Source organism: Triticum aestivum, chromosome 7A, assembly GCF_018294505.1.
Source record: "Triticum aestivum cultivar Chinese Spring chromosome 7A, IWGSC CS RefSeq v2.1, whole genome shotgun sequence".
Classification (NCBI taxonomy): Eukaryota; Viridiplantae; Streptophyta; class Magnoliopsida; order Poales; family Poaceae; genus Triticum; species Triticum aestivum.
Window position 1 is genome coordinate 678,347,048 of NC_057812.1, and position 72,089 is coordinate 678,419,136.

Consider the following 72,089-nt stretch of genomic DNA (forward strand, 5'->3'; position numbering starts at 1 on the left):
TATACTGAGACTAGAACAACTTCTCCGTTGAGCTTCCCTCCTCGGCCTAGTAAAACTATGCGGCATCCGACACGCTGTGGGGCAAATATGATTTACTTTCACATGCTTGCTTTGCATATAGAATGCCTTACCCGCCGCTATCTTCTTCATCGCATCAATCTCCTGGAGGGCCTTTTGTGCTTCGGCCTTGGCACTCTTTGCACTTTCATGGGCAGTGGCAAGCTCGGACTCTCGCATCTTCAAGTCAAGCTCCAACGCCTCGTGCTTCGTCACGAGAGCGTGGAGCTCTTGCTGCACCTCACCCACCCGTGCCTCATGCCTTTCCCGCTCGGTGCGCTCCTTGGCCGCTTCGTTTCCGGCCTTGTATAGCGCTTGCTTCAGGGTCGCCACCTCGGTCGTGGCCCCTGGCAAATTTACGATGATCCTGTCATTTTGCAATCGCATTCTTTTTATATATATCCATAGACTAGGTACTACTTACCTTTGTTTTCCTCGAGCTGCCTATTGGCAAGACTGAGTTCTTTCTTGGACCCTTCGAGGTCCTGCTTCAGTGTGGCGACCTCCGCAGTCAGTGCGGCTGAGGCCAGCAGCGAAGCCTGCATACGCATATAGACATGCTTATATTAGACTCCTGCGATATTGTTTGATCCTCTATTCGGCTTTTCTTTGTGAACACTGAACAGAGCATCAGGGGCTACTGTCTATGTGGTAAAAAAATTCCTATAAACTTACCTCAAAGCCTGTTAGAAGGCTAGCACAGGCTTCAGTCAGTCCGCTCTTGGCGGACTGAACCTTCTGGACCACCGCACTCATAATAGTGTGGTGCTCTTCATCGATGGAAGCGTTGTGAAGCGCTCCCAGCAGATTGTCCGGTGCCTCTGGATGGACAGAGGTCACCGGCACAGGCATTTTGCCCCTTTTGGAAGGAGGCCGCCTGCCCGAGTCCGGAATCACTGGGGGTTCCGACGCGGTGTTCGGCTGAGGGCCGAACTCGGAGCCCTCGGGAGCCTTGCTCCCTCTGCTCCCGGAGTCTGGAAGGTCGCCTTGAGGCGCCTCTGGGACTGTCTCCCCTCGGCCCAGTGCCTCTTGAGACAATACCTCGGTGTTTTCCGTAGGGCAAGGGGAGGTGGCGGTCAGAAGTGGATCGCTATCCATATCCGAAGAGCCCAGGGAGTCGTACGACGATACGTCGATACGGGCTCGCGGCGGTCTGCATAGTCATAATTCGGCGTTAGGAGAGGCAGTGCAACAAAGGTATGCTATGTGTTATTCTGGCATCCGAATACTTACGACTTCGCCAGGGGATTGGACCTGAGCAGCCACTCGTCTTCGCCTTCGGCGGCGGTGGTGGAATAGTCCAGAAGGAGAGTCCTTCCCTTCTTGGACCCCTCGGCCCCCCGGTTGGGGCGGCCTTCCTTTTCTTGTCTCCCCCAACTGAAGGGAGAGCATCTTCTTCCTCCTTGTCTTCGGGGGAGGAGTGTGTCGCAGAGTTATCGGACGATGAGTCCAATAACACCTGGCGTCGGGAACTCTTTCGGGTTCCCTTGGCCTTCTTGGTCTTCTCCGGCCCCTTATAAGGGGCCGGAGTCAGCATCTCTGTAAGGAGAGCGTCTCCAGTGCCTTCGGGCAGAGGGGCCGAACAGTTAATCTGCCCCGATGTCTCCACCCAGTCCTGTCAAAGGCATGAAGATCAGACCCCGCACATGATTAAGCTAGGGGAAATAAAATATCCTACCGGATGTATAGAACTCATCGAATGCGCTCGGCGCTTCGCGCTTAGCTTGTGGTCCTCCGTGAGCGAGGGAGGGACCTTGGCGCCCTTGAACAGCACCTTCCAGACGTCCTTGTGCATCGTGTCGAAGAGCTCCCTCAGAGTCTGGTGCTGGGCCGGGTCAAACTCCCACAAGTTGAAATCCCGTTGTTGACGCGGGAGGATCCGGCGGATGAGCATGACCTGGACTGTGTTAACAAGCTTGAGCTTCTTGCCTGCCATATTCCGGATACATTTCTGGATTCCGTCCAGCTCCACCGATGGACCCCAGGACAGGCCCTTCTCTTTCCAGGAGGTGAGCCACGTGGGGATTCCGGATCGAAATTGGGGGGCAGCCACCCATTTGGCGTCGCGCGGCTCGGTGATGTACTGCCACCCCTTTATGGTCTCCACGAAGGAGCCTTCAAGCCATATAACGTTGGGCATCTTGCCCACCATGGCTCCGCCGCATTCTGCTTGTTGACCGCCCACTACCTTCGGCTTGATATTGAAGGTCTTTAACCACAGGCCAAAGTGGGGACGGATGTGGAGGAAAGCCTCACACACGATGATGAACGCCGAAATGTTGAGGACAAAGTTTGGGGCCAGGTCATGGAAGTCCAGCCCGTAGTAAAACATGAGACCACGGACAAATGGATGGAGGGGAAACCCCAGTCCACGGAGGAAGTGGTGGAGGAAAACTACCCTCTCGTGAGGTTCAGGGGTAGGGACGATCTGCCCCGCAGCGGGCAGCTGATGCGCGATATTCACGGCCAAGTATCCGGCACCGCACAGCTTCTTGATGTAACCCTCTATGACGGAGGAATCCATCCATTTGCCTCCCGCTCCGGACATGATTGGGGAAGGTTGAGGGGAAGGATGTAGGCTTGGGCGTTGGAGCTCGAGAGCGCGAGAGTGGATGAGCAAGGAGGAAGAGGGCGTGGGTAGAAAAAGGTTAAACCTTGTCCCTTTATAAGGGCGGCCGAAACTATGCGCCCCCACTAGCCTGGTAAAACTCGCTTATCCACCAAGCGACGTAATCGATGGCGCGGTTGGGTTACCCACGCCTGTATTGATGAGAATCCCGTAATAAGGGGGACACGATCTCTGCTTTGACAAGACGTGTCAAAAAAACTGCCTCGCGTTATGTGCGGGGCTAGTTAAAGGAAATGGTTCGAATAATCACCGGGCCATGGCATAATGTCATGTTGCAAAAACAAGTCAGCAGATTAGATTTGTGGAAATATTATTCTCTCTACGGTGGTATGTGGAACTTATTTTGCAGGGTCGGACACTATCCTTGTATTCAAATTCTTTTGTGGTGTATTCGGAGGAGGAACCCGCCTTGCAATGCGGAAGACAATGCTGCGTGCCGGACTCATCGTCATTGAAGCTTAGTTCAGGGGCTACTGAGGGAGTCCTCGATTAGGGGGTCTCCGGACAGCCGGACTATATCATTTGGCCGGACTGTCGGACTATGAAGATATAAGATTGAAGACTTCGTCTCGTGTCCGGATGGGACTCTACTTGGCATGGAAGGCAAGCTAGGCAATACGGATATGTATATCTCCTCCTTTGTAACTGGCCTTGTGTAACCCTAGCCCTTTCCGGTGTCTATATAAACCGGAGGGTTTTAGTCCATAGGACAACATACAATCATACCATAGGCTAGCTTCTAGGGTTTAGCCTCTCCGATCTCGTGGTAGATCAACTCTTGTAATACTCATATCATCAAGAATAAATCAAGCAGGACGTAGGGTTTTACCTCCATCAAGAGGGCCCGAACCTGGGTAAAACATCGTGTCCCCTGCCTCCTGTTACCGTCGGCCTTAGACGCACAGTTCGGGACCCCCTACCTGAGATCCGCCGGTTTTGACACCGACAATCACCTTAGTAGATGATGGCTAGCCTCCAAAGCACAGCCCCCAACTCCCAGCCATTTGACCTCAGTAACATCTCAAAGTTACTGGTCCGAAACTTACCTGGCTTGTAAAATCTTCTCTACTGCATCTGGAGCCTAACCAAAGCGTGGTAATCTTCAAAACTACCAGAACAACAAGCCAGACATGATCTTTGGACGTTGGTCGGCCTGAGGGAAGAGTTCACGCGGTGACCACGCATGTCCATGATGCCAGCATGCTTGTCGACGCGCTCTGAGTGCCACCGAGCGCTCTGCTCGCGCATGCTCGCTTCCCCCGTCTGCCCGAGCATGCCAAACTTCGCCACCATCCTCGTCTCAACGCCATTAACTCCCCCATGGCGCTCGCTGACGCCGGAGCTCGCCGCAGCGAGCACGGCCGCGGTCCGGCCAACGCCACAGTGTGCTCTGCACTGTGCTCGTCGCCTTCCTCTTCATTCTATGCTCGTCCCCGTTCGCCCATAGTCCCCACGTGAGCTGCATCGCCTTCTCCCCCTCTCACTAACGCCGCTCGTCGCCGGGCGCAGCGTCCATGTGTCGCCGGCGGTACCCCGATCCACCCCCGATGCTCGCCTATAAAAGGAGCCACCCCCAGCCTCCTCGAGCACCATCCTCCACTCCCACACACTCCACAAACGTGTAGATAGCCATAGCCCGGCCGGGCAGGCCGCGGGCCGCCGTGCCCAAGCTCGAGCTCGCCGGCGATCCCCTCGGGTCGTCGCGATAGCTCCAGCCCCTCCCAGGCTCGGGCGATCCTTCCAGGGCCTCTGCCTCTCTCCGGTGAAGCCGTTTCGCCCCCCTGGAGCCCCTGAAGTTACCTTTGCTCGTCGTCTTCCTCATCTCCGGCGACCACCGCTCTCTGCCTCCGCTTACGAGGTCGCTTCCGACGCCGTCCGACCACCCCTAGCTGCGCTACAGTTACGGGCAGGTGCGCCTCCATCCCCACTCTCGATCCCTCCCTCTCGTTTTGGCCAAGGAGCCCTCGTCGCCGGCGAGAGCTCCGACGAAGCCGCGACCCCCTCTGTTTCCCTCTCCCCCTCCACCTCACCTGACTAGCAGGGCCCGCTAGTCAGCCACTCTGTACGTGCGTGAAGCGGTACAAGTGGTGGCGCCCTGAGGCTTTACGCCTTCGACGTCACCCCCCCCCCCTAGTCTGTTTTATTTAAATTCATATTCAACTAATTTCCAGAGAGCTTCAAACAGCTATAACTCTTCAACCATAAGTCCAAATGAATTGATTCTTTTTGCATTATGTTCTTTGCAAAGAAATCTAGCAGCTCACCAAAAATGAGATTTTTCTGAGCTATCTAGAATTCTGGTAATTTTCAGAAGTGTTCTTGATATTTTAATCTTGTGCTTAAAATTATTTTCAGAGGGTGAGGCTTGTCTTGAGGATCACTAGAAGGTTTGTGAACCTCATCTACACTAAGGCAAGCCACAACAACATTTTCATGGTGTCATTTCAATATTTATGATTTTCTTACTTGAATGAAATGATTAATCCATGCATTTAAATAACTATTATGTTATTTATATTCTGTTAAGTGTTTGTTAGTTATTATGCTTGATTTACAAAATGTTTGAAACTAGTTTAGTTGGTAACAAAAGCTAAGATCTACTTGTGGTAATGATAAAATGATTTGTTACGCATATGAGTAAATTCTTGAAGTTATTTTCTTGCACAAATAAAATAGTAAAATTTGCTAGAAAATATGTTGTTAAGTGCATGTTTAGCCATTTTGCTTGATTTACAGAATGTTTGAACCTAACTTGGTTAGTAAAGAAATTAGGATTTGCTTGTGGTAATGAGAGTATAATTTTTGCTATGCATATGAGAAATTAATTGAAGTTATTTTCTTGCATGAGAAAAATAATAAAACTTGCTACAAAATATCTTGTTAAAGTGAAAGTTACCCTGACCAGGAAAGTAATATAAGTTGTTGATGTTTATGCTTAGTGTGAATATGGTTGACATCAGTCATTTTCGTTTATATGTGATGCATGTGTAGTATTGCATTTCATGGCATGCTATGACACCGGTCATTTTCATTTTAAGTTGAACCTGACTAAAACTCAACTTGAATATATCATTGACTGGGTCATGGTGCCACTGAATAAGGTTTTTCCCAGTGCAACCACATTTGCCTTTGTGGGAAGGCCTTGATTCGGTCCATTGACATGCCTCTGGTTGGTGCCTCCAACTAGGGAAGGTTATGGGCATGCTTACCCTGGCCCGGTAAGCAGGCATAACCTTGTGTGCCCGTTGTTGAGATTATGGTACCGGGTCCCCGAGTGGGATCGTTTTGGCCACGACGGTGGTCATTGTGTCTTTGGTAGACACGGGGCCACCCAGGACTAGCCTGTTGGGAATTGGGTCAGAGTGGCTGGGAGAGTGTCATGGCAATGGAGGGGTTTCTTCAGAATGTTGTTGGTCCACCCAAATGGGAGTGCGAGGCCATGGGTTCCGTGGTGTGGGTACAGTGTGCTACCTTTGCAGAGTGTATAATCTATCGATAGCCGAGTCCACGGTCACGGACGCCTCGTAGTAGGTCCCACCATGAGTCAACGTTTAATAAATTTGCACACTAAGTTATGAACTTTGAACTATTGATGATGGTGGAAAGGCCATCGAGATGTTCGAGACCAAATATTGGTCGTGGTTGTGATCGCCGTAAGGATCATGAGTTACTCTTGTCAAGGCCATGATGGTGGTTTGTTTGTGATCCGAGAATGATCACGGTTGGTAAGTCGGTCCCGAGGGACGTTTAGCACAAGAGCATGATCATAGCATGTTGGAACATTATTGCATTATTATTTGGTTAGTTATCATGATATTGTTTGTCATTATGATTATGCCTGTTGTGAGCTTGCAAGTACATTCAATGTACTGACCTGGCGTGTCATGCCAGACTTCAGGAAAGTCTCGTTGGAAAGGAGTGTTGCTCGAGTCTAGATCGTGTCCACATCGGTGTCCCTGTGCTATGGAGTTTCCGCTGCGACGTTGTTCCGCTGCCGCGTAGTTGTTATGATCGAGGCCCTTTATGTTCACTAAATAATGTACCACGATTAATAAAGCGGTTATTTTCTGTACCAAGATGTTGTGTGTTGCCAGAAGACATGGTCTCTGGGCTGGAAATGCATGGTAAAATGGTCGCTCTGAGCCGGGGTGCCACAAGTATGTACGTACACGTTCGCGACCAGAATGACAACTCTACGTATGCTTCGACCAGGTGGTTCCTGACTGTCAAGCACTTCCTTGCGTGCGAAGATGTAGCTGGTGGGTCCCAGCAGTCAGGGGGTGGATTGTTTTTTTTGCCCGGACGCACTTCCTTGTGTGCGAAGATGTAGCTTGTGGGTCCCAGCAGTCAGGGGGAAACGTTTTTTCACGAAATACGGTGGCCCGTCCTGTGGGTCCCCGCTGTTAGGTGGAGGAATAATTATTTTGCGCGTAATAAGGAGGCACTTCCTTGCTGCGGCCGTGGACCCAACTGTCAGCCTCTCCATGTACAGTACTCTTCCGATGGAAGTCGTCCCTTGACCACGTTGACCACACCGCACCGAGAGCACCAGGGCGGTGGACGATGGCAAGGCCTAGGAAGGGGACGACACGGATCTGGGGAAGACGCGGCAGTGGAAGCCCGCACGAAGAGGAGTACGAGGGTTCACTGGTTCGGCTGCGGTGTGAGGCTGCCGTCGCCGCAGTGCTGGCCAGCAGTGGGAATAGTAGGGGGCGGTGAGGCCTCCGCGGCAGCACAGCCGGCCACGGGAGGCAGGAGCATGCGGCACGCCCGGCGCTGCTTTGGGCGGCTGGAGCAAGAAGGCCAGAGGTTAAGGAAGCACTACGGCCGTTGGATGGACATCGTACGGTCACTTGAGCTAGAATCATTCACATTGACTAAGTTGACAAAGCACTCCGTCCCCGTCAACTTAGTAGGCCCACAAGTCAGCCACCCACCAAGGTGGGTCCCAACTAGCAGGGAGAGTATTCATTCTTTTGTGCGTAATAAGGCGGCACTTCCGGTGGGTCCGAGCTGACAGCGGGGGGAACATTTTTTTCATGAAATACGGTGGCCCATCAGGTGGGTCCCAGCAGTCAGGGGAAAACATTTTTTCGCCAAATACGGTGGCACGTCCGGTAGGTCCCTGCTGTTAGGTGGAGGAATAATTATTTTTCGTGTAATAAGGAGGCACTACCTTGCGGATGCCGTGGACCCAGCTGTCAACCTCTCCACGTATAGGACTCTTCCGATGGAAGTCGTTCCTTGACCACGTTGACCACGCCGCTCCGAGAGCACCAGGGCGATGGACGACGGCGAGCCCTAGGAAGGGGAAGACACGGAGCCGAGGAAGACGCAGTAGTGGATGCCCACGCGTAGAGGAGTATGTGGGTTCACTGGTTCGTTGCGGTGTGAGGCTGCCGTCGCCGCAGAATAACTGGGGGTGTGGGTGAGTAGAGGGATGGCCTGGCCAGCGGTGGGAGTAGTAGGGGCGGTGAGGCCTTCGCCGCATCACAGCCGGCCACGAGAGGCAGGATCACGAGGCACGACCGACGCTGGTTTGGGCAGCTGGAGCAAGAAGACCAGAGGTTGAAGAAGCACTACGGCCGTTGGATGGACATCGTACGGTCACTTGAGCTAGAATCATGCATATTGACTAAGTTGACAAAGCCCTTCATCCCCGTCAACTTAGTAGGCCCACAAGTCAGCCTCCCACTATACTGGGTCCCAGCTAGCAGGGGAGTATTCATTTTTTATGCGTAATAAGGACGCACTTCCTTGCGTGCGAAGATATAGCTAGTGGGTCCGAGCTGTCAGCGGCGGTAACGTTTTTTCGCGAAATAGAGAGGCCCTTTCGGTGGGTAATAGATGTTAGGTGGAGGAATCATTATTTTGGCGTAATAAGGAGGCATTTCCTTGCGTGCAGCCGTGGACCCAGCTGTCAGCCTCTCCATGTACAGTCCACTTCAGATGCATGTCGGTCGTTGACCACGTTGACCAGGCCGCGCCGAGAGCACCAGGGCGGTGGACGACGGTGAGGCCTAGGAAGGGAACGACACGGAGGCAGGGAAGACTCGGCAGTTGTTTCCCACGCGGAGGGGAGTACGACTGTACGAGGGTTTACTTGTTTGTCTGCCGTCGCCGGAGAATAACAGCAGGTGTGGGTGAGTAGAGGGATGGCTAGGCCAGCGATGGGAGTACGGTGGGGCGCTGAGGCCTGCGCGGCAGCAGAGCCGGCCACGGGGAGGAGGGAGCAGGCAGTCCTCTGGCGCTTGTTTGAGCGGCTAGAGTAGGAAGAGCAGAGATTGAAGAAGCACGACGGCCGTTGGATGGACATCCAACAGTCACTGCTTGTGCGTCAACCTTTTTTTTAGGAAAGCCTCAAATCTGTGGAAAATAGCATACATCCCATCTGCCATTATTTCTAATAATTTACAGCCCATTTGCTAATTCTTAAGGTTTTTATTTTGGAGCCCATATTCTTTTTGTTAGCATTACAGCCCATATTGTGGCCACGGTTAAAAATTATATGAAATTTTGCATATTTTTGTGCGGTCCGAACTGTTTTTAATCCCAAAATTTCATGTCACATTCAAACTGATTTTAAAAATAAATGTATGTCAATATAAAATCCTGTTAGAAATATGCCCTAGAGGCAATAATAAAATGGTTATTATTGTATTTCCTTGTTCATGATGATTGTCCATTGTTCATGCTATAATTGTATTAACTGGAAACCGTAATACATGTGTGAATACATAGACCACAACATGTCCCTGGTAAGCCTCTAGTTGACTAGCTCGTTGATCAATAGATGGGCATGGTTTCCTGACCATGGACATTGGATGTCATTGATAACGGGATCACATCATTAGGAGAATGATGTGATGGACAAGACCCAATCCTAAGTGTAGCACAAGATCGTGTAGTTCGTTTGCTAAAGCTTTTCTAATGTCAAGTATCTTTTCCTTAGACCATGAGATTGTGCAACTACCGGATATTGTTGGAATACTTTGGGTGTGCCAAATGTCACAACATAACTGGGTGGCTATAAAGGTGCACTACGGGTATCTCCGGAAGTGTCTATTGGGTTGGCACGAATCGAGACTGGGATTTATCACTCTGTATGACGGAGAGGTATCTCTGGGCCCACTCGGTAAGACATCATCGTAATGAGCTCAATGTGACTAAGGGTTGGTCACGGGATGATGTGTTACGGAACGAGTAAAGTGACTTGCCGGTAACGAGATTGAACGAGGTATTGGGATACCGACGATCGAATCTCGGGCAAGTAACATACCAATTGACAAAGGGAATTGTATACGGGATTGATTGAATCCTCGACATCGTGGTTCATCCGATGAGATTATCGTGGAGCATGTGGGAGCCAACATGGGTATCCAGATCCCGCTGTTGGTTATTGATCGGAGAGTTGTCTCGGTCATGTCTACGTGTCTCCCGAACCCGTAGGCTCTACACACTTAAGGTTCGGTGATGCTAGAGTTGTAGAGATATCAGTATGCGGTTAACCGAAAATTGTTCGGAGTCTCGAATGAGATCCCGGACGTCACGAGGAGTTCCAGAATGGTCCGGAGGTAAAGATTTATATATAGGAAGTCCAGTATCAGCCACCGGGAGAGTTTCGGGGGTCACTGGTATTGTACCGGGACCACTGGAAGGGTCCCAGGGGTCCACCGGGTGGGGCCACCTATCCCGGAGGGCCCCATGGGCTGAAGTAGCGTGGGAACCAGCCCCTGGTGGGCTGGTGCGCCCCACCCAAGGTCCCAAGGTGAAGGAAATATGCCCTAGAGGCAATAATAAAGTTATTATTTATTTCCTTATATCATGATAAATGTTTATTATTCATGCTAGAATTGTATTAACCGGAAACATAATACATGTGTGAATACATAGACAAACAGAGTGTCACTAGTATGCCTCTACTTGACTAGCTCGTTAATCAAAGATGGTTATGTTTCCTAACCATGGACAAAGAGTTGTTATTTGATTAACGGGATCACATCATTAGGTGAATGATCTGATTGACATGACCCATTCCATTAGCTTAGCACCCGATCGTTTAGTATGTTGCTATTGCTTTCTTCATGACTTATACATGTTCCTATGACTATGAGATTATGCAACTCCCGTTTGCCGGAGGAACACTTTGTGTGCTACCAAACGTCACAACGTAAATGGGTGATTATAAAGGTGCTCTACAGGTGTCTCCAAAGGTACATGTTGGGTTGGCGTATTTCGAGATTAGGATTTGTCACTCCGAATGTCGGAGAGGTATCCCTGGGCCCTCTCGCTAATGCACATCACATAAGCCTTGCAAGCATTACAACTAATGAGTTAGTTGCAAGATGATGTATTATGAAACGAGTAAAGAGACTTGCCGGTAACGAGATTAAACTAGGTATTGAGATACCGAAGATCGAATCTCGGGCAAGTAACATACCGATGACAAAGGGAACAACGTATGTTGTTATGCGGTCTGACCGATAAAGATCTTCGTAGAATATGTGGGAGCCAATATGAGCATCCAGGTTCCGCTATTGGTTATTGACCAGAGACGTGTCTCGGTCATGTCTACATTATTCTCGAACCCGTAGGGTCCGCACGCTTAAGGTTTTGATGACAGTTATATTATGAGTTTATACATTTTGATGTACCGAAGTTTGTTCGGAGTCCCGGATGTGATCACGGACATGACGAGGAGTCTCGAAATGGTCGAGACATAAAGATTGATATATTGGAAGCCTATATTTGGATATCGGAAGTGTTTCGGGTGAAATCGGGATTTTACCGGAGTACTGGGAGGTTACCGGAACCCCCCGAGAAGTACATGGGCCTTAGTGGGCCTTAGTGGAAGAGAGGAGAGGTGGCCAGGGCTGGGCCGCGCGCCCCTCCCCCCCCTAGTCCGAATAGGACAAGGAGAGGGGGGGCGCCCCCCCCCCCCTTCCTTCTCTCTCTCCTCTTTCCCCTTCCCGAATCCTATTCCAACTAGGAAAGGGGGGGAATCCTACTCCCGGTGGGAGTAGGACTCCTCCTGGCGCGCCCTCCTCCTGGCCGGCTGCACCCCCCCCCCCCCTTGATCCTTTATATACGGAGGCAGGGGCACCCCATAGACACAAGTTGATCCACATGATCATATTCTTAGCCGTGTGTGGTGCCCCCTTCCACCATAGTCCTCGATAATATTGTAGCGGTGCTTAGGCGAAGCCCTGCGACGATAGTACATCAAGATCGTCACCACGCCGTCGTGCTGACGGAACTCTTCCCCGACACTTTGCTGGATCGGAGTCTGGGGATCGTCATCGAGCTGAACGTGTGCTAAAACTCGGAGGTGCCATAGTTTCGGTGCTTGATCGGTCGGGCCGTGAAGACGTACGACTACATCAACCGCGTTGTGCTAAGGCTTCCGCTGTCGGTCTACAAGGGTACGTAGATCACACTCTCCCCTCTCGTTGCTATGCATCACCATGATCTTGCGTGTGCGTAGGAAATTTTTTGAAATTACTACGTTTCCCAACAGTGGCATCCGAGCCTAGGTTTTATGTGTTGATGTTATTTGCACGAGTAGAACACAAGTGAGTTGTGGGCGATATAAGTCATACTGCTTACCAGCATGTCATACTTTGGTTCGGCGGTATTGTTGGATGAAGCGGCCCGGACCGACATTACGCGTACGCTTACGCGAGACCAGTTCTCCCGACGTGCTTTGCACAGAGGTGGCTAGCGGGTGACAGTTTCTCCAACTTTAGTTGAACCGAGTGTGGCTACGCCCGGTCCTTGCGAAGGTTAAAACAGCACCAACTTGACAAACTATCATTGTGGTTTTGATGCGTAGGTAAGATTGGTTCTTGCTTAAGCCCGTAGCAGCCACGTAAAACTTGCAACAACAAAGTAGAGGACGTCTAACTTGTTTTTGCAGGGCATGTTGTGATGTGATATGGTCAAGACATGATGCTAAATTTTATTGTATGAGATGATCATGTTTTGTAACCGAGTTATCGGCAACTGGCAGGAGCCATATAGTTGTCGCTTTATTGTATGCAATGCAATCGCGCTGTAATGCTTTACTTTATCACTAAGCGGTAGCGATAGTCGTGGAAGCATAAGATTGGCGAGACGACAATGATGCTACGATGGAGATCAAGGTGTCGCGCTGGTGACGATGGTGATCACGACGGTGCTTCGAAGATGGAGATCACAAGCACAAGATGATGATGGCCATATCATATCACTTATATTGATTGCACGTGATGTTTATCTTTTATGCATCTTATCTTGCTTTGATTGACGGTAGCATTATAAGATGATCTCTCACTAATTATCAAGAAGTGTTCTCCCTGAGTATGCACCGTTGCGAAAGTTCTTCGTGCTGAGACACCACGTGATGATCGGGTGTGATAGGCTCTACGTTCAAATACAACGGGTGCAAAACAGTTGCACACGCGGAATACTCAGGTTATACTTGACGAGCCAAGCATATACAGATATGGCCTCGGAACACGGATACCGAAAGGTCGAGCGTGAATCATATAGTAGATATGATCAACATAGTGATGTTCACCAATGAAACTACTCCATCTCACGTGATGATCGGACATGGTTTAGTTGATTTGGATCACGTAATCACTTAGAGGATTAGAGGGATGTCTATCTAAGTGGGAGTTCTTTAAGTAAATTAATTGAACCTAAATTTATCATGAAACTTAGTACCTGATAGTATCTTGCTTGTTTATGCTTGATTGTAGATAGATGGACCGTGCTGTTGTTCCGTTGAATTTTAATGCGTTTCTTGAGAAAGCAAAGTTGAAAGATGATGGTAGCAATTACATGGACTGGGTCCGTAAATTGAGGATTGTCCTCATTGCTGCACAGAAGAATTACGTCCTGGAAGCACCGCTGGGTGCTAGGCCTGCTGCTGGAGCAACACCAGATGTTATGAACGTCTGGCAGAGCAAAGCTGATGACTACTCGATAGTTCAGTGTGCCATGCTTTACGGCTTAGAATTGGGACTTCAATGACGTTTTGAACGTCATGGAGCATATGAGATGTTCCAGGAGTTGAAGTTAATATTTCAAGCAAATGCCCGGATTGAGAGATATGAAGTCTCCAATAAGTTCTATAGTTGCAAGATGGAGGAGAATAGTTCTGTTAGTGAGCATATACTCAAAATGTCTGGGTATAATAATCACTTGATTCAATTGGGAGTTAATCTTCTAGATGATTGCGTCATTGACAGAATTCTCCAATCACTGCCACCAAGCTACAAGAGCTTCGTGATGAACTATAATATGCAAGGGATGAATAAGACTATTCCCGAGCTCTTCGTAATGCTGAAAGCTGCGGAGGTAGAAATCAAGAAAGAGCATCAAGTGTTGATGGTCAACAAGACTACTAGTTTCAAGAAAAAGGGCAAAGGAAAGAAGAAGGGGAACTTCAAAAAGAACAGCAAGCAAGTTGCTACTCAAGAGAAGAAACCCAAACCTGGACCTAAGCCTGAAACTGAGTGCTTCTACTGCAAGCAGACTGGTCACTGGAAGCGGAACTGCCCCAAGTATTTGGCGGATAAGAAGGATGGCAAGGTGAACAAAGGTATATGTGATATACATGTTATTGATGTGTACCTTACTAATGCTCGCAGTAGCACCTGGGTATTTGATACTGGTTCTGTTGCTAATATTTGCAACTCAAAATAGGGACTATGGATTAAGCGAAGATTGGCTAAGGACGAGGTGACGATGCGCGTGGGAAATGGTTCCAAAGTCGATGTGATCACAGTCGGCACGCTACCTCTACATCTACCTTCGGGATTAATATTAGACCTAAATAATTGTTATTTGGTGCCAGCGTTAAGCATGAACATTATATCTGGATCTTGTTTGATGCGAGACGGTTATTCATTTAAATCAGAGAATAATGGTTGTTCTATTTACATGAGTAACATCTTTTATGGTCATGCACCCTTAAAGAGTGGTCTATTCTTATTAAATCTCGATAGTAGTAACACACATATTCATAGTGTTGAAGCCAAAAGATGCAGAGTTGATAATGATAGTGCAACTTATTTGTGGCACTGCCGTTTAGGTCATATCGGTATAAAGCGCATGAAGAAACTCCATACTGATGGGCTTTTGGAACCACTTGATTATGAATCACTTGGTACTTGCGAACCGTGCCTTATGGGTAAGATGACAAAAACACCGTTCTCCGGTACTATGGAGAGAACAACAGATTTATTGGAAATAATACATACAGATGTATGTGGTCCGATGAATGTTGAGGCTCGTGGAGGATATCGTTATTTTCTCACCTTCACAGATGACTTAAGCAGATATGGGTATATCTACTTAATGAAACATAAGTCTGAAACATTTGAAAAGTTCAAAGAATTTCAGAGTGAAGTTGAGAATCATCGTAACAAGAAAATAAAATTCCTACGATCTGATTGTGGAGGAGAATATTTGAGTTACGAGTTTGGTGTACATTTGAAAAATTGTGGAATAGTTTCGCAACTCATGCCACCCGGAACACCACAGCGTAATGGTGTGTCCGAACGTCGTAATCATACTTTATTGGATATGGTGCAATCTATGATGTCTCTTACTGATTTACCGCTATCGTTTTGGGGATACGCTCTAGAGACGGTCGCATTCACGTTAAATAGGGCACCATCAAAATCCATTGAGACGACGCCTTATGAACTGTGGTTTGGCAAGAAACCAAAGTTGTCGTTTCTGAAAGTTTGGGGCTGCGATGCTTATGTGAAAAAGCTTCAACCTGATAAGCTCGAACCCAAATCGGAGAAATGTGTCTTCATAGGATATCCAAAGGAAACTATTGGGTACACCTTCTATCACATATCCGAAGGCAAGACTTTTGTTGCTAAATTCGGAAACTTTCTGGATAAGGAGTTTCTCTCGAAAAAAGTGAGTGGGAGGAAAGTAGAACTTGACGAGGTAACTATACCTACTCCCTTATTGGAAAGTAGTACATCACAGAAACCTGTTTCTGTGACACCTACACCAGTTAGTGAGGAAGCTAATGATGATGATCATGAAACTTCAGAACAAGATACTACTGAACCTCGTAGATCAACCAGAGTGAGATCCGCACCAGAGTGGTATGGTAATCCTATTCTGGAAGTCATGCTACTAGATCATGATGAACCTACGAACTATGAAGAAGCGATGGTGAGCCCAGATTCTGCAAAATGGCTTGAAGCCATGAAATCTGAGATGGGATCCATGTATGAGAACAAAGTATGGACTTTGGTTGACTTGCCCAATGATCGGCAAGCAATTGAGAATAAATGGATCTTCAAGAAGAAGACTGACGCTGACGGTAATATTACTGTCTACAAAGCTCGACTTGTCGCAAAAGGTTTTCGGCAAGTTCAAGGGATTGACTACGATGAGACCTTCTCACCCGTAGCGATGCTTAAGTCTGTCCGAATCATGTTAGCAATTGCCGCATTTTATGATTATGAAATTTGGCAGATGGATGTCAAAACTGCATTCCTGAATGGATTTCTGGAAGAAGAGTTGTATATGATGCAACCAGAAGGTTTTGTCGATCCAAAGGGAGCTAACAAAGTGTGCAAGCTCCAGCGATCCATTTATGGACTGGTGCAAGCCTCTCGGAGTTGGAATAAACGCTTTGATAGTGTGATCAAAGCATTTGGTTTTATACAGACTTTTGGAGAAGCCTGTATTTACAAGAAAGTGAGTGGGAGCTCTGTAGCATTTCTGATATTATATGTGGATGACATATTACTAATTGGAAATGATATAGAATTTCTGGATAGCATAAAGGGATACTTGAATAAGAGTTTTTCAATGAAAGACCTTGGTGAAGCTGCTTACATATTAGGCATTAAGATCTATAGAGATAGATCAAGACGCTTAATTCGACTTTCACAAAGCACATACCTTGACAAAGTTTTGAAGAAGTTCAAAATGGATCAAGCAAAGAAAGGGTTCTTGCCTGTGTTACAAGGTGTGAAGTTGAGTAAGACTCAATGCCCGACCACTGCAGAAGATAGAGAGAAAATGAAAGATGTTCCCTATGCTTCAGCCATAGGCTCTATCATGTATGCAATGCTGTGTACCAGACCTGATGTGTGCCTTGCTATAAGTCTAGCAGGGAGGTACCAAAGTGATCCAGGAGTGGATCACTGGACAGCGGTCAAGCACATCCTGAAATACCTAAAAAGGACTAAGGATATGTTTCTCGTTTATGGAGGTGACAAAGAGCTCATCGTAAATGGTTACGTTGATGCAAGCTTTGACACTGATCCGGACGATTCTAAATCGCAAACCGGATACGTGTTTACATTAAACGGTGGAGCTGTCAGTTGGTGCAGTTCTAAACAAAGCGTCGTGGCGGGATCTACGTGTGAAGCGGAATACATAGCTGCTTCGGAAGCAACAAATGAAGGAGTCTGGATGAAGGAGTTCATATCCGATCTTGGTGTCATACCTAGTGCATCGGGTCCAATGAAAATCTTTTGTGACAATACTGGTGCAATTGCCTTGGCAAAGGAATCCAGATTTCACAAGAGAACCAAGCACATCAAGAGACGCTTCAATTCCATTCGGGATCTAGTCCAGGTGGGAGACATAGAGATTTGCAAGATACATATGGATCTAAATGTTGTAGACCCGTTGACTAAGCCTCTTCCACGAGCAAAACATGATCAGCACCAAGGCTCCATGGGTGTTAGAATCATTACTGTGTAATCTAGATTATTGACTCTAGTGCAAGTGGGAGACTGGAGGAAATATGCCCTAGAGGCAATAATAAAGTTATTATTTATTTCCTTATATCATGATAAATGTTTATTATTCATGCTAGAATTGTATTAACCGGAAACATAATACATGTGTGAATACATACACAAACAGAGTGTCACTAGTATGCCTCTACTTGACTAGCTCGTTAATCAAAGATGGTTATGTTTCCTAACCATGGACAAAGAGTTGTTATTTGATTAACGGGATCACATCATTAGGTGAATGATCTGATTGACATGACCCATTCCATTAGCTTAGCACCCGATCATTTAGTATGTTGTTATTGCTTTCTTCATGACTTATACATGTTCCTATGACTATGAGATTATGCAACTCCCGTTTGCCGGAGGAACACTTTGTGTGCTACCAAACGTCACAACGTAAATGGGTGATTAGAAAGGTGATCTACAGGTGTCTCCAAAGGTACATGTTGGGTTGGCGTATTTCGAGATTAGGATTTGTCACTCCGAATGCCGGAGAGGTATCTCTGGGCCCTCTCGGTAATGCACATCACATAAGCCTTGCAAGCATTACAACTAATGAGTTAGTTGCAAGATGATGTATTATGAAACGAGTAAAGAGACTTGCCAGTAACGAGATTGAACTAGGTATTGAGATACCGACGATCGAATCTCGGGCAAGTAACATACCGATGACAAAGGGAACAACGTATGTTGTTATGCGGTCTGACCGATAAAGATCTTCGTAGAATATGTGGGAGCCAATATGAGCATCCAGGTTCCGCTATTGGTTATTGACCGGATACGTGTCTCGGTCATGTCTACATTGTTCTCGAACCCGTAGGGTCCGCACGCTTAAGGTTTTGATGACAGTTATATTATGAGTTTATACATTTTGATGTACCGAAGTTTGTTCGGAGTCCCGGATGTGATCACGGACATGACGAGGAGTCTCGAAATGGTCGAGACATAAAGATTGATATATTGGAAGCCTATATTTGGATATCGGAAGTGTTCCGGGTGAAATCGGGATTTTACCGGAGTACCAGGAGGTTACCGGAACCCCCCGGGAAGTACATGGGCCTTAGTGGGCCTTAGTGGAAGAGAGGAGAGGTGGCCAGGGCTGGGCCGCACGCCCCTCCCCCCTCTAGTCCGAATAGGACAAGGAGAGGGCCGGCGCCCCCCTTCCTTCTCTCTCTCCTCTTTCCCCTTCCCGAATCCTATTCCAACTAGGAAAGGGGGGAATCCTACTCCCGGTGGGAGTAGGACTCCTCCTGGCGCGCCCTCCTCCTGGCCGGCCGCACCCCCTCTTGATCCTTTATATACGGAGGCAGGGGGCACCCCATAGACACAAGTTGATCCACGTGATCGTATTCTTAGCCGTGTGCGGTGCCCCCTTCCACCATAGTCCTCGATAATATTGTAGCGGCGGTTAGGCGAAGCCCTGCGACGGTAGTACATCAAGATCGTCACCACGCCATCGTGCTGACGGAACTCTTCCCCGACACTTTGCTGGATCGGAGTCCGGGGATCGTCATCGAGCTGAACGTGTGCTAAAACTCGGAGGTGTCATAGTTTCGGTGCTTGATCGGTCGGGCCGTGAAGAAGTACGACTACATCAACCGCGTTGTGCTAATGCTTCCGCTGTCGGTCTACAAGGGTACGTAGATCACACTCTCCCCTCTCATTGCTATGCATCACCATGATCTTGCGTGTGCGTAGGAATTTTTTTGAAATTACTACATTCCCCAACACAAGGCGCCTAGGGTTGGAAACCCTAGGGGGGGCGTTGCCCCCCGAGGGGGCATGCGCCCCCCTAGCCCCTATATATAGTGGAGGGGAGGGAGGGCATCCGCCCCCTAAGCCCTGGCACCTCCCTCTCCCTCCCGTGACACCTCTTCCTCCTCCAGTAGCGCTTGGCGAAGCCCTGCTGGAATCCCGCTGCTTCCACCACCACGCCGTCGTGCTGCTGGATCTCCATCAACTTCTCCTCCCCCCATACGTGCGTTGAACATGGAGGTGCCGTCCGTTCGGCGCTAGGATCATCGGTGATTTGGATCACGACAAGTACGACTCCATCAACCCCATTCTCTTGTAATGCTTCCGCTTAGCGATCTTCAAGGGTATGAAGATGCACTCCCTCTCTCTCGTTTCTAGTATCTCCTAGATTGATCTTAGTGACACGTAGGAAAATTTTGAATTATTGCTACGTTCCCCAATAGTGGTATCAGAGCTAGGTCTATGCGTAGTTTCTATGCATGAGTAGAACACAAGTTTTTGTGGGCGTCGATTTTGTCAATTTACTTGCCGTTACTAGTGTTATCTCGATTCGGTGGCATCGTGGGATGAAGCAGCCCGGACCGACCTTACACATACGCTTACGTGAGGCTGGTTCCACCAACTGACATGCACTAGTTGTATAAGGTGGCTAGCGAGTTTCTGTCTCTCCCACTTTAGTTGGATCGGATTCGATGAAAAGGTTCCTTGTGAAGGGTAAATAGAAATTGGCATATCACGTTGTGGTTTTGGCATAGGTAAGAAACATTCTTGCTAGAAACCTATAGCAGCCACGTAAAAAACTTGCAACAACAATTAGAGGACGTCTAACTTGTTCTTGCAGCATATGTCGTGCGATGTGATATGGCCAAAAGGATGTGATGAATGATATATGTGATGTATGAGATTGATCATGTTCTTGTAATAGGAATCACGACTTGCATGTCGATGAGTATGACAACCGGCAGGAGCCATAGGAGTTGTCTTAATTTATTTATGACCTGCGTGTCAACATAAACGTCATGTAATTACTTTACTTTATCGCTAACCGTTAGCCATAGTAGTAGAAGTAATAGTTGGCGAGACAACTTCATGAAGACACGATGATGGAGATCATGGTGCCGGTGACGATGATGATCATGGCGCCCCGAAGATGGAGATCAAAAGGAGCAAAATGATATTGGCCATATCATATCACTATTTGATTGCATGTGATGTTTATCATGTTTTTACATCTTATTTGCTTAGAACGACGGTAGCATAAATAAGATGATCCCTCATTAAAATATCAAGAATTGTGTTCCCCCTAACTGTGCACTATTGCTAAGGTCCGTTGTTCCGAAGCACCACGTGATGATCGGGTGTGATAGGTTCTAACGTTCGCATACAACGGTTGTAAGCCAGATTTACACACGCAATACACTTAGGTTGACTTGACGAGCCTAGCATGTACAGACATGGCCTCGGAACACGGAAGACCGAAAGGTCGAACATGAGTCATATAGAAGATACGATCAACATGAAGATGTTCACTGATGATGACTAGTCCGTCTCACATGATGATCGGACACGGCCTAGTTGACTCGGATCATGATCACTTAGATGACTAGAGGGATGTCTATCTAAGTGGGAGTCCACTAAATAATTTGATTAGATGAACTTAATTATCATGAACATAGTCAAAAGGTCTTTGCAAATTATGCCGTAGCTCATGCTTTGGTTCTACTATTTTAGATATGTTCCTAGAGAAAATTTAGTTGAGAGTTGACAGTAGCAATTATGCGGACTGGGTCCGTAAACTAAGGATTGTCCTCATTGCTGCACAGAAGGATTATGTCCTTAATGCACCGCTCAGTGTGCTGAACCTCGAGCGTCATCTATAGATGTTGGGAAACATCTGACATACACATTTTGATGACTACGTGATAGTTCAGTGCATACTGCTAACGGTTTAGAATTGTGGCACCAAAGACGTTTTTGAAACATTGTAGAACATAGGAGATGTTCCAAAGACTAAAATTGGGATTTCAGACTAGTGCCCACTTCAAGAGGTATGAGACCTCTGACAAGTTTCTTAAGCCCGTAAACTAAGGGAGAAAAGCTCAATCGTTGAGCATGTGCTCAGATTGTCTGAGTACTACAATCGCTTGAATCGAGTGGGAGTTGATCTTTCAGATGAGATAGTGATGGTTCTCCATAGTCACTGCCACCAAGCTATTGGAGCTTCGTGATGAACTATAACATATCAGGGATAGACATGATGATCCTTGAGCAACTCGCGATGTTTGACACCGCGAAAGTAGAAATCAAGTAGGAGCATCAATTGTTGATGGTTAAACCACTAGTTTCAAGAAGGGCAAGGGAAAGAAGGGATACTTCATGAAACAGCAAATCAGTTGCTGCTCTAGTGAAGAAACCCAAGGTTGAACCAAAACCCGAGACTAAGTGCTTCTGTAATGAGGGGAACGGTCACTAAAGCAGAACTACCCTAGATACTTGGTAGATGAGAAGGCTGGCAAGGTCGACAGAAGTATTTTGAATATACGTTATATTATTGTGTACTTTACTAGTACTCCTAGTAGCACCAGGGTAATAAATACCGGTTCGGTTGCTAAGTGTTAGTAACTCAAAATAAAAGGCTGCGGAGACTAGCTAAAGGTGAGATGATGATATGTGTTGGAAGTGTTTCCAAGGTTGTTGTGATCAAACATCGCACGCTCCCTCTACCATCGGGATTGGTGTTAAACCGAAATAATTGTTATTTGGTGTTTGCATTGAGCATAGACATGATTGGATTATGTTTATCGCCATACGGTTATTCATTTAAGGAGAATAATGGTTACTCTATTTATTTGAATAATACCTTCAATAGTCTTGCACCTAAAATGAATGGTTTATTGAATCTCGATCGTAGTGATACACATGCTCATGCCAAAAGATATAAGATAGTAATGATAGTACCACATACTTGTGGCACTGCCATTTGAGTCATGTTGGTATAAAACGCATGAAGAAGCTCCATGTTGATGGATCTTTGGACTCACTCGTTTTGAAAAGATTGAGATATGCGAACCATGTCTATTGGTAGAGATGCATGAAGAAACTACAGATGGATCGTTTGGACTCACTTAATTTTGAATCACTTGAGACATGCAAATCATACCACATGGGCAAGATGACTGAATGACCTCGTTTTCAGTAAGATGGAACAAGAAAGCAACTTGTTCGAAGTAATACATTTTGATGTGTGCAGTCCAATGAGTGCTGAGGCACGCAGTGGATATCGTTATGTTCTTACTTCACAGATGATTTGAGTAGATGCTGAGTATATTTACTTGATGAAACACAAGTCTGAATTATTGAAAGGTTTAAGTAATTTCAGAGTGAAGACCGTCGTGACAAGAGGATAAAATGTCTATGATATGATCATAGAGATGAATATCTGAGTTACGAGTTTGGCACACAATTAAGACATTGTGGAAATTGTTTCACAACTAATACCGCCTGGAACACCATAGTGTGATGGTGTGTCCGAACATCATAACTGCACCCTACTGGATATGGTGCATACCATGATGTCTCTTATCGAATTACCACTATCATTTATGGGTTAGGCATTAGAGACAACCACATTCACTTTAAATAGGGCACCACGCAATTCCGTTGAGATGACACCGTATGAACTATGGTTTAGAGAAACCTAAGTTGTCGTTTCTTAAAAGTTTGGGGCTGCGACGCTTATGTCAAAAAGTTTTAGGCTGATAAGCTCAAACCCAAAGCGGATAAATGCATCTTCATAGAATACCCAAAACAGTTGGCTATACCTCCTATTTCAGATCCGGAAGCAAAAGTGATTGTTTCTAGAAACGGGTCCTTTCTCGAGGAAAAGTTTCTCTTGAAAGAATTGAGTGGGAGGATGATGGAGACTTGATAAGGTTATTGAACCGTCAATTCAACTAGTTTGTAGCAGGGCACAGGAAGTTGTTCCTGTGGCACCTACACCAATTGAAGTGGAAGCTTATGATAGTGATCATGAAACTTCGGATCAAGTCACTACCAAACCTCATAGGTCGACAAGGATGCGTACTACTTCAGAGAGGTACGTAATCCTGTCTTGGAAGTCATGTTGCTAGATAGCAATGAACCTACGAGCTATGGAGAAGCGATGGTGGGCCCGGATTCTGATGAATGGCTTGAGGCCATAAAATCCGAGAGAGGATCCATGTATAAAACAAAGTATAGACTTTGAAAGAACTACTTGATGGTCGTAAGGCTGTTGGGTGCAGATGGATTTTAAAAGGAAGAGGGACAATGATGGTAAGTGTCACCATTAAGAAAGCTTGACTTGTCGTTAAGATGTTTCCCGACAAGTTCAAGGAGTTGACTACGATGAGACTTTCTCACTCATAGCGATGCTAAGAGTCTGTTGGAATTATGTTAGCAGTTACTGCATTATTTATGAAATCTTGCAGATAGGATGTCAAAACATTGTTTCCTCGACGATTTTCTTGAGGAAAGGTTGTATGTGATACAACCAGAACGTTTTGTCAATCCTGAAAGATGCTGACAAATATGCAAAGCTCCAGCAATCCTTCTAAGGACTAGAGTAAGCATCTCAGAGTTGGAATGTATGCTTTGATGAGATGATCAAAGATTTTGGGTTTATACAAAGTTTACAAGAAACTTGTATTTCCAAAGAAGTGAGTGGGAGCACTATAGAATTTTTGATGAGTATATGTTGTTAACATATTGTTGATCAGAAATGATGTAGAATTTCTCGAAAGCATACAGGGTTATTTGAAAAGTGTTTTTCAATGGAAAACCTGGATTAAGCTAGTTGAACATTGAGCATCAAGATCTATAAGGATAGATCAAAAACACTTAATAGTTCTTTCAAATGAATACATACCGTGACAAGATTTTGAAGGAGTTCAAAATAGATCAGCAAAGAAGGAGTTCTTGGCTGTGTTACAAGGTGTGAGCATTGAGTAAGACTCAAGACCTGACCACGGTAGAAGAGAGAGAAAGGACAAAGGTCGTCCCCTATGCTTTAGACGTAGGCTCTACAGTATGCTATGCTGTGTACCGCACCTGAAGTGTGCCTTGCCATGAGTCAGTCAAGGGGTACAGGAGTGATCCAGGAATGGATCACATGACAGCAGTTGAACTTATCCTTAGTAACTAGTGGACTAAGGAATTTTCTCAATTATGGAGGTGGTAAAAGAGTTCATCGTAAAGGGTTACATCGATGCAAACTTTGACACTAATCCGGATGACTCTGAGTAGTAAACCGGATTCGTATAGTAGAGCAGTTATTTGGAATAGCTCAAAGTAGCGGGTGGTAGCTGCATCTACAAGATGACATAGAGATTTGTAAAGCACACATGGATCTAAAAGGTTCAGACCCATTGACTAATAAACCTCTCTCACAAGCGAGATATGAACAAACGCCATGGGTGTTGGATTCATTACAATCACATAGTGATCTGAACTAGATTACTGACACTAGTGCAAGTGGGAGACTGTTGGAAATATGCCCTAGAGGCAATAATAAAATGGTCATTATTGTATTTCCTTGTTCATGATAATTGTCTATTGTTCATGCTATAATTGTATTAACTGGAAACCGTAATACATGTGTGAATACATAGACCACAACATGTCCCTAGTAAGCATCTAGTTGACTAGCTCGTTGATCGATAGATGGTCATGGTTTCCTGACCATGGACATTGGATGTCATTGATAACGGGATCACATCATTAGGAGAATGATGTGATGGACAAGACCCAATCCTAAGCGTAGCACAAGATCGTGTAGTTCGTTTGCTAAAGCTTTTCTAATGTCAAGTATCTTTTCCTTAGACCATGAGATTGTGCAACTCCCGGATACTGTAGGAATACTTTGGGTGTGCCACACGTCACAATGTAACTGGGTGGCTATAAAGGTGCACTATGGGTATCTCCAAAAGTGTTTGTTGGGTTGGCACGAATCGAGACTGGGATTCGTCACTCCGTATGACGGAGAGGTATCTCTGGGCCCACTCGGTAAGACATCATCATAATAAGCTCAATGTGACTAAGGGTTGGTCACGGGATGATGTTTTACGGAACGAGTAAAGTGGCTTGCCGGTAACGAGATTGAATGAGGTATTGGGATACCAATGATCGAATCTCGGGCAAGTAACATACCGATTGACAAAGGGAATTGTATACGGGATTGATTGAATCCTCGACATCATGGTTCATCCGATGAGATTATCGTGGAGCATGTGGGAGACAACATGGGTATCCAGATCCCGCTGTTGGTTATTGACCAGAGAGTTGTCTCGGTCATGTCTATGTGTCTCCCGAACCTGTAGGGTCTACACACTTAAGGTTCGGTGACGCTAGAGTTGTAGAGATATTAGTATGCGGTTAACCGAAAGTTGTTCGGAGTCCCGGATGAGATCCCGGACGTCACGAGGAGTTCCGGAATGGTCCGGAGGTAAAGATTTATATATAGGAAGTCCAGTTTCGGCCACCGGGGGAGTTTCGGGGGTCACCTGTATTGTACCGGGACCACCGGAAGGGTCCCGGGGGTCCACCGGGTGGGGCCACCTATCCCGGAGGGCCCCATGGGCTGAAGTAGCGTGGGAACCAGCCCCTGGTGGGCTGGTGCGCCCCACCAAAGGGTCCCAAGACGCCTAGGGTTGGAAACCCTAGGGGGCGTTGCCCCCCGAGGGGGCATGCGCCCCCTGGTTGGAAACCCTAGGGGGACGTTGCCCCCTGAGGGGGCATGCGCCCCCTGGTTGGAAACCCTAAGGGGGCCGTTGCTCCCTGAGGGGCCGCCCCCCCCCTCTAGATGCGATCTCCAAGGGGGCATGCACCCCCCCGGCCCCTATATATAGGGGAGGGGAGGGAGGGCAGCCGCACCCTAAGCCCTGGCGCCTCCCTCTCCCTCCCGTGACACCTCTTCCTCCTCCAGTAGCGCTTGGCGAAGCCCTGCTAGAATCCTGCTGCTTCCACCACCATGCCGTCGTGCTGCTGGATCTCCATCAACTTCTCCTCCCCCCTTGCTGGATCAAGAAGGAGGAGACGTCTCCGCTCCGTACGTGTGTTGAACACAGAGGTGACGTCCGTTCTGCGCTAGGATCATCGGTGATTTGGATCACGACGAGTACGACTCCATCAACCCCGTTATCTTGTAACGCTTCCGCTTAGCGATCTTCAAGGGTATGAAGATGCACTCCCTCTCTCTCGTTGCTAGTATCTCCTAGATTGATCTTGGTGACAGGTAGGAAAATTTTGAATTATTGCTACGCTCCCCAACAAATCCAACAAATTATCCACGCATAAAAATTAATGCAATTTAAAATCTCAAAATGAAAAAAATAAATTTGAACTAATTGCCGGTTTGATGTGTTTTAAAAATGTACAACCCATTTCTCATTACTGATAGGCCATTTTCTCGTCCAGCCGAATGAAGCTCTCCTTGTCTTGAAATATTTGCAGCCCAACAGGCTTGACAAAGCGACTTACTTGGCAAATAAAAAAAACTGGGCTAGCCATTTTCAGAAAGAAAAAACTATTAAGCTGGTTTGTGGTAAACATAAAAGAGAAGGCTGTCTAGACATGCCAGAGTGCCCCGCACAGCCCAGTTGACACCCTGCTTCCGTTTCAAAAACAAATTAGATAAATGCCACTCCAATTATAGCGATTCATAAAAATTCCACTGCAATTTCCAAACTTTGAGAAATGCCACTGCAATTTTTGCAAACTTTGGAAAACGCCACTGCAATTTGCAAATTTGAAAACCGCCACTCCAGACTTCGAAAAATGCCACTGGAAATGGCATGAAATGGCATTTTTCAAAGTTTGGAAATTGCAGTGGCATTTCTCAGAATCACCAGATTTGGAGTGGTATTTATCAAATTAACCCAAAACAAAAATAATTGGGCGAGCTGCTGGGTCCCTGGTGGCAGCCGCTCGTTGTGCAATTCTCTTGTTTATTGACTACGTTGACAATGGCATGGGACCCAGATGTCAGAAATCCATTAGGAGGAGCCATTTTTATTGGCTTGAAATAAGGAGGAACTTGCTTGCGTACCGCCATAACCTTGGTGGGTCCCTGCTGTCATCCTCTCCACGTAGAATCATCTCCTGATTGTGTACGCGTCAACTTGGTAGGCCCACAAGTCAGCCTCTAAACCCGTGGAGGACAAATACAACCCATTTAAAAAAATAACAACCCATTCCATATGTTCAAACGGAAAGTTCAACATTCAGAGCAAAGTAATAGGTCTGATCCACATATAGAGTACTGAACTTCCACGTTGACAACCATCATAGCCAAGTTAACTATCTACTCCTACTAATACTCTAGTAGCGTACAAGTACTAACTTACTCTTAACTAACTAGACGATGTCGGCCGCCATCTTCGGTACATGCTAAAAGCCGGCACCAGCGTCCTTCGGCCCGCCTCAGATTTGCCAGAGGTGCGATAGGGCGCGTTGCTCGCGCACGTTGGCCCTTTCCATGTCGGCATGGTCCGCCGAAGCTTCGGCTTCTAAGCGGGAAACCCACTTGACGAGCTGGTAGTAAAAATTAGCGTCGTGAACGCGTGCGTGCCCGACAGCCTCCAGGGCTATTTGCCGGGTGCCAACCTCCACGTAGTCGGCCCAGTTGCGGGCGCTCTGCTCATGACTCAGAGCGTCGGTGCGCTACTGCTCCATGTCCCGCTGGCGGCGCAAATCGGCGATACGCTGCTCCTCCGCCAAGCAGTCGCACTCCAACAACTCCTGATCCTCCGCCAGGCAGTCGCGCCCCAACAAGTCCTCGATCTCTGCATTGCCATCTAAAGACCGATAGAATGCCTCCTCCCTCCGTCTATCTTCTGGTGAAAAACCGAACACTAGTTTCGGCGGTGACCACCTCCGGCCTCGCCTATCGCGGACGGGCGGGGGCATGGCGGACATGGCGAGAGCGAGGATAAGTGGCGAGCGACGTCGGGCCGGTGGGGGCTTACGAGGATAGGGCGAGTTGGGTCACGGTGCCACCGTAGAAGGCCGGGAAACAGTACTTATAGGCGGAAGGTAGCACCATAGTCATCGGAATTCAATGCATAATTAAGCACGCGTGGCTTAGCACGCCAGCTTGCCGTGGAAAACTAGAGAAACTGAAATTCTGACTGTGTTGTCCCGTCCCGTCCGTGCTGGGTCGCATGCCAGCATGACGGTCAAACAAGTGCACTCGAATCATCTCCCTCCTTGTCAATAATGATTCCACGGATTTAAAAGGCCCGCAACAATTAAAGCGCATCTTTTTCGCATTAGTTAGCTGCCTTAATTATGGCCGGCTGCATGCAGGCACTCAAAATCGCTCGCAGCCAGTACGCGGAGCAGCATGCAACGAGTCGCAGCTGAGGGCATTAGTTGATGAACTTTAGCTGGGAGATAAGGCATTTGTGAACGTTTTCGCTGGCAGTTTCTTCAGATTCGCATGGCATTTTCTTCAGAGCAGCTTGTCAGTTTCTTCAGATGTAGGAAATTTTATTCAAAAAACTGCCACTTTGGATCTTACATGGCAACTAAAACTGCCAGGAGCGCATTAGTAGGCTAGCTAGTGATCGGTCTGTAACTTGTAAACACTGAGCGAACAAATATAAGGAACTATTAATGCATCTCAATGATTCACGGATCATATACAAATATGTAGCTCCAAAAGCAAAGATCAGCCACAACTAAAACCAACTAGTACGATTCCCATAGATAGGATCAACATGTTAATGCATCTCAATGATTCACAGATCATATACAAATATGTAGCTCCAAAAGCAAAGATCTAGAAAAAACATATGTTCTTCCTACTAACATGGATGCTTCTCTTGTCCAACATTCAGTATGGACTGAAAGACAATTTTTTGTGAAGTCTACAATTCCTTTTGCAAATGTAAGTGGTTTCACCAACAGCTGGAACCATGAGAATGAACCACACATGATGGAGGAACATCCACTGCAATATGATTTGGTCTTCTCTTGATCACATGGCAAGACTATTTTCGAAATACAAACTTTAACTTAGGCAAAATGATACCCACTGTATAATCAGACCAAAGCAATGAAGCACCTAGTGTTGACCAATAAATAGTACAGTACTACATTTCTGCAGTCCATGCACTATAAGAAATATGTCAACTAGTGACCTTCTGTCAGTGACCCTGAAAGAATTGGTCATAGATCTACGACCATTTGAGACCAATTGGTCAAAAGCTGCTAGGGGGGCTCCAAACCCTTAACTGTATCGACCATTTTGGCCATAAAGGTCGTAATTTCCTTACACGAAATGGTCATAAAGCAGACATCACTGATCCGCTGCCTTATTTCTAGCTGATCGCGACCAATATAGATGGTCATAACCTTGTAAGTTGTGGTGGATTGCTATGACTAGGTGCCACCTCATCAGTTTTGCCTATGTGTCATGTCCATGTGTCAATTTTTGCCCTAGGTTGTGAAGCAACCTATATTTATGTCATTCCCAAAATTCCCAAAAAATTCTCATAAATTCTTTGGATCATATCTTCGTCAAATATGTCAAAAACCTTCCTCGCCTAGTTAAAATATAATTCAACAATATTCATTTTCCTATTCTGTTCAGAATAGCACTTTCTGAAGGAAGTGCTATTTTATATTGTCGATTGCCCTCAAATTTTTTGGGCACTCTTTCCTGTCCAAATCATTCCCTCATGACAAAATCCAGCTCCATTTGCATAGTAAATCTTTCTCGACAAATTTCCAAAGTTTTTGTCCACCTAGAAGCATTGTGAAGGAAGTACCATTTTTATAATCCAAATGACATGCAATTTTTACAGATCCTTCATATGCCCAAATTATAACCCTCCTCCAAATTGCAGCTCATTCAAATCATCTGTGTGAGCCTAGGTTCAATTTCTATTTTATGGCCAGATTGGCACATTGCAAAGCAAGTGTTATCTAGACCCCTCCTATTACCCTAAAACTTTTTCGGCACTCTTCCATACCCAAATCATTGCCACATGATAATATTCAGCTCCATTTTCCTGGCAAATCTTCCTTAGAAAATTTCCAAAGTTTCTATCTAGAGAGAAGCTTTGTGAAGTAAGTACTAGCTAGGCTTACCCGAATGATCTCAAAATTTACCAGGGCATGACCATACCTATTTAACTTACCTGCACCAAATTTGAGCTCATTTAAGTTATCCAACTTTTGTCACTAATTTTCCCAAGTTTCCGTCCAAAGAAGAGCATTGTGAAGGAAGTACCACTTTGGCATGTCCAAATGGTATCAATTTTGTACAGTGCTTTCCTATGCCCAAATACCATCCTCCATAAAATTTCAGCTCAATCCATTCATTATTTTGAGCCCACCTTCAACATTCATATTTCTGTCCAGTGTGGTACTTTGCAAAGCAAGTACCACCTAGGCTCCTCCTTTTGAGCTGAAAATTTGTGAAGACAGTCTTCTTAGTAGGTGATCATCCTCAGCCAAAACTCACGCCCATTGGCCATGCGCATTTCCCGTATCGCTAATCAAACACTTGGCTGCTAATTCATACTTGAGCATAGTTCGGTCTCCTCGTGAGAATATTATGTTGTAATTTTCTTCCTAGCACCTACCTGGGGAGTGCCCAACCCACTAGACATGCCTAGGCCGCCCAGAACGCAAGGCAACGCCACGGTCACGCGGTGACCACACGGCGGCCATGCGAGTTTACGCGCTTTGGAGTTGGGGCCCTCGGCCACCATCCAAACCTTGATGTATCGCCACCAAACCATGTATTTCTAATTAAATAGATACTTTTGTACCTAAAATATGATTTTTGGAAAAAAATAAAGAGCAAACTATGAGGCAGACGCAGTTCAAATTTGACCCGCTTCCAGCTGAATCGGCGGAAATTTGTCTTTTTCACCAGAGGTGTATCAAAAGCTTTGGACACCCAACCATTTTGTCAATTTTGCATTAAATATGGCCTAGTATTTTATAAAATTGATTTGGTCCAAATTTTCAACAAATATATGGTATGTCCTTCACACAAAAAAAATCATTTTGGGCACTCGGAAAATGGAAAATGATTTTTTCGTCCAAAGAAAATGAAAAGTTCCTTAGGCAACATTGTTTTCCATTACAATATGCACCGTTGTGCATAATATGAAATCATTTGAACAAACTATGCCATGAATGTGGCCATAAGATTGATCATTTGGTTTGAAAGCCATTGATGTCCACACATGATAGCTCGTTTCTGAGAACACTTTTAAAAATAATTGTTGTATTACAAGTTTATTGTTTTTCCTAATAACTTTGCCACATATAATGACACAATTCGAAGGTTTTCCAATTATTTGATTTTTTTTAAATTTTTTATGCCCGTTTGAAAATACGGTCAAAACAGCGGGCATGACTGTTCCTAGCTAGTGGTTGAATCTTGGAAATTTTTTGTTGTTTCTCTGATTAAATAAATACTTTTGTACCTAAAAATATTTTTGGGGAAATAAATAGCAAACTATGAGGCAGCCGCAGTTCAAATTGGACCCGCTTCCAACTGAATCGACAGAAATTTGTCTTTTTCACCGGAGGTGGATCAAAGCTTGTGACACCCAACCATTTGGTCAATTATGCATTAAATATGGCCTACTATTTTAGAAAATTGATTTGGTCCAATTTTGCAACAAATATTTGGTAGGTCCTTCACAAAAAACTCATTTTGGGCACTCGAAAAATGGAAAATTGATTTTTTTGTCCAAAGAAAATGAAAACTCTCTTAGGCAACATTATTTGCCATTCCAATATGCACCCTTGTGCACAATATAAGATCATTTGAACAAATTATGCCATGAATACGGCCATAAGATTGACCATTTCGCTTGAAAGCCATGAATCTTCATAGATGATAGGTCATTTATGAAAACACTTTTTTAAAAGAATTGCTATATTATAAGTTTATTATTCTTCCTGGTAACTTGGTCACATATAGTGACACAATGCGAAAGTTTTCCAATTTTTTGATTTTTTTGAATTTTTAATGTCCGTTTTATAATGCGGTCAAAACGGCGGGAATGACCGTTCCTAGCTAGTGGTTGAATCTTGGAATTTTTTTGAGATTTCTCTGATTAAATAGATACTTAAGTACTTATAAATGATTTTTGAAAAAAATAAAAAGCAAACTATGAGGCAGTTGCAGTTCAAATTTGACCCGCTTCAATCGACGAAAATTTGTCTTTTTCATGAAACGTGGATCAAATCTTTTGACACCCAAATTTTTGGTCAATTGTGCATTAAATATGTCCTAGTATTTTATAAAATTGATTTGGTACAATTTTGCAACAAATATATGGTAGGTCATTAAAAAAAAGACATTTTAGACACTCGAAAAATGATTAAAAATAGCTAGAAAGATCAGAATTGCATACAAATTGGTCCTTATCCATAAAATGTGGTCTAACTTCAATGAAAATTTGTGTGGTGCCCTTTTGCAATTTTTTTTGATAACTACTTTACAAAATCTTTCTATTTTTAATATTTGAAAACTATTTTAAGTTATTGGGTTTTCGAATCAATCAAAACTCTTCCCACAAATCGATGACATGGCGCACATTCATCCATCCATCCATCTCTCCATCCCAAATCCATCTACAGAAAAAAAATAATGAAAAAGAGATACCCCACTCGCAGCCCAAACCCTAGATCAGATCCCATCAACCCCTCCCACCATCGCATCCCTCCTCCCTTGTCCCCATCTCCTCACCGCCGCCGCCACCTCCTCCCCGTCCCCGGCACCCTCCCGATCCAGTCCTCCGTCTCATTCCCCTCGTCCAAACCCACCAACGCGACGGCGCACCCACCCACCCACCAACGCGGGCTCCTCTCTCCCTCGTCTCTCCCTCTCCCCCGCACCACTCCTCGCTGCCGCCACCACCACCACCTACGGCGCCCGATCCCGCCTGAATCCGGTCTCCTCCGGCGGCGCCGAGCACACCACGGTGACCCCATCCCTCCGCTGCTTCCTCCCATCCATGGCGGCGAGCGAGCCAGCCAAATCGACCCCCGTTCCCCGAAAGCAGCGGCAGCACCACCCACCCATGGCTTCCCTGACGGCGAGATCCGGCCTCCGCTCCCTGGCGGCGCGCGCCAGGCCCCCCGCCCCGGCCCCGGTTGGGTGCCGCATGTACACCTCGCGAACCCTCCCTCCCTCTCTTCTATCCCCCGATTCGATCGATCGTTTGACGTGGATTTGGGGATTTTTCTCGTTTGATTGATGATGATGCCTCGCAGATGAGACGACCAAGTGGGAGAAGATCACCATCATGGGGGCCATCACCTGCACCCTCCTGACGGCCTGGAACCTCTCCAAGGGCCACCCCCACTTCGACGAGCCGCCGGTCAGATCTCGTGCCTATGTTATATTTCGGGTCTTGTGGTGGCCGTGACCCGGGTCTGATCTGTTTCTCGTGTTGCAGGCCTACCCCTACCTGCACATCCGCAACAAGGAGTTCCCCTGGCGTATGAATTGTCTACCCCTTCCTTCCCGTGCCCATTTCAATGCCTACGTCTGTAACTTCCTCCTTGATTTGACTGTTTGCGATGTGATTTTTATCAAAAGTCACATGGTTTGATTGGATGCGATATGCTATGGGTTAAAATGGGCAATATGTGTATGCTTTGGGTTTCACATTTCCTTCTAGGTATATGGTGTGTTTCATTTGTTAGTTGGATTCAGCTGTACACAACTCACTGAAATACTGAATAATGTTAATGATTCAGTCCTTCTCCTTCGCGCGAGTCCTCTCCCCTGCTGCAGTCCTTCTCCTTCACCCGCTGTTGTCTCTCTCTCCCACATCTTTGCTGCTGCTCTTCTTCCTCACCTCCATTGCTGCTGCTCTGCTTCCTCACCTTCATTGCCGCTGCTTCTCTTGTGAACCTCAAACTGTTGTTGCTCTTCTCTTAAGTCCCCACGCTGCTGCTGCTAACCCTGGTGTTGCTCCTCTATTGCTGCACCTCCTGCTGCTTGCCTCTTCTCTGAATCCACTAAACCTGCTGCTGCGCTTCTTCTCTGAACCTCTTTCTTGCTGCTCGCTGCTACTCCTCTCTCTATCCCCATGCTTGCTTCTTCTTCTCCTAACCTCGCTGCTGATCTTCTCTGAAGTCTGAACCCCCTACTGATGTTGCTGCTCTCTCTCCCTATCTATTTCTCTCTCTTTCTTTCTCTATAACTAGTAGGGCGACCCGCACATTTGCGTGGCTAGACTTTGTATATTTCTTTCATATTTTTGTATTTTTTCTCTACCTGTAATCTATAGTTTTATTCCATACATCAGTACCTATATAAAAATGATAGTCAAAATATGTATCCTCAGGAATCATGATTAACCTTGTAGAAATGTTTGTATAACATTGTTTCTTAAGATATGTATGTGGTACAATGAAAGACTAAAGAGCCCTATGTCTTTGTCTAGCGATGCCAAAACATAGGCTTTGTTAATAATTTTGAGATTTCATTTCTCCACATTTTCGCACCCCTTCACATTTATATTTTCACCCAATATATCTTTAGGATCCCCACTATAAATGTAAACCATGATAGCACGTAGCGGTACCTTGTTATATGTTCCATCATCGGCCTCTTCACCAACCACATTGTGCTTATTTTTCTATTAAGAAAATGTTATCCGTTCATATATATGCTTCCATGTCATCTCATCTTAATGTAATTCGAGAATGGTGCGAAAATTGCTAAAATAATCTCCCAGTGGTACTCATCAAAGCTTGTTACTTTTTGATCATGCCTATTACATTTACTTCTACTTATACTTAATAAAATAAAGTTTAGATTACATACTTGACATGAATTGGTGCTTCCTTTTCTGCTAAAACAATCTCTACCATTCAGTGTGCCTTGTAGTTATACTTGATATTGTTTTCCCAGCCAGTATTTGCCCTATGTCTAGATGCTATTGGACTTATTTGTGTCGATGCATGAGCATTCCCATAGTATTTAAATTATAGAAAAAAATATGTTGACCAAGACATTGGCTTGAATTCTGCATTTGATTGTATAACATCTATGTGCAAGATATATATTTCTCTCCTCGAGTTCCCCACATAGAGGATGAAGCACTCATTTAAATATTTTTGTTAAAGACATGGGCATGTGATAATATATGCGTAATAAATGGCACTTAGATTAATTAACAACCTACCACACAAAATCATTTCAACAGTAATTACATGTCTAAACTTTGTGCCGTCTTACACTTTCTGTGTCGCTACTATTTATGCAGCCATTTTGGTTTCGCGATAGAACAATATTATGCCTGTCAATCGTCATTGTAGACTGACCATTTTTCCGATGTTATTTTCTGTGTCAATGTTTCTCTACATCAACTTACGTTGCAATCCTTTGAAATTGTATAACTACTATATTTTATATTTAATGTTAATATCATTTGCATTTTGAGAAAATTTTATGTTAAACTTTACATGCTACATTTTATATTTAAGTCTGGTAGCTAATATATGCTATTTTCATTTATTTTTCTCAAATTCAGATTTTTTTAGAACAACTTCACATAAAAATTGAAATGTACTCTTTCGCTATATATAATATTTTTTTTAAAATTCCACAGCTTTTTCTTGAGGGAAAGTTTACCTTCTCTTTAATATGTATGCGTACTGATCTCTCTCTTTGCACGTGTGCATGTTGGACTCAGTTGACATCGGGATGACATCACTCATATCAGTCTTGCCGGAGGCTAATCCTGTAGTGTCCGGCACTAATACGTACAGCCGGAGGCTGACTTTTTTTGAGTACGTAGGCACTAAAACATGCTTCAAATAGCAATGTGTCCATCATGGATCCTTTCCAAATTTTATCACAGCATAATTTATTTATTTTAATTGCTTGTAGCACATACGTGGAAGCACCTTTTTCCCTTCCTTTCTTTACTATTAGTACATGCAATGCTTCTACGCATATATGTGCTGGACTCTTTTTTTTAGGATCTATATGTGCTGGACTCTAGGACGCGCACGTGTATCTCCGGCAACCTGTTTTTAGAAAAAAACTTAGCTGTAGTTTTTCATTCTTTCTTTTTTAGTTGGTTATTTCCAACTTCTTATTCGTGCATCATGTACGTGCCGGCTCGACATATATAACTTTAGAACGTAACATAATATCTTTAAATCTCAGCCGTAAATATTACTAATCAACAATGTATATTATTTTGCTTATGTGGAAGAATGTGGTGCCTTATTTGTCTTCTGTCTTCATTATATAATAGATAATAGATTCAATAGAACTAGTATTGTATAACGATATGACATGTTTAGTTTTAGACTTGTGTTGTGTGGTTTTAAATTGCTGATCCGTGAACTGAATTGTGGCATATGACTCTCTGTTCTTATGTGTGGTAATTAGTTACACCTGTCACATGTGTTCTGCACTTGTTGAATAAATGACTTCAGTTTGTAGTACTTGTGTTAGCTTTGTTCCTGTGGTATAAATGTTTTCAATTTGTAGTACTTGGGTTAGCCGAGCATCATCGCTGATCGTCTAGTCCCAAGGAGAAACGACATCCGCTGTTTGTGGGTGATTCACTTAGCTATATTTACAGCCGATCACCTAGTTGCATTTATTTACTGTTGTTGCTATGCCATCGTGATGACACATTCGTTCATGTTGTATTGCTATTGATTTTGTCTCTCTCGTGACGGTATTTTGGCATTGTTATGCAGGAGCCATGGGTTTGACTTCGGCAAAGGGGATCGCCCTCACCGTCTCCTTGTTTTGGCCTCCTCGCGTTTCTGCTCGGTGTCATTTATCTGTTATACTATATGAATCATGCATGCTGATACACTACTGTGCAAGTTCTATGGTATGTGAGTTCCTTTTGTTGCTGCAAGCATTGATACAATATGTCATGTTTAGGGAGCTCTGCATCTGAGTCTCGGTCATCCTGCACAGCGAGGAGTTGGGCCAAGGGAGCAAGCAGTGCTGCTGGTTCCTTGAGGCCGGATTGAGTAAGATGGTGCACCACGACGTGTGGCACGAGTAAGAGGCTTTTGTATGAACAAGTCCAGTTTTTTTATTCACAACATCTAGCTTGTAGATTCAGCAATTATCTTTGCAAGGTCGTCATGGCACTTATCCATTGACCTATCATCCATGCTTGTTTTTGAGCTACTGCCACTTTGAGCTATTGTAGGCCTGGAGCTGCTATGTTCCATTGTTGGACCAATCGATTGCGACCTCTTAGATCTGTCATATGGAGTGGATAAATTTAGAGCGAGCTTACTAGTAATCTGAGCACCTGTTAGTTTAGTCCGGTAGGGGATTAGAGTGAAATGATCATGTAGGAAGTTGGTACCATAAATATATGAATGGCTACAATCCTTGAGAGAACCTGGCTCTACTTTTGCAAATGTTTAGTTTACTCATGATATGGTTTCTGTAGCTATGTGGCGCCACATTAAACATTTGTTTGATGTAAATAGTGGTCTGAGTTGCTTAGTTTTGGTGCTTCAGGTTGATGCATTGGCACATGCGAACTATTGAGGATAGGGTATCCTTTTTGGCGCAGTAAGCGATTGGATTAGGCAAGTTCAGTTCTGCAATCTCTTAGATATTATTTTTGGTTCTTCTGTGATGATTTCAGCAGCTCTGAAAAAATGTTGGGCTGTATATTTTGTGATTGTGTGCAATTCAATCATTATCTGCATGTTCTTGCTAGCAAATGTTGTTAGTAGAGGTTAGAAACACATAAATTCTGATGTTGTGCATTTAAATTCTGGGATTGCATGTTATTTGCAATCAGCTATGACTGCCGGCATTTAGATTCCATTTATTTGATGTATTTGAATTCAGGCCCTTCGATATGAATGGCCATATCAAAATATAGGCAGCCATATTGTTTCAAAACGCCGGGACTTGGTGTCTTTAGCTTACAAAAATAGAACCGAAGATTCGTATGCTCATTGCAATGTGCTAAATCAGGAGCACCTTTGTTCCATAATGTGTTTTGTTAACAGCCACTTTTGGCTAGGAGTTGTGCTAGCGAATTACTTCTTGTTGTGCCTTGTTTTTATCAGTTCTTGTACTGCAGCTCTTACTTATAAATGTGGCAATTCCTCTTTTACAGGAGCTTCAGGCATAAAAGGAAGTTGGAAGTGTGAAACCATGAAGATTGCTCAAGAAAGTACGGTATATTATATATTGTAATAGTAGACATATCTAGGTTGTAAAGATTGTAATAGACTAATTTAGTGTTGTTTTCGACGAATTTCATGTGCTCTCTGGTCTGTTTGAAATATTGATCCTGTATGTGATTTCAATACTTGTGAAATGGAAACCTGCGATCTACATAAAAATGGGAGATAAGTTTTGAATTTTTTGTCGTGTGGGACCAGCTATGAGATCAACATGACAAGTGGGACCAATTTGACTAGTGGGACAAGCTTCAAAATAAAATGTCCGAAAATGTATAATAAGAAGATTGTAAAAAGGTTGTGGCCCGGAAATTAAAAAGGACGAATAGTTGGGCCAGGCCCATGTAGCTAAAAAAATTAATAGAAAAAAAATCAAATAGGCTGAATTGTTGGGTTAGGCCCATGTATAACAGCGAACTGGATCGGGCTGATTTTAACCACGTCAGCTTGCCACGTCGGATCCGACGTGGCCTACGCAGACAGCTAGCGACCAAAACAGAAGGTTGTTGAACCAATGACCTTTTGTTTTGGTCGTTGCTTTCCACGACCTTCTCACACAGAAGGTCGTTAATTTCAGTTTACAACCGTCAGCTTTTGACCTTCTGTTTTTGGTCACGAAAAGGTCGCAAATGAAAAATAATGACCTTTCAGCGACCAATAGTGATGGTCGCAAGTTGACATATTTCTTGTAGTGATGAAGTGACTATTCAATCTTTCTGTGTCTATTTTCAAATGGCACTGCATGCAGTGACTATACTATTCTCTTGTGTAGTTCAATCAAAATTGCGGTCACTTTGTGTGTTTGCCAAATAGCAACGGGCAGACATCTCTGTCTGCACAAATATCAAGCAGTTAGTAAACATATACCCCACCTTATATTTTCGGTTTAAACATGTCTCTTCCGCTTAGCATCTGTCATGTTTTGCACTGGACAATTTGATACAGTCATGTTTTGCCCTGGACAATTTGATACAGTCATGTTTTGCCCTGGACAATTTCATATTGAATTGATTTGCTTGTTCAGAGTAGAAATATAGCGCCTATTCTTCATCAGACCAAGGATATCAATGTTCGCAGTGATGGAAGAGGTGAAATCGATAGAACCGAAATTGAGCATCCAATCATTGAGTCATGTCCTGCACCTCCAATGTAGGTCCACCCTGCCAATAAATTCACATGCAAACCACTAGTATTACTATCTAATGACAGTACAAAAAGAGTAGCAAGATAGTAGCAAACCATGTACCTTCTTAATGAACAGCTCATAGTGCCACCAATTGGATATAAAGGTTTGGAAGAAAACATGCTCCTGATGTTGAACCAGTTGGACTTTTTGTGCAGTTCCACTAAAATTGAGCATCCCAATTTGCGTAGATATTGAAAGTGTGATTACTATAAAAGTGGCACTAGTTGAAGCATAGACTCACAAATATAAGCATTCCAATTTCTTAATGTGAAAAGGTAGCAAGACTGTTTCTAACCACCTGTTCGAAGGAATAAATAAGGCAACAGCGGCTGATGTCAGAAAGGCATATATAGTTCTTTCTGAAAGAATGATCGATTCCTAACCTTTCCTCTTCTTTTAAGCATATTTTATGCAGTTCAACTAAAATAAAATGCCATCACCGCCTTGACAATTCAGTGACACTGTACAAAAAGAAATGACTTAATATTACATCATGATGTCAGGTATGTAGTCGACAAGCATTAGAGACAAACTTACAGACCTCCTCCGATAACATAATGAATATTAATTTTAACAAAGGTGTGACTAGCTTTACCGGGATAATTTTAGTGAACTCTACACCCTCTGTTTCTTAATATAAGACGTTTTCGCGGTTCAGTTTAAAGTACCCAAACGTCTAGTATTTAAAAAATCAGGTAGTAGTTTTCTTAAGCACGTATCTGGGAAAGCTTGCCACACTTTATTTATGTCCATACGCTAATGCAACACCATTCAAAATTTCGAATACTACAAATATACACTAATCCAGTGGCTAGTGCAACACTAGAGTAGTTATTTTATGACAGGGTACAATACAATGGTTTTACTGAACATATTTCAATAAACTCCGGCACTAGAAGATTTCTATAAGAATTAGCAATACAAAATGTAAAAGGTAACACCTTTCAACATTGGTATACTAGCTGTACATGAGCATTAAACCAAATACAAAAGTCTAAATATAACTAGCATTATTAACTAATGACAGTATAAAAAATTGCAAACCATATACCTCCAAGGTAAATATCATTTCGAACTCGGGGAACCTTAAAAATTGCTATCCCAATCTTGATAATTGATCAAACATAAAAATTTGATCGAACGAATCAAGAGAACAGCCGGAGGAGGAGGTGCCCACTCTTGACCTTTCCTCTTGTCTTCATGATTTTTTGTGCAGTTTAACCAAAATAAAATGACATCAGCGCCTTGGCATTTTGGTGACACCGTACAAAAAATTAACTTATCTCATGAAAGTGAGGTATGTAATCTATAAGCATTCACAGTGCAAAAATCTGAAGGTAGTAACAAGTTTCATCATTGGTATACTAGCTGTGCAACAACATTAGAATGCCTTAGCTGAAAAATCTTTAATACATCCACAATCAATAGCTAACCTTGAAATAATCCAGTGACATTAAATAACATTGCTTAAATTTATTGGTGGCATTAGACTGAGTGCGGCATTAGTTAAATGTGGCATCACTTTAGCATTAGCATTGCTTGACTTGACTGCTGGCGTTATACTAACAGCAAAAAAGTGACAATAAGAGCATGAGAGGCCCATTCGGACAGTGGGCGCACCAGTACGATGTACCTTCATGGAGCAACAAATATTCAGGCAGCATATGTGGATTACATCCCATTTTTGTTATGTTTAGCCACCTTTTTCCTATGTGAGGATAACAAACCGATCGACCTGGTCATTCTCTATTGCGTTGTCATGCCTTTCTACCCTTCTTCAACCAAGAGACACGAGACTCGTTTCTTAGCTACTGATTTTCCCCTTTTCAACCTAGATGCGCGTTCGATGCTGATGACCCACAAGTGTAGGGGATCTATCGTAGCCTTTTCGATAAGTAAGAGTGTCGAACCCAACGAGGAGCAGAAGGAAATGATAAGCAGTTTTCAGTAAGGTACTCTCTGCAAGCACTGAAATTATCGGTAACAGATAGTTTTGTGATAAGATAATTTGTAACGAGTAGCAAGTAATAACAGTAAATAAGGTGCAGCAAGATGGCCCAAACCTTTTTGTAGCAAAAGGCAAGCCTGGAAAAACTCCTATATGAAGGATAGCGCTCCCGAGGACACATCGGAATTATCGTCAAGCTAGTTTTCATCACGTTCATATGATTCGCGTTCGGTACTTTGATAATTTGATATGTGGGTGGACTGGTGCTTGGGTGCTGTCCTTACTTGGACAAGCATCCCACTTATGGTTAACCCGCATTGCAAGCATCCGCAACTACAACAGAAGTATTAAGGTAAGCCTAACCATAGCATGAAACATATGGATCCAAATCAGCCCTTTACGAAGCAACGCATAAAATAAACTAGGGTTTAAGCTTCTGTCACTCTAGCTACCATCATTTACTTATTACTTCCCAATGCCTCCCTCTAGGCCCAAACAATGCTGAAGTGTCATGTAGTCGATGTTCACATGACACCACTAGAGGGATGACAATATACATCTCATCAAAATATCGAACGAATACCAAATTCACATGACTACTTATAGCAAGACTTCTCACATGTCCTCAGGAACAAACGTAACTACTCATAAAGCATATTCATGTTCATAATCAGAGGGGTATTAATATGCATAATGGATCTGAACATATGATCTTCCACCAAGTAAACCAACTAGCATCAACTACAAGGAGTAATCAACACTGCTAGCAACCCACGGGTACTAATCTGAGGTTTGGATAAAAAGATTGGATACAAGAGATGAACTAGGGTTTGAGATGAGATGGTGCTGGTGAAGATTTTGATGGAGATTGACCCCCTCCCGATGAGAGGATCGTTGGTGATGACGATGGTGATGATTTCCCCCTCCCGGAGGGAAGTTTCCCCGGCAGAACAGCTCTGCCGGAGCCCTAGATTGGTTCCACCTCGTGGCGGCGGAGTTTCGTCCCGTAAGCTTGCTTATGATTTTTTCCTCGACGGAAGACCTCATATAGAAGAAGATGGGCATCGGAGGGCCACCAGGGGGCCCACGAGGTAGGGGGTGTGTGATATCTACTACACAACCTTCTTCTTGTAGACGTTGTTGGGCCTCCAAGTGCAGAGGTTTGTAGGACAGTAGCAAATTTCCCTCAAGTGGATGACCTAAGGTTTATCAATCCATAGGAGGCGTAGGATGAAGATGGTCTCTCTCAAGCAACCCTGCAACCAAATAATAAAGAGTCTCTTGTGTCCCTAACACACCCAATACAATGGTAAACTGTATAGGTGCACTAGTTCGGCGAAGAGATGGTGATACAAGTGCAATATGGATTATAGATAATTGTTTTTGTAATCTTAAAATATAAAAACAGCAAGGTAACTAATGATAAAAGTGAGCGTAAACGGTATTGCAATGCGTTGAAACAATGCCTAGGGTTCATACTTTCACTGGTGCAAGTTCTCTCAACAATAATAACATAATTGGATCATATAACTACCCCTCAACATGCAACAAAGAGTCACTCCAAAGTCACTAATAGAGGAGAACAAACAAAGAGATTATGGTAGGGTATGAAACCACCTCAAAGTTATCGTTTCTGGTCGATCTATTCAAGAGTCCGTAGTAAAATAACATGAAGCTACTATTTCCGTTCAATCTATCATAGAGTTCGTACTAGAATAACACCTTAAGACACAAATCAACCAAAACCCTAATGTCACCTAGATACTCCAATGTCACCTCAAGAATCCGTGGGTATGATTATACGGTATGCATCACACAATCTCAAATTCATCTATTTAAACCAACACAAAGAACTTCAAAGAGTGCCCCAAAGATTCTACCGGAGAGTCAAGACGAAAACGTGTGCCAACCCCTATGCATAGGTTCATGGGCGGAACCCGCAAGTTGATCACCAAAACATACATCAAGTGGGTCAATAGAATACCCCATTGTCACCACGGGTATCCCACGCAAGACATACATAAAGTGTTCTCAAATCCTTAAAGACTCAATCCGATAAGATAAATTCAAAGGGAAAACTCAATCCATTACAAGAGAGTAGAGGGGGGAAACATCATAGGATCCAAATATAATAGCAAAGCTCACGATACATCAAGATCGTATCACCTCAAGAACACGAGAGAGAGAGAGAGAGAGAGATCAAACACATAGCTACTGGTACATACCCTCAGCCCCGAGGGAGAACTACTCCCTCCTCATCATGGAGAGCATCGAGATGATGAAGATGGCCACCGGAGAGGGATTCCCCCTCCAGCAGGGTGCCAGAACGGGTCTAGATTGGCTTTCGGTGGCTACGGAGGCTTCAGGCGGAGGAACTCCCGATCTATTCTGCTCTTCGATGGTTTTACGGTATAGTGGTATATATAGGAGGAAGAAATTTGTCATGGGAGCCACGAGGGGCCCACGAGGGTCGAGGGCGCGCCTAGGGGGGTGGGCGCGCCCCCTGCCTCATGCCTTCCTCGTTGCTTCCCTTACGTACACCCCAAGTCTTCTGGATTGATTCCGTTCCGAAAATAAGTTCTGTGAAGTTTCAAGTCAATTGGACTCCGTTTGATTTTCCTTTTCCGCGATACTCTAAAACAAAGAAAAAATAGAAACTAGCACTGGGCTCTGGGTTAATTGGTTAGTCCCAAAAATAATATAAAAGTGCATAATAAAGCCCATAAACATCCAAAGTTGATAATATAATAGCATGGAACAATCAAAAATTATAGATACATTGGAGACGTATCAGCATCCCCAAGCTTAATTCGTGCTCGTCCTCGAGTAGGTAAATGATAAAAACAGAATTTTTGATGTGGAATGCTACCTAACATATTTCTCTAAGTAATTCTCTTCATTTTGGCATGAATGTTCAGATCCATAAGATTCAAGACAAAAGTTTAATACTGACATAAAAATAATAATACTTCAAGCATACTAACTAAGCAATCGTGTCTTCTCAAAATAACATGGCCAAAGAAAGCTATCCCTACAAAATCATATAGTCTGGCTATGCTCCTTCTTCACCACACAACGTATTTAAATCATGCACAACCCCGATGACAAGCCAAGCAATTGTTTCATACTTTTGATGTTCTCAAACTTTTTCAATCTTCACGCAATATATGAGCGTGAGCCATGGACATATTACTATAGGTGGAATAGAATGGTGGTTGTCGAGAAGACAAAAAGGGAGAAGATAGTCTCACATCAACTAGGCGTATCAACGGGCTATGGAGATGCCCATTAATAGATATCAATGTGAGTGAGTAGGGATTGCCATGCAACAGCTGCACTAGAGCTATAAGTGTATGAAAGCTCAACAAAAGAAACTAAGTGGGTGTGCATCCAACTTGCTTGCTCATGAAGACCTAGGGCACTTGAGGAGGCCCATTGTTGGAATATACAAGCCAAGTTCTATAATGAAACATTCCCACTAGTATATGAAAGTGACAACATAGGAGACTGTCTATCATGAAGATCATGATGCTACTTCGAAGCACAAGTGTGGAAAAAGGATAGTAGCATTGCCCCTTTTTATTTTTATTTTTTTATTTGGCATTTCTTTTTTTATTTGGCCTTTCTTTTTTTGGACAATGCTCTATTATTGATGATCATCACACTTCTATTTATTTACAACTCAATGATTACAACTCGATACTAGAACAAAGTATGACTCTATATGAATGGCTCCGGCGGTGTACCGGGATAGCAATGATGCATGAGTGACATGTATGAAATAATTATGAATAGTCGCTTTGCCACAAATACAATGTCAACTACATGATCATCCAAAGCAATGTGACAATGATGGAGCGTGTCATAATAAATGGAACGGTGGTAAGTTGCATGGCAATATATCTCGGAATGGCTATGGAAATGCCATGATAGGTAGGTATGGTGGCTGTTTTGAGGAAGATATATGGTGGGTTTATGGTACCGACGAAAGTTGCACGGTACTAGAGAGGCTAGCAATGGTGGAAGGGTGAGAGTGCGTATAATCCATGGACTCAACATTAGTCATAAAGAACTCACATACTTATTGCAAAAATCTATTAGTTATCGAAACAAAGTACTACGCGCATGATCCTAGGGGGATAGATTGGTAGGAAAATACCATCGCCCGTCCCCGACCGCCACTCATAAGGAGGACAATCAATAAACAAATCATGCTCCGACTTCGTCACATAACGGTTCACCATACGTGCATGCTACGGGAATCACAAACTTCAAGACAAGTATTTCTCAAATTCACAACTACCCAACTAGCATGACTCTAATATCACCATCTTTATATCTCAAAACAATCATCAAGTATGAAACTTCTCATAGTATTCAATGCACTTTATATGAAAGTTTTTATTATATCCCTCTTGGATGCCCATCATACTAGGAGTAAATTCATAACCAAAGAAAACGACCATGCTGTTCTAAAGACTCTCAAAATAATATAAGTGAAGCACAAGAGTTCATATATTTCTTCAAAATAAAACCACCATCGTGCTTTGAAAGGATATAAATGAAGCACTAGAGCAAATGACAAACTACTCCAAAAGATATAAGTGAAGATCAATGAGTAGTCGAATAATTATGAAACTATGTGAAGACTCTCTAACATTTCAGAATTTCAGATATTGGTATTTTATTCAAACAACAAGCAAAAAATAAATAAAATGAAATGACGCTCCAAGCAAAACACATATCATGTGGTAAATAAAAATATAGCCCCAAGTAAAGTTACTGGTGAACGAAGACGAAAGAGGGGATGCCTTCCGGGGCATCCCGAAGCTTAGGCTTTTGGTTGTCCTTGAATATTACCTTGGGGTGCCTTGGGCATCCCCAAGCTTAGGCTCTTGCTACTCCTTGTTCCATAGTCCATCGAATCTTTACCCAAAACTTGAAAACTTCACAACACAAAACTTAACAGAAAACTCGTAAGTTCCGTTAGCGAAAGAAAACAAAACACCACTTCAAGGTACTGTAATGAACTCATTATTTATTAATATTGGTGTTAAACCTAATGTATTACAACTTCTCTATGGTTTATAAACTCTTTTACTAGCCATAGATTCATCAAAATAAGTAAACAACACATGAAAAACAGAATCTGTCAAAAACAGAACAGTCTGTAGTAATCTGTAACTAAAGCAAACTTATGGAACCCCAAAAATTCTAAATTAAATTTCTGGACGTGAGAAATTTATCTATTAAGCATCTTCAAAAATAATTAACTAAATATCACTATCCAAATAAAAATGGCAGCAATTCTCGTGAGTGCTAAAGTTTCTGTTTTTACAGCAAGATCAAAAAGACTTTCCCCAAGTCTTCCCAACGGTTCTACTTGGAACAAACACTAATTAAAAGCATAAACCACATATAAACATAGGCTAAATGAATTATTTATTACTAAATAGGAACAAAAATCAAGTAACAAAAATAAAGTTGAGTTGCCTCCCAACAAGCGCTATCGTTAAACGCCCCTAGCTAGGCATGATGATTTCAATGATGCTCACATAAAAGATAAGAATTGTAACATAAAGAGAGCATCATGAAGAATATAACTAGCACATTTAAGTCTAACCCACTTCCTATGCATAGAGATTTTGTGAGCAAACAACTTGTGGGAACAAGAATCAACTTGCATAGGAAGGTAAAACAAGCATAATTTTAAAACTTTAAGCACATAGAGAGGAAACTTGATATTATTGCAAATCCTACAAGCATATATTCCTCCCTCATAATACTTTTCAGTAGCATCATGAATGAATTCAACAATATAACTATCACATAAAGCATTCTTTTCATGATCTACAAGCATAGAAATTTTATTACTCTCCACACAAGCAAAATTCTTCTCATGAATAATAGTGGGAGCAAACTCAACAAAATAACTATCGTGTGAGGCATAATCCAATTGAAAACTAAAATCATGATGACAAGTTTCATGGTTATCATTATTCTTAATAGCATACAAGTGATCACAATAATCATCATAGATAGCAACTTTGTTCTCATAATAAATTGGAACCTCTTCCGAAATAGTGGAATCATTACTAAATAAAGTCATGACCTCTCCAAATCCACTTCTATAATTATCACAATAAGATTGAACATCCTCCAAAATAGTGGGATCATTACTTCCTAAAGTTGACACTCTTCCAAACCCACTTTCATCAATATAATCATCATAAATAGGAGGCATGATATCATCAAAATAAATTTGCTCATCAAAACTTGGGGGACAAAAAATATCATCTTCATCAAACATAGCTTCCCCAAGCTTGTGGCTTTGCATATCATTAGCATCATGGATAATCAAGGAATTCATACTAACAACATTGCAATCATGCTCATCATTCAAATATTTAGTGCCAAGAATTCTAATGCATTCTTCTTCTAACACTTTGGCACAATTTTCCTTTCCATCATACTCACAAAAGATATTAAAAAGATGAAGTGTATGAGGCAAACTCAATTCCATTTTTTGTAGTTTTATTTTATAAACTAAACTAGTGCTAAAACAAGAAACAAAAAGATTCGATTGCAACAACTAAAGATATACCTTCAAGCACTAACCTCCCCCGCAACGGCGCCAGAAAAGAGCTTAGTATCTACTACACAACCTTCTTCTTGTAGACGTTGTTGGGCCTCCAATTGCAGAAGTTTGTAGGACAGTAGCAAATTTCCCTCAAGTGGATGACCTAAGGTTTATCAATCTGTAGGAGGCATAGGATGAAGATGGTCTCTCTCAAGCAACCCTGCAACCAAATAACAAAGAGTCTCTTGTGTTCCCAACACACCCAATACAATGGTAAACTGTATAGGTGCACTAGTTCGGCGAAGAGATGGTGATACAAGTGCAATATGGATAGTAGATAATTGTTTTTGTAATCTGAAAATATAAAAACAGCAAGGTAACTAATGATAAAAGTGAGCGTAAACGGTATTGCAATGCGTTGAAACAAGGCCTAGGGTTCATACTTTCACTAGTGCAAGTTCTCTCAACAATAATAACATAATTGGATCATATAACTATCCCTCAAATGCAACAAATAGTCACTCCAAAGTCACTAATAACGGAGAACAAAGGAAGAGATTATGATAGGGTACGAAACCACCTCAAAGTTATCATTTCTGATCAATCTATTCAAGAGTCCATAGTAAAATAACATGAAGCTATTCTTTTCGTTCAATCTATCATAGAGTTTGTACTAGAATAACACCTTAAGACACAAATCAACCAAAACCCTAATGTCACCTAGATACTCCAATGTCACCTCAAGTATCTGTGGTATGATTATACGATATGCATCACACAATCTCAGATTCATCTATTCAAACCAACACAAAGAACTTCAAAGAGTGCCCCAAAGATTCTACCGGAGATTCAAGACGAAAATGTGTGCCAACCCCTATGCATAGGTTCATGGGCGGAACCCGCAAGTTGATCACCAAAACATAAATCAAGTGGATCAATAGAATAGCCCATTGTCACTACGGGTATCCCATGCAAGACATACAACAAGTGTTCTCAAATCCTTAAAGACTCAATCCTATAAGATAACTTCAAAAGGAAAACTCAATTCATTACAAGAGAGTAGAGGGGGAGAAACATCATAGGATCCAAATATAATAGCAAAGCTCGCGATACATCAAGATCGTATCACCTCAAGAACATGAGAGAGAGAGATCAGACACATAGCTACTGGTACATACCCTCAGCCCCGAGGGAGAACTACTCCCTCCTCATCATGGAGCGCACCGGGATGATGAAGATGGCCACCGGAGAGGGATTCCCCCTTCGGCAGGGTGCCGGAACGGGTCTAGATTGGCTTTCGGTGGCTACGGAGGCTTCTGGTGGCGGAACCCCCGATCTATTCTGCTCTTTGATGGTTTTAGGGTATATTGGTATATATAGGAGGAAGAAATACGTCAAGGGAGCCACGAGGGGCCCACGAGGTTGGAGGGTGCGCCCAGGGGGGTGGGCGCGCCCCCTGCCTCGTGCCTTCCTCATTTCTTCCCTTACGTACACCCCAAGTCTTCTGGATTGATTCCGTTCCAAAAATAAGTTCCGTGAAATTTCAGGTCAATTGGACGCCGTTTGATTTTCCTTTTCTGCGATACTCTAAAACAAGGAAAAAACAGAAACTGCCACTGGGCTCTGGGTTAATAGGTTAGTCCAAATAATAATATAAAAGTGCATAATAAAGCCCATAAACATCCAAAGTTGATAATATAATAACATGGAACAATAAAAAATTATAGATACGTTGGAGACGTACCAGTGCGCCCAGTGGGGTAGGGCGCGCCCCCCACCCTCGTGGATGGTGGGTGGCCCCCCTCTGGTACTTCTTGCGCTCAATATTTTTTATATATTCTGGAAATAACTTCCATAAAGTTTCAAGACTTTTGGAGCTGTGCAGAATAGGTCTCTAATATTTGCTCCCTTTCCAGCCCAGAATCCCAGCTGCCGGCATTCTCCCTCTTCATGTAAACCTTGTAAATTAAGAGAGAATAGGCATAAGTATTGTGACATAATGTGTAATAACAGCCTATAATGCAATAAATATCGATATAAAAGCATGATAAAAAATGGACGTATCAACTCCCCCAAGCTTAGACTTTGCTTGTCCTCAAGTGAAAGCCAAAATCGAAAAATATGTCCACATGTTTGGAGATAGAGGTGTCGATAAAATAAAATACGGACATGAGGACATCATGATTATTCTTAGAACAACAATATATATATATATATATACATATATATATATATATTGTGATATGATCTCTTATTCTAAAGTAACAATTAAATCACAATTTCAAGTATGAATCATAAACTTTATTGAGAACCAACAAACTCTAATATCAGTCACTGAGGCAATTGCAATTTGTCATAACATAGGAAAGAGTCAATATAAGAGCTTTTCAGAAAGTCCACATACTGAACCATCTTTTAGTCTTTCACAATTGCTAACACTCACACGATATTTATGGGTATGAAGTCTTAATCGGACACCGAGAAAGATAGGGGCTTATAGTTTTGCTTCCCAACGTTTACCTCAAGAGTAATGCCAACAAAAATAGTTCATGAAAACTCACATCCAATTAGCTATATATATCTGGATCTTTCCAACACATTGTGCTTGCCAAAGGATAAAATGTAAAAAGGAAAGGTGGATATCACCATGACTCGTTGCATGAAGTATAAGACAAGAATTAAAGATTGGCCCTTCACAGAGGGAAGCAGAGATTGTCATGCGCTTTTACGGTTGGATGCATGAAATCTTAATGCAAAAGAACGTCACTTTATATTGCCACTTGTGATATGGACCTTTACTATGCAGTCCGTCGCTTTTATTTCTTCCATATCACAAGATTGTATAAAGCTTATTTTCTCCGCACTAATAAGTCATACATATATAGAGAGCAATTTTTATTGCTTGCACCGATGACAACTTACTTGAAGGATCTTACTCAATCCATAGGTATATATGGTGGACTCTCATGACAAAACTGGGTTCAAGGATATTTGGAAGCACAAGTAGTATCTCTACTTGGTGCAAAGAAATTGGCTAGCACGAGAGGGAAAGGCAAGCTCAACATGTTGGATGATCCATGACAATATAATTTATCTCAAATGTAAGAAAACATAACCCATTACGTTGTCTTCCTTGTCCAACGTCAACTCTTTAACATCTCATACTTTAATGAGTGCTCACAATCATAAAAGATGCCCAAGATAGTATATTTATATGTGAACCTCTCTTTCTTTATTACTTCGTATTAATTGCAACGATGACCAAAACTATGTTTGTCAACTCTCAACAACTTTTATTCATCATAATCTTTATATGTGAGCTCATTACTCTCCAGAAGATCCATATGATCTCTTTATTTCTTTTTGTTCTTTCTCTTTTTTTATTCCCTCAAGATCATAGCAAGATAATCAAGCCCTTGACTCAAGACTAATATTTATTATATATAGCTCACGGACTTGATTACGTAGAAGGGTCATAAAGCAAAACTCACAACTAGATCATACTAAAACTTTCTTCTACTAGATCAAGATATTATCAAAATGATCGAACTAAGAAAAATGATAAATATAAAAGTGATGGTGATATGATACCGGGGCACTCCCCCAAGCATGGCAGTTGCCAAGGGGAGTGCCCATACCCATGTGATTATGTCTCCTTCTTCGGGGGTGGTGATGTGATATTCTTGGCGATGATGCCCCTCAGGATACGATTCTCTTCCTCGAGCTTATTGACTTGCTGCTTGAGGTTCATTATTTCCTTACGGAGCTTGCCAGTGACAGCTAAAGCTCCTTTCACCCAAGGATGTTGCATAGCTACGGGAGAACAAGTAACACCCTTTTTCATATTTTCATAAGAGAGAAATATAACATTGGAAGGGATGACCGAGTTTGGAATAGCTGAGCTCTGTATTTCCCCCATCGTGAATCCTGCCCGGAAATGAGAAGTAACTTCTTGATCCTCCTCCATGGCATCTATCCTTTTCAAGTTAGCTTCAATCTCTTCCTCCGTTGAGGGCCCAAAGTGATAGGCATCGTTGTTTTCCCCTAGACATCATGTCGGATGAGACACCCGACTTTCCCTGACTGACTCTTGAGAGGACATCTTGCTCTGATCTACGGCAGAAACAGCTCGAAACAAAGACAGGAGATATTTGCGTGATACGGAGGTCAAAACCTTCGGGAGATTATATAATGAATTTTTACCGAGCAAAAGAAGTATCGTGCAAGAAAACGGAGTCCTAAGAGCACATGAGGTGCCCACGAGCCAGGGGGCGCGCCCAGGGGGGTAGGGCGCGCCTCCCACCCTCCTGGAAGCCTCGTGTCCTTCCTGGACTGCTCCTTATTTTCCTATTTTTCTAAATATTCCAAGATGGATAAAAATTACCATTAGAACTATTTTGGAGTCGGTTTACTTATCGTACCACATACCTATTCCTTTTCGGAGTCTGAAACGTTCTGGAAAGTGTCCCTTATGTATTCCTCCGGGGTTACGGTTTCAATAATATTGGTTTCAACATTTATGGGATTACCTGAGATATAATGTTTGATTCTTTGACCGTTCACCACCCTCGGATTTGTGCCTTCGAAGTTGTTGATTTTTATGGCACCGGAACGATAGACCTCCTTGATGACATATGGGCCTTCCCATTTAGAGAGAAGTTTTCCTGCAAAAAATCTTAAACAAGAGTTGTATAGCAATACATAATCACCTACATTAAACTCACGCTTTTGTATCCTTTTGTCATGCCATCTTTTAACTTTTTCTTTAAACAACTTGGCATTTTCATAAGCATGGTTTCTCCATTCATCAAGTGAACTAATGTCAAAAAGCCTCTTCTCACCAGCAAGTTTGAACTCATAGTTGAGATCTTTAATGGCCCAATATGCCTTATGTTCTAATTCAAGAGGTAAGTGACATGCTTTACCATAAACCATTTTATACGGAGACATACCCATAGGATTTTTATATGCAGTTCTATATGCCCATAATGCATCATCAAGTTTCTTGGACCAATTCTTTCTAGATATGTTAACAGTCTTTTGGAAAATTAATTGAAGCTATCTATTGCTAAGTTCTACTTGACCACTAGACTGTGGGTAATAAGGAGATGCAATTCTATGATTAACATCGTACTTAGCAAGCATTTTACGAAAGGCACCATGAATAAAATGTGAACCACCATCAGTCATTAAATATCTAGGGACTCCAAACCTCGGGAAAATAACTTCTTTAAGCATCTTAATAGAGGTGTTATGATCAGCACTACTAGTTGGAATAGCTTCTACCCACTTAGTAACGTAATCAACAACAACTAAAATATGTGTATACCCATTAGAGGAAGGAAATGTTCCCATATAATCAAAGCCCCAAACATCAAATGGTTCAATAACAAGTGATTAATTCATAGGCATTTCTTGACGTCTACTAATATTACCAATTCTTTGACATTCATCACAAGACAAGACAAACTTACGGGCATCCTTGAAGAGAGTAGGCCAATAAAAACCAGATTGCAATACCTTATGCGGAGTTCTGTGTCCAGTGTGGTGCCCTCCAGAAGCCTCAGAGTGACACTTGCGTAGGATTTGTTCCTGTTCATGCTCAGGTACACAATGTCTAATAACACCATCTACTCCTTTATAAAGATGTGGGTCATCCCAAAAGTAATGTCTTAAATCATAGAAGAACTTTTTCTTTTGCTGGTATGTGAAACTAGGTGGTATAAATTTAGCAACAATATAATTAGCATAATTAGCATACCATGGAGCAGTACGAGAAGCATTTATGACAACTAATTGTTCATCAGGAAAGCTATCATCAATAGGTAGTGGCTCATCAAGAACATTCTCTAACCTGGACAAGTTGTCTGCAACGGGGTTCTCAGCTCCCTTTCTATCAATAATACGCAAACCAAATTCTTGTAGTAGGAGAACCCATCTAATAAGTCTAGGTTTAGCATCTTTATTTTCCATAAGATATTTAATAGCAGCATGATCAGTGTGAACAGTTACTTTAGAATCAACAATATAAGGTCTGAACTTATCACAAGCAAATACAACTGCTAAAAATTCTTTTTCAGTAGTAGCATAATTTCTTTGGGCACTGTATATGGTTTTACTAGCATATTGAATAACATTTAATTTCTTATCAACTCTTTGTCCTAGAACAGCACCTACAACATAATCACTAGCATCGCACATAATTTCAAATGGTAAATTCCAATCAGGTGGCTGAACAATATAGGTGCAGAAACCAAAGCTTTCTTAAGTATTTCAAATGCTTCTACACAGTCATCATCAAAGACAAAAGGAATATCTTTTTGTAGTAGGTTAGTCAAAGGCCGAGAAATTTTTGAGAAGTCCTTAATGAACCTCCTATAAAAACCGGCATGACCAAGGAAGCTTCTTATACCTTTGTTGTCCTTGGGACACGACATTTTTTCAATAGCGTCAACCTTAGCTTTATCAACTTCAATACCTCTTTCAGAAATTTTATGCCCCAAGGCAATACCTTCATTAACCATAAAGTGGCACTTCTCCCAGTTCAAGACAAGATTAGTTTCTTCACATCTCTGCAGAACTCGATCAAGGGTGCTCAAGCAATCATCAAAATAGGGTCCATAAACGGAGAAATTGTCCATGAAAACCTCACAAATCTTTTCACAAAAGTCAGAGAATATAGCCATCATGCATCTTTAAAAGGTAGCAGGTGCATTACATAAACCAAAAGGCATACGTCTATAAGCAAAAGTACCGAAAGGGCAAGTAAAAGTGGTCTTTGCTTGATCATCAGCTGACATAGGTATTTGAGAGAAGCCAGAGTAACCATCTAGAAAGCAAAAATGTGTATGTTTGGATAATCTTTCTAGCATTTGATCAATAAAAGGCAAAGGCTAATGATCTTTTTTAGTAGCTTTATTTAATTTGCGGAAATCAATTACCATCCTATAGCCTGTAATAATTCTTTGCGGAATCAATTCATCTTTATCATTAGGAACAACAGTAATACCTCCCTTCTTAGGGACACAATGGACAGGACTTACCCACTGACTGTCAGCAACGGGATAAATTATACCTGCCTCAAGGAGCTTTAATATTTCCTTTCTTACCACTTCTTTCATCTTATGATTCAACCGTCGTTGGTGATCAATAACTGGTTTGGCATCTTTCTCCAAATTTATTTTGTGTTGACATAGAGTGGGACTAATGCCCTTAAGATCATCAAGAGTATATCCAATAGCAGCACGGTGCTTCTTTAGAGTTTTCAATAATTTTTCTTCCTCCTTCTTTGAAAGGTTAGCACTTATAATAACAGGATATATCTTCTTTTCATCAAGATAAGCATATTTAAAAGTATCAGGTAAAGGTTTAAGCTCAAACACAGGATCACCCTTGGGTGGAGGAGGATCCCCTAAGATTTCAATAGGCAAGTTGTGTTTCATAATAGGTCGCTGTTTAAAGAATACTTCATCTATTTCCCTTCTTTGATTTATAAACATATCATTTTCATGGTCTAGCAAATATTGTTCTAAAGGATTAGTACGAGGCACAAAAATAGAAGCAAGACCAATAATTTCATCTTTACTAGGCAATTCCTCATCACGGGGTTGACTATGAAACTTAGCAAAATTAAACTCATGAGACATATCCCCTAAACCAACAGAAACAATATCCCTATTGCAGTCTATCTTAGCATTAACAGTATTCAAGAAGGGTCTACCAAATATAATGGGACAAAAGCTATCTTGTGGGGAAACAAGAACAAGAAAATCAGCAGGGTATTTAAATTTCCCACACAAGACTTCAACGTCTCTAACAATCACAATCGGTGAAATAGTATCTCTATTGGCAAGCTTAATGGTAACATCGATATCTTCTATCTCAGCAGGTGCAATATCATGCATAATTTGTTTGTATAAGGACTGAGGTATTGCACTTGCAGTAGCACCCATATCACATAAGCCATGATAGCAATGATGTCCTATTTTAACAGAAATAACAAGCATGCCTACAACAGGTCTATGTTTATTTTTAGCATCTGGTCTAGCAATTCTAGCAGTCTCATCACAGAAGTAAATAACATGCCCATCAATATTATCAGCCAAGAGATCTTTAACCATAGCAATATTAGGTTCAACTTTAACTTGCTCAGGGGGTTTGTGTGTCCTAATATTACTTTTGTTGAATAAAGTTGAAACTTTAACATGATCCTTTATTCTAATAGGGAAAGGTGGTTTCTCAACATAAGCAATAGGAACAACAGGATCATCATAAGTGATAGTCTTTTCTTCAACTTTAATAGGTGCAACTACTTTTACTTCAATGGGAGGATTATATTTAAACCACTTCTCCTTAGGGAGATCAACATGAGTAGCACAGGATTCACAAAAGGAAGCTACTATCTCAGAGTCAAGTCCATATTTAGTGCTAAATTCACGAAAAGCATCGGTATCCATAAAAGATTTAACACCATCAAACTTAGGTGTTATACCTGACTCCTTACCTTCGTCGAGGTCCCAATCTTCAGAGTTGTGTTTAATTCTTTCCAATAAATCTCATTTCAATACAAGAGTCTTCATCATAGAAGATCCAGTACAAGAAGTATCGAGCATGGAGCGATTAGTGAGAGAAAGCCGAGCATAAAATTTTTGAATAATCATTTCTCTTGAGACCTCATGATTGGGGCATGAATATAACATTGACTTAAGCCTCCCCCAAGCTTGAGCGATGCTTTCTCCTTTGCGACGCAAAAATTATATATATAATTACGATCACGATGAACAAGATGCATAGGATAAAACTTCTGGTGAAATTCCAATTTCAATCGCTTATAGTCCCATGATCCCATATCATCACATAGCCTATACCATGTCAATGCATCTCCCTTCAAAGATAAAGGGAAGACCTTATTCTTGATAACATCATCGGGCATACCTGCAAGCTTAAATAATCCACAAACTTCATCCACATATATTAAGTGTAAATCGGGATGCAATGTTCCATCTCCTGGAAAAGGATTAGCTAGCAGTTTCTCTATCATACCCGAATGAATTTCAAAGTAAACATTTTCAGTAGGTTCAGTAGGTTGAGGAGCAACTCTTTGCTCTACTGGTCGGGGTGAAGATACCCCGAACAAGCCCCTCAAAGGATTATGTTCCATATTAACAAGTGACAGCAAATTTCAGCACACTATATAAATTTTTCTTACCAAATTCCACCTACCAAAGGCACTTCACTCCCCGGCAACGGCGCCAGAAAAGAGTCTTGATGACCCACAAGTATAGGGGATCTATCGTAACCTTTTTGATAAGTAAGAGTGTCAAACCCAACGAGGAGCAGAAGGAAATGATAAGCAGTTTTCAGTAAGGTATTCTCTGCAAGCACTGAAATTGTCGGTAATAGATAGCTTTGTGATAAGGTAATTTTTAACGAGTAGCAAGTAATAACAGTAAATAAGGTGCAGCAAGATGACCCAATCCTTTTTGTAGAAAAGGACAAGCCTGGACAAACTCTTATATGAAGGAAAGCGCTCCCGAGGACACATGGGAATTATCGTCAAGCTAGTTTTCATCACGTTCTTATGATTCGCGTTTGGTACTTTGATAATTTGATGTGTGGGTGGACCAGTGCTTGGGTGTTGTCCTTAGTTGGACAATCATCCCACTTATGATTAACCCCCATTGCAAGCATCCGCAACTACAACAGAAGTATTAAGGTAAACCTAACCATAGCATGAAACATATGGATCCAAATCAGCCCCTTACGAAGCAACAGATAAACTAGGGTTTAAGCTTCTGTCACTCTAGCAACCCATCATCTACTTATTACTTCCCAATGCCTCCCTCTAGGACCAAACAATGGCGAAGTGTCATGTATTCGACGTTCACATGACACCACTGTTGGGGAACGTAGCATAAATTCAAAATTTTCCTACGTGTCACCAAGATCTATCTATGGAGTCATCTAGCAATGAGGGAGGAGTGGATCTACATACCCTTGTAGATCGTGCGTGGAAGCGTTCAAGAGAACGGGGTTGATGGAGTCGTACTCGTCGTGATCCAAATCACCGATGATCCTAGCACCGAACGGACGGCACCTCCACGTTCAACACACGTACGGAGCAGCGACGTCTCCTCCTTCTTGATCCAGCAAGGGGGGAGGAGAGGTTGATGGAGATCCAGCAGCACGACGGCGTGGTGGTGGAAGTAGCGGGATTCCAACAGGGCTTCGCCAAGCCTTGCGGGAGGAGGGAGATGTGTCATGGGAGGGAGAGGGAGGCGCCAGGGCTTAGGTATGGTTGCCCTCCCTTCCCCCCACTATATATAGGGCCAAGGGAGAGGGGGGAGGCACAGCCTTGGCCCTTCCTCCAAGGAAGGGTGCGGCCAGGGAGGAGTCCCTCCTCCCCAAGGCACCTCGGAGGTGCCTTCCCCCTTTAGGACTCTTCCTTTTCCTCTTCTCTTGGCGCATGGGCCTCTTGGGGCTGGTGCCCTTGGCCCATATAGGCCAAGGCGCACCCCCTACAACCCATGTGCCCCCCGGGGTAGGTGGCCCCACCTGGTGGACCCCCGGGACCCTTCCGGTGGTCCCGGTACAATACCGGTGACCCCGAAACTTGTCCCGATGGCCGAAATAGCACTTCCTATATATAATTCTTTACCTCCGGACCATTTCGGAACTCCTCGTGACGTCCGGGATCTCATCCGGTACTCCGAACAACTTTCGGGTTACCGCATACTAATATCTCTATAACCCTAGCGTCACCGAACCTTAAGTGTGTAGACCCTACGGGTTTGGGAGACATGCAGACATGACCGAGATGACTCTCCGGTCAATAACCAACAGCGGGATCTAGATACCCATGTTGGCTCCCACATGTTCCACGATGATCTCATCGGATGAACCACGATGTCTAGGATTCAATCAATCCCGTATACAATTCCCTTTGTCTAGCGGTACGATACTTGCCCGAGATTCGATCGTCGGTATCCCGATACCTTGTTCAATCTCGTTACCGGCAAGTCTCTTTACTCGTTCCGTAACACATCATCCCATGATCAACTCCTTGATCATAGTGTGCACATTATGATGATGTCCTACCGAGTGGGCCTAGAGATACCTCTCCGTCACACGGAGTGACAAATCCCAGTCTCGATTCGTGCCAACCCAACAGACACTTTCGGAGATACCCGTAGTGCACCTTTATAGCCACCCAGTTACGTTGTGATGTTTGGCACACCCAAAGTATTCCTACGGTATCCGGGAGTTGCACAATCTCATGGTCTAAGGAAATGATACTTGACATTAGAAAAGCTTTAGCGAACGAACTACACGATCTTTGTGCTAGGCTTAGGATTGGGTCTTGTCCATCACATCATTCTCCTAATGATGTGATCCCGTTATCAATGACATCCAATGTCCATGGTCAGGAAACCGTAACCATCTATTGATTAACGAGCTAGTCAACTAGAGGCTTACTAGGGACATGGTGTTGTCTATGTATCCACACATGTATCTGAGTTTCCTATCAATACAATTCTAGCATGGATAATAAACGATTATCATGAACAAGGAAATATAATTATAACCAATTTATTATTGCCTCTAGGGCATATTTCCAACAGTCTCCCACTTGCACTAGAGTCAATAATCCAGTTCACATCGCTATGTGACTAACACTCAAGGTCACATCCCCATGTGACTAACACCCAAATAGTTTACTAGAGTCAATAATCTAGTTCACATTACCATGTGATTAACACTCGATGAGTTCTGGGTTTGAACATGTTATGCTTCTGAGAGATGTTATAGTCAACGGGTCTGAATCTTTCAGATCCGTATGTACTTCGCAAATCTCTATGTCATCTTGTAGATGCAGCTACTACGCTATATTTGGAGCCATTTCAAATAACTGTTCTACTTGGAGCTATTCTAAATTGTTGCTCCATTATACATATCCGGTATCTCTACTCAGAGCTATCCGGATAGGTGTTAATCTTGCATCGACGTAACTCTTTACGTCGAACTCTTTATCACCTCCATAACCGAGAAACATATCCTTATTCCTCTAAGGATAATTTAGACCGCTATCTGGTGATCTACTCCTAGATTACCTTTGTACCCTCTTGCCAGATATGTGGCAAGGCACACATCAGGTGCGGTACTTAGCATGGCATACCGTATAGAGCCTACAAAAGCATAGGGGACCACCTTCGTCCTTCCTCTTTCTTCTGCCGTGGTCGAGCTTTAAGTCTTAACTTCATACCTTACAACTCAGGCAAGAACTCCTTCTTTGACTGATCCATCTTGAACACCTTCAAGATCATGTCAAGGTATGTGCTATCCTTATAGATCATGTCAAGCTCATTTGAAAGTACCATTAAGCGTTTTGATCTATCCTTATAGATCTTGATGCTCAATGTTCAAGTAGCTTAATCCAGGCTTTCCATTGAAAAATACTTTCCAAATAACCCTATATGCTTTCCAGAAATTCTACGTCATTTCTGATCAACAATATGTCAAAACATATACTCATCAGAAATTCTATAGTGCTCCCACTCACTTCTTTGGAAATACAAGTTTCTCATAAACTTTGTATACACCAAAATCTTTGATCATCTCATCAAAGCATACATTCCAACTCCGAGATGCTTACTCCAGTCCTCAGAAGGATTGCTGGAGCTTTGCATACTTATTAGCATCTTTCAGGATTGACAAAACCTTCCGTTTGTATCACATACAACCTTTCCTCAAGAAAATCGTTGAGGAAACAATGGGTTTTTGACATCCTATCTGCAAGATTTCATAAACAATGCTGTAATCGCTAATATAAATCCAACAGACTCTTAGCATCGCTACGAGTGAGAAAGTCTCACTGTAGTCAACTCCTTGAACTTGTCGGGAAACTTCTTAACGACAAGTCGAGCTTTCTTAATGGTGACATTTACCATCATTGTCCGTCTTCCTTTTAAAATCCATCTGTACTCAACAGCCTTACGACCATCGAGCCGTTTTGCCAAAGTCTACACTTTGTTTTCATACATGGATCCTCTCTCAGATTTTATGGCCTCGAGCCATTTATCTGAATCCGGGCCCACCATTGCTTCTCCATGGCTCGTAGGTTCATTGTTGTCTAGCAACATGACTTCCAAGACAGGATTACGTACCACTCTGAAGTAGTACGCATCCTTGTCATCCCACGAGGTTTGGGAGTGACTTGATCCGAAGTCTCATGATCAATATCATAAGCTTCCACTTCAATTGGTGTAGGTGCCACAGGAACAACTCTTTGTGCCCTGCTATACACTAGTTGAAGTGACGGTTCAATAACCTCATCAAGTCTCCCCATCCTCCCACTCAATTCTTTCGAGAGAAACTTTTCCTCGAGAAAGGACCCGATTCTAGAAACAATCCCTTATTGCTTTCGGATCTGAGACTAGAGGTATACCCAACTGTTTTGGGTGTCCTATGAAGATGCATTTATCCGCTTTGGGTTCGAGCTTATCAGCCTGAAACTCTTTTTTTTTACATAAGCGTCGCAGCCCCAAACTTTTAAGAAATGACAACTTAGGTTTCTCTAAACCATAGTTCATACAGTGTCATCTCATCGGAATTACGTGGTGCCCTATTTAAAGTGAATGCAGTTGTCTCTAATGCCTAACCCATAAACTATCGTGGTAATTCGATAAGAGACATCATGGTATGCATCATATCCAATAGGGTGCAGTTATGATGTTCGGACACACCATCACACTATGGTGTGCCCGGCTATATTAGTTGTGAAACAATTTCCACAATGTCTTAATTCTGTGCCAAACTCGTAATTCAGATATTCATCTCTATGATCATATCATAGATATTTTATCCTCCTGTCACGACGATCTTTCAACTTCACCCTGAAATTACTTGAACCTGTCAATAATTCAGACTTGTGATTCATCAAGTAAATATACTCAACATTTACTCAAATCATCTGTGAAGTAAGAACATAACGATATCCACTACATGCCTCAGCACTCATTGGACTGCACACATCAAGATGTATTACTTCCAACAAGTTGCTTTCTAGTTCCATTTCACTGAAAACGAGGCTTTTAGTCATCTTGCCCATGTGGTATGATTTGCATGTCTCAAGTGATTCAAAATCAAGTGAGTCCAAACGGTCCATTTGCATGGAGTTTCTTCATGCATATACACCAATAGACATGGTTCGCATGTCTCAAACTTTTCAAAAACAAGTGAGTCCAAAGATCCATCAACATGGAGCTTCTTCATGCGTTTTATACCGATATGACTTACGTGGCAGTGCCACAAGTAGGTGGTACTATCATTACTATCTTATATCTTTTGGGATGAACATGTGTATCACTATGATCGAGATTCAATGAACCATTCATTTTAGGTGCAGGACCATTGAAGGTATTATTCAAATAAACAGAGTAACCATTATTCTCTTTAAATGAATAACCGTATTGCAATAGACATAATCCAATCATGTCTATGCTCAACGCAAACACCAATCTCGATGGTAGAGGGAGCGTGCGATGCTTGATCATATCAACATTGGAAACACTTCCAACACATATCGTCAGCTCACCTTTAGCTAGTCTCCGTTTATTCCGTAGCTTTTATTTCGAGTTACTAACACTTAGCAACCGAACCGGTATCTAATACCCTGGTGCTACTAGGAGTACTAGTAAAGTACACATCAACACAATGTATTATCCAATATACTTCTATCGACCTTGCCAGCCTTCTTATCTACCAAGTATCTAGGGTAACTCTGCTCCAGTGGCTATTCCCCTTATTACAGAAGCACTTAGTCTCAGGTTTGGGTTCAACCTTGGGTTTCTTCACTAGAGCAGCAGCTGAATTGCCGTTTCATGAAGTATCCCTTCGTGCCCTTGCCCTTCTTGAAACTAGTGGTTTCACCAACCATCAACAATTGATGCTCCTTCTTGATTTCTACTTTCGCGGTGTCAAACATCGCGAGTATTTCAAGGATCATCATATCTATCCCTGATATGTTATAGTTCATCACGAAGCTCTAGCAGCTTGGTGGTAATGACTTTGGAGAAACATCACTATCTCATCTAGAAGATCAACTCCCACTTGATTCAAATGATTGTTGTATTCAGACAGTCTGAGCACAAGCTCAACAATTGAGCTTTCCTCCCTTAGTTTGCAGGCTAAGAAAATCGTCGGAGGTCTTATACCTCTTGACGTGGGCACAAGCCTGAAATCCCAATTTCAGCCCTCAAAACATCTCATATGTTTTGCGACGTTTCAAAAACGTCTTCGGTGCCTCAACTCTAAACTGTTTAACTGAACTATCACGTAATTATCAAAATGTGTATGTCAGATGTTCGCAACATCCACAGACGACATTCGAGGTTCAGCACACTGAGTGGTGCATTAAGGACATAAGCCTTCTATGAAGCAAACAGGACAATCCTCAGTTTACAGACCTAGTCCGCATAATTGCTACTATCAACTTTCAACTAAATTTTCTCTAGGAACATATCTAAACAGTAGAACTGAAGCGCGAGCTATGACATAATTTGCAAAATCCTTTTGACTATGTTCAGGATAAACAAGTTCATCTTATGAACTCCCACTCAGATAGACACCCCTCTAGTCATCTAAGTGATTACATGATCCGAGTCAACTAGGCCGTGTCCGATCATCACGTGAGACGGACTAGTCAACATCGGTGAACATCTTCATGTTGATCATATCTTCTATACGACTCATGTTCGACCTTTCGGTCTTTTGTGTTCCGAGGCCATGTCTGTACATCCTAGGCTCGTCAAGTCAACCTAAGTGTTTCACGTGTGTAAATCTGGCTTACACTCGTTGTATGTGAACGTAAGAATCTAACACCCGATCATCACGTGGTGCTTCGAAACACGAACTGTCGCAACGGTGCACAGTTAGGGGGAACACTTTCTTGAAATTTTAATGAGGGATCATCTTATTTACTACCGTCGTTCCAAGTAAACAAGATGCATAAACATGATAAACATCACATGCAATCAAATAGTGACATGATATGGCCATCATCACTTTGCTCCTCTTGATCTCCATCTTCGGGGCTCCATGATCATCATCGTCACCGGCATGACACCATGATCTCCATCATCATGATCTCTATCATCGTGTCTTCATGAAGTTGTCTCGTCAACTATTACTTCTACTACTACAGCTAACAGTTAGCAATAAAGTAAAGTAATTACATGACGTTTATGTTGACACGCAGGTCATAAATAAATTAAGACAACTCCTATGGCTCCTACCGGTTGTCATACTCATCGACATGCAAGTTGTGATTCCTATTACAAGAACATGATCAATCTCATACATCACATATATCATTCATCACATCCTTTTGGCCATATCACATCACATAGCATACCTTGCAAAAACAAGTTAGACGTCCTCTAATTGTTGTTTGCATGTTTTACGTGGCTGCTATGGGTTTCTAGCAAGAACATTTCTTACCTACGCAAAAACCACAACGTGATATGCCAATTGCTATTTACCCTTCATAAGGACCCTTTTCATCGAATCCGATCCGACTAAAGTGGGAGAGACAGACACCCGCCAGCCACCTAATGCAACTAGTGCATGTCAGTCGGTGGAACCGGTCTCACGTAAGCGTACGTGTAAGGTTGGTCCGGGCCGCTTCATCCCACGATGCCGCCGAATCAAGATAAGACTAGTAACGGCAAGCATGTTGAACAAAATCAACACCCACAACTACTTTGTGTTCTACTCATGCATAGAAACTACGCATAGACCTAGCTCTGATACCACTATTGGGGAACGTAGCATAAATTCAAAATTTTCCTACGTGTCACCAAGATCTATCTATGGAGTCATCTAGCAACGAGGAAGGAGTGGATCTACATACCCTTGTAGATTGCGCGCGGAAGCGTTCAAGAAAACGGGGTTGATGGAGTCCTACTCGTCGTGATCCAAATCACCAATGATCCTAGCGCCGAACGGACGGCACCTCCACGTTCAACACACGTATGGAGCAGCGACGTCTCCTCCTTCTTGATCCAGCAAGGGGGGAGGAGAGGTTGATGGAGATCCAGCAACACGACGGCGTGGTGGTGGAAGTAGCGGGATTCCAACAGGGCTTCGCCAAGCGCTGCGGGAGGAGGGAGATGTGTCATGGGAGGGAGAGGGAGGCGCCAGGGCTTAGGTATGGTTGCCCTCCCTTCCCCCCACTATATATAGGTCCAAGGGAGAGGGGGGAGGCGCAGCCTTGGCCCTTCCTCCAAGGAAGGGTGCGGCCAGGGAGGAGTCCCTCCTCCCCAAGGCACCTCGGAGGTGCCTTCCCCCTTTAGGACTCTTCCTTTTCCTCTTCTCTTGGCGCATGGGCCTCTTGGGGCTGGTGCCCTTGGCCCATATAGGCCAAGGCGCACCCCCTACAGCCCATGTGCCCCCCCGGGGCAGGTGGCCCCACCCGGTGGACCCCCGGGACCCTTCCGGTGGTCCCGGTACAATATCGGTGACCCCGAAACTTGTCCCGATGGCCGAAATAGCACTTCCTATATATAATTCTTTACCTCCGGACCATTTCGGAACTCCTCGTGATGTCCGGGATCTCATCCGGGACTCCAAACAACTTTCGGGTTACCGCATACTAATATATCTATAACCCTAGCGTCACCGAACCTTAAGTGTGTAGACCCTACGGGTTCGGGAGACATGCAGACATGACCGAGATGACTCTCCGGTCAATAACCAACAGCGGGATCTAGATACCCATGTTGGCTCCCACATGTTCCACGATGATCTCATCGGATGAACCACGATGTCGAGGATTCAATCAATCTCGTATACAATTCCCTTTGTCTAGCGGTACGATACTTGCCCGAGATTCGATCGTCGGTATCCCGATACCTTGTTCAATCTCGTTACCGGCAAGTCTCTTTACTCGTTCCGTAACACATCATCCCATGATCAACTCCTTGATCACAGTGTGCACATTATGATGATGTCCTACCGAGTGGGCCCAGAGATACCTCTCCATCACACGGAGTGACAAATCCCAGTCTCGATTCGTGCCAACCCAATAGACACTTTCGGAGATACCCGTAGTGCACCTTTATAGCCACCCAATTACGCTGTGATGTTTGGCACACCCAAAGTATTCCTACGGTATCTGGGAGTTACACAATCTCATGGTCTAAGGAAATGATACTTGACATTAGAAAAGCTTTAGCAAACGAACTACACGATCTTTGTGCTAGGCTTAGGATTGGGTCTTGTCCATCACATCATTCTCCTAATGATGTGATCCCATTATCAACGACATCCAATGTCCATGGTCAGGAAACCGTAACCATCTATTGATTAACGAGCTAGTCAACTAGAGGCTTACTAGGGACATGGTGTTGTCTATGTATCCACACATGTATCTGAGTTTCCTATCAATACAATTCTAGCATGGATAATAAACGATTATCATGAACAAGGAAATATAATAATAACCAATTTATTATTGCCTCTAGGGCATATTTCCAACAACCACTAGAGGGATGACAACATACATCTCATCAAAATATCGAACGAATACCAAATTCACATGACTACTTATAGCAAGACTTCTCCCATGTCCTCAGGAACAAACGTAACTACTCACAAAGCATATTCATGTTCATAATCAGAGGGGTATTAATATGCATAATGGATCTGAACATATGATCTTCCACCAAGTAAACCAAGTAGCATCAACTACAAGGAGTAATCAACACTACTAGCAACCCACATGTACCAATCTGAGGTTTGGATACAAAGATTGGATACAAGAGATGAACTAGGGTTTGAGATGAGATGGTGCTGGTGAAGATGTTGATGGATATTGACCCCCTCCCGATGAGAGGATCGTTGCTGATGACGTTGGTGATGATTTCCCCCTCCTGGAGGGAAGTTTCCCCGACAGAATAGCTCCGTCAGAGCCCTAGATTGGTTTCGCCAAGGTTCCGCCTCGTGGCGGCGGAGTTTCTTCCCTAAGCTTGCTTATGATTTTTTCCTCGATGAAAGAACTCATATAGCAGAATATGGGCATCGGAGGGCCACCAGGGGGCCCACGAGGCAGGGGGCGCGCACAAGGGGGTAGGGTGCGCCCCCACCCTCGTGGCTGGTGGGTGGCCCCCTCTGGTACTTCTTGCGCTCAATATTTTTTATATATTCTGGAAATAACTTCTGTGAAGTTTCAGGACTTTTGGAGCTGTGCAGAATAGGTCTCTAATATTTGCTCCTTTTCCAGCCCAGAATCCCAGTTGCCGGCATTCTCCCTCTTCATGTAAACCTTGTAAAATAAGAGAGAATGGGCATAAGTATTGTGACATAATGTGTAATAACAGCCCATAATGCAATAAATATCGATATAAAAGCATGATGCAAAATGGACGTATTAGATGCCTACTCTCTTGGACAGTACAGTCTCCCTTCCTTTCGTTATTCAACCCAGACATGGATTAGTCTGCATGAAGTAGGGTTTCCTTTAATAGTGCAAATTAAGGTTTTCGTCTACGTGACCAGCAGAGCAGAGGATAGCAAATTGGGAAGATGGTGGAGTGGAAAAAGATCCACATGCAGCGACATGGCATATGGGGCAATAAAACAAGGGTATGGTTCGAAAAGAGGTAGCATACCTGAGGTTCGGCGGGAAGTGGCTTTGCTCGTGGTCGTCGTCCTCCGCACGCACTACGGCAGCGAGCTTGGGGACAGAGGCCATCCCACGCGGGTGCTAAGTCCGAGAGAACGGCCTTGTCGTCAGTGCATGACCTCGCTCGCCGCTGACGAGTGCGTCAACGATGCACGTCCTTTTATTCCCCGGCGGATCTGTGACCACCGGTGATGAGGGAGAGAGAGGTCGTCTTTTTTAGATCTGGAGAGAGGGTGATAGTTTGAGAAGCAAGTGGGCAGCCCTTAGCAAGAAAGCTCCGAAGCTCCAGCCTATATATCTTTTTTATACTACTAGTACTAGAGGTGGAGTAGTGGTAGAGTAGTTTATATTTTCTATGCAAATAGTCGTGCTTCAAAACTTAACAGCACGCCATTAAAAAAATAAAGTTGAGTAATAATACGACACTTTGGGCCAACGCGGCTAGATCGCATTTTGCACGAGAAATTACACACCATGTTTCGTTGACATGTGGTCCCGTTCCAACATGTCAGTGAGACGACGACGAGTCCTTTTGTACAATTTCCGAAAGGACGTGTAGGTCGGGGCGCCTCTTCATGTACCATGGCAAACTGGCAACCGTCCACCGACTCTTCGCCTTTCTCTCTTGATTTGGAACTGTCGTCGCACGCTCCTACTCCCTCCTCCATTTTCCTTCACCCTTCCTTTTGCCATTGTTCGATCGTCTTCTCCATGGAGGGAACAAGCCGGAAATGACCCCGTTATTCTTGCCCCGATCTGAAAGATGACGTGGTGGGGGAACTCATTGATCGGTGCAACGTCATCACCCCGGCTAGCATGGCAGGTTCGTTCAAGAACATCCTCGACTCCACTAATAACATCATTACAAGGAACCCAAGGGTCCAGGAGCAGTTTGATCTCCCTTATCTTCTTCTCTATAAGCCTGTTCGCATGGCCGCGGACAACGGAGGCCTCACCTTGTGCAAGTTGATGTCGCTTGATAACGATACATGTGATGTCAAGATGCCATCGCTTTAGGGTAAGGCCTGGGCTAGCGCAAATGGAGATTGGGTTGTTTATATTGGGTATAATTGTGAGTGGGAACTTGTGAATGTGTACACTCGTCAGCGGATTCCACTTCCAAAAATCTCAGAGTGCCCTGAGGTTGAGCACAGAGATGATCTACGTACGTTCAAATACGATCATGGTGACTGTCGTCTACGGAAGATAGCAATTTGTCAAGTTCCCAACCACTCTTGGAATTACAAGAACTATCAAGTTGTTGCTATCTTCGACAAGCTTGTTGCCTTCCTTACTGATTCCACGGTTCGTCCATCGATATTGCTCAAAAATCAGTTTCTGTACATGGATGAGTACTGTGATGCAATTGAATACGAGGATCTTGTGTTTGCTGCCACCACTCGTGGCACTGTTTTTGCATGGGATCCTCGTAGTTTCGGTACGTTTGCCTTCCACCGTAATTATAATTGTTTCAGCCACATGCATGCGGGTTAGCAAGTTTCCCTTTACTAATTAACCTTCTTGTGTTTCCAAGGTCCTGTGAACATTCCACCACCTATACTTGAAAAAATTTATAACCAAGGGGGAGATGATGATGGTGATGATCACGGGCATGAGGACGAGCAGAACTTATATACTCAGTGGCGCCTGGCAAGTAATTCCGATGGATCGCCTCTTCTTGTCTGTATACAGTGCATTGTGATTATTACTACTGAGGTAGAAGGTGTTCTCTCCCATGGTCTCCCTCTCTGGACCTATTCCAATACCCGTTGAAGGGTATTCGGGATGGATTCTAGTGTGCTAGCGCCATCACCTTCTCCCTGGTACAGTATTGATAGTCTTGGAGAAAACTCACTCTTCCTTGGACAAAACTATCCAATGATGGTGAAAGGCGATCCAGCTGTTGTTAACACAACGTTACCTCCATTTATGAGAAGCAACTGTATCTATACCTCAGACATTGCGGTGGTTCCCTACACTGGTCCTGATATATGCCGCTTCAGCCTGGATGATCAGTCCTGCATTGCTCTTGATATTGACAATAGCTGGCCCTTCCCAGAGCACCTATGGTTCAAAGCAAGTGTTTCCAATGCCAATGATTGGTTGACTTGAAGTTCATTTCATTGCTTGTTATTTGTTGTGTGATGAAAACTTCAGTATTTACTAGAATGTTTTGTTGGAAATAATCTATAATCCAACATGTATCATCATTGTTGTTGTGTGTTGATGACTTGTTGTATGTAATGAATGGTACATTTGCAAATGCATGTCATAGACTCAATTTATGAATGGTTTTTGAGTCACTTCTTAGAGTGTGAGTACCGTAGTAGTATAGCCAGCATCCGGTTAGTATATGAAGTTGCCACATCACATGGAGCCAACCTAATATTTGAGTACCAGATCTGAGATGCCACATGTACCAGATGAATGACTCCAAGTTCGACCACCGTGATGCTAGGTGCGAGCCGAGGAACACTGTTGGAGAGACCCCCCTCATAATTTTCCTACATTGGTCGTTTGATTCATAGGATAGAATGCTGTAGGATTTTTTCCTATGTAATCATGTTTTGATTGGCAATCTAGCATCCACTCCAACTTTTGTTTCACTTCCTTTGATCCTACAAAGAGAGTACTTGCTCTAAATGATGTGCCACTGCAAGAGCCGCCTATATTAATCAACCATGCTCTAAAAAGCTGAACCAACTTTGGCTATAGTAGTACTGTATTAGGTTAGTAGGTGACCTTGCACTTGGCTCTTCTCCTCTTCCGGAAGTCAAACAATAATAATGGTACTACTGGCAATCTGACACCAAATGAACTACTGCATGTCCACCGCTTGTAAGCAAAAGTTTCTCCTCGTGCTGCGAGCCACCGCGCACACGTTGGCTTGGGAGAAGGCATAGTAAGCAAGCTTCTCGTCGTTCTGCGAGTTGACGAGACACATCAAAGTTCCATATTTATTAGTACTCTCTTCAAAAAGGGCCAACCATGTCCATGGCTACCATCCCATGCTCTGTCATTGAATACATGCACTATTCATGTGCCATCGAGGAGAAAAATATTGCGTAGTACTAAGTGCCATCGAAGTGCACGACTCACTTACGCACTGCATATCTCCATTTTCTTGCATGACACACCACCTTGATGCTAGATGTCCCGCGTGTCATGGAGGCATATAGTATGATTTTGTAAAATGGAGGCATACAGATGTCCCACGTGCCGGTAACAGGATGAACAAAGCTCATGTCTTAAACGAAAGAGTGGAAGAACCTAGATTCCCGACGACCGAGAAGGAGCTACAAACCTCGGGGTGGAGCGTCTGCACTCATAATATTTTATATTATTCAGTGATATAAATCAACCAAATCTCTCCATGTTCCTATACCATTCTATAGTACTATGAGAATAACTTTGAACGTAAGCCATTGATTCACTCTATCCACTGGTCATAGTTGGAAAATCCAAACAAAACCAAGCATTGGATCAACTCTTTTTTCGAGATCAACGCTTTTAGCACTTAGATTGTTGCCGCCTGCCCACCTAGACCACCTATATACCCACTCATGTGTGATGACCACAGGAGCTATCCACTCAGATTGTATGTTAAAAAATAAAGGTCGATAAGTAATGCGGCACCTTGGGCCAACGCGGCCAGATCACATTTTGCACGAGAAATTACACACCATGTTTCGTTGACATGTGGTCCCGTTCCAACATGTCAGTGAGATGATGGCGAGCCTTTTGTACAATTTCCGAAAGGACGTGTAGGCTGGGGCGCCTCTTCGTGTACCATGGCAAACTGGCAGCCGTCCACCGACTCTTTGCCTTTCCCTCTCGATTTGGAACTGCTGTCGCACGCTCTTCCTCCCTCCTCCATTTGCCTTCACCCTTCCTTCTGCCATTGTTCGATTGTCTTCTCCATGGAGGGAACGAGCCAGAAACGACCCCGTTATTCTTGCCCCGATCTGAAAGATGACGTGGTGGGGGTACTCATTGATCGGTGCAACGTCATCACCTCGGCTAGCATGGAAGGTTTGTTCAAGAACATTCTCGACTCAACTAACAACATCATTACAAGGAACCCAAGGGTCCAAGAGCGGTATGATCTCCCCTATCTTCTTCGTCGTGACCCTGCTGACTGGCGCGGGGACGAGGGAAGCCTCGCCTTGTGCAAGTTGATGCCGCTTGATAATGATACGTATGATGTTAAGATGCCATAGCTTGAGGGCAAGGCTTGGGCAGGCGCAAATGGAGATTGGGTTGTTTATAT

At 43.4% G+C, this 72,089-nt stretch overlaps 1 long non-coding RNA gene across 4 annotated transcripts; it reads left to right on the forward strand.

Annotated features, from left to right (window-relative positions):
• Window positions 1-32,885: 32,885 nt before the first annotated feature.
• On the forward strand, window positions 32,886-38,604 carry LOC123149234 (uncharacterized). Of its 4 annotated transcripts, none has more exons than XR_006474540.1 (6): window positions 32,886-33,388; window positions 33,496-33,602; window positions 33,681-33,770; window positions 35,931-36,027; window positions 36,955-37,270; window positions 37,745-37,820. It is a non-coding gene; the product is annotated as an uncharacterized lncRNA (long non-coding RNA). The 4 variants fall into 4 exon arrangements; XR_006474538.1 differs by having other exon boundaries at window positions 32,887-33,388; window positions 33,681-33,723; XR_006474539.1 differs by lacking the exons at window positions 35,931-36,027; window positions 37,745-37,820 and adding an exon at window positions 38,358-38,604 and having other exon boundaries at window positions 32,888-33,388; window positions 33,681-33,723.
• Window positions 38,605-72,089: the final 33,485 nt, after the last annotated feature.